We start from the raw sequence: 72089 nt of genomic DNA on the forward strand, positions 1-72089 counted from the left end.
AAGTTTACAGTTCTTTATCCTTCTAATGCATGCCAAAACACTCAACATTTTCTGTAGTTAGTGCAAATGAAAAATAGCTAGGTGTTGGCAAGCAGTGCTTTTAGACACCTCTGGGTTTAAAGCTTTTAAAGACCTTTCCATCTTTAGATTCTGGAACAGGATTTTGGATTCTATGCGCAAGTTTTATGACTTATTTATAATTTTATCACTTCTTGGTTTTTGCATGTCCCAGTAGAAAGTATTACACTAATATTAATCATATATTTTCTTTCCTTCTGTTTTCTCCACCAGAAATTGCTGAAAAAATTGCTCACAGTATTTAAAGACATTTCAGTTATCTAAATATTTAAATATAACAAGCCCCTTTAAAAATACTCTGAAACTGTTTAGAAGTTGTGTTATTTTCAGTTCTGTGATTTGATTCAACTGCCTGTATCTGGAGAAGCAACTCAGAAGAATGATCTGGATAATACTACATATAAGAATTATAAATCAGTCCTTGTACTGGTCCATGCAGCAGAAGGCTGGGGAGGGTGGGACTCTGAGATCAGAGGGGCTGATGTTTGCAAGCAGCTTAATGTGTATCTGTGAGAAACAATGCCAGCAGCTATCTTCTGGAGTTATTTTTCCATGAGTAAAGCATGAACAGCACTTGATGGTTTTTACGTCCACCATCTGAAGTGTCAGGGCTTTGTTCCTAGGACTTGACCTGAGTAAGAACTTAAATATTGGTTTGAGGTTTTGAATGAGCCAGAGTGCATTTTGTGTGGACACAGCATAATTTAAAGCATTTTTTAAAATTGGAAATTTAGTTGCAGTATCGTAGTGAAATAGCCTTGATTACTCAGTGGAGGAAAATGGCCATCATAGATTATGTGACTTAAGCAGCAGATATTAATTTTGTAACAATCGCAATGCCATTCACTGAGCAGGTGAAATACTGACCTATGATACTATTGATAAAACCTTTCTAACTCAAAGTATCAGCAGCATGGACTATTCCCTGAAAGGAAAGGTAGTTAAGAGGAGATGAAAATGCATGCGTTGTGCTCAAGCCATGCTAACAGATAAAAAAATATTAATTAGTGCTCACTTAGATGGTGGTGCACTGAATTGAATAACATGCAGTTAATTTCTCCAGTTGGATAGCTGATTTATGCTGGAAACCAGTGCTGGCCTGCCATATTCCTGAAGCACTGGGAACTGTGCTGCTAGTTGCCTTATGGAGACGATAGTGAATTTACTGGGGAAGATAGAACTATGGCTAACTATAACAGTCACTGGCACTTACTCACACTCTTGTCATTTCCATTTTCTCTGCCTCCTGTAAGCAGAGAGATTTCAAGAGACTTTGTGAAAAAAGGAACTTACTACACTGGTATTTTACCAAGGGGAGTAAATATTATTTATAAGATTAAATTGTTGAAAGTGAATAAAAACATATCCATGATAATTTGTTGGATAAACCACAGACTGGAGATAACATGAGAGCAGGTCTTGGTGATATGACAAGATGGAAAGACAGAACCTAGGAGGAAAGGCAAAGCCCAAAACATGCAGGTGGAAGGCAGGAGGCGCTGGTGTCTGAATCTTGGATGACTGAGCAAAAAGGAGGCCTCTGATATGAAGGAACCACAGGAAGAAACCAAGGTTCTTTTGTTCAAAGCTTGGCTTGAAGGTGGCTGCTTTTTACTTGCTGACCTCACACTGCAAATGAGCAAACCTGTCTAATGACACCACACAATATGGGATTATTCAGCTATATCTTAATAACTTTCCTATCTCTTGCTTCATCTGCTACTCAAGGTTGCCCATTTATTTTAAAGTCTTAATGTCCTAGATAGGGCTATTACAAACTTTCAAGCTTATCTGAGAGACTAATATGCCCTGCAACACCTTTATTAGACATGATGATGTGTGAGACTGAAAGAACTCAGCAGGAAACAAATTGCATTTCATATGAACATCCAATAGCCGCCAATAAGCTTGGTCCTACCTACCTATTTCATTTTATCAGCCTAAACCTAACTGTATTTTGGTAGAGATGTTAAGCTAACTTAGCTTTTCTGTGATTTTTTTTTTTTTTTTAAGATGTAAAAGAAAAGATTATTTGCCTTTAAAATTCAATGTGTGTGTTCATTTTGGGGGTCAATGGATCTGAAGGGATTTGCAGATATATTCCTTCTAAATGTGCACTTTGAAATAGAAACAATGTTTTTTTGGTTAGATTGAAAAAAATTGCATCCCATTTAATTTTAAAATGGATGTTAGAGATGCTGTCATGACCATTACGGCAAAATGACCTTTCACCAACTGAAACTGTAAACCAGCAAGATTTTGATTCTGTAAAAATAATTCACATTGTAAAGAAGAAATGAAAGATTTGCACTCATTAGGAGAAAATTAAGAGGTGATTGGGTGAGCCATGGCTGCATGAACATATTTTGAAAACATCTTTTTCTGTGAGAGAAGTTCTGGACATCAGTGTTGATGTTTTCAGCGCTTTTTATTTCATGGTAGCAAACTTAAATAAAATTTCATTACAATCCCCCTTCCCCCTGCCCCAGTTAGATTCACAGTAGGTGACCCTGAGTGCATTTTTTCCCTTGAGGCAGACCTGGTAGATTTTTAAGGATATTTGATTAATGTGGAATTCTTTGCCTTTATTAATGCTGAGTGGACTAAATGAGAATTAGAATGATGATACATTAGTGTTCTTCATTTTCCAGTACTGAGCATGTACAAATAACATTCTAATAGCTCATTCCACAGCTGTAATTTGATATATTTTAATGAGCTTTTGATCTTTGACATCTGGGGTCTCCATATATTAGAAATAGCTCATAAGTACTTATGTGAATGAAAGTCAAAAATTTCTGCACTGTACTTGCAAGGCCAGAAATGCTGGTGTGCTGATCACTTCTGCATCAGCATCTGCAAGTTGCATTTAGCAGAAAATTGATGAACACACAATTTGTATTGAAGCAAACAGAAGAACTCAGGTTTGGAAAAGAAGTAATAACTTAGTCTCAGTCTACTTTTCTGAGTGGATCTATGTCATGACTGTGCTGAACATGGCACAAATAACAGTTCCATTCATGGAGTTGAAAAAATGAGAGACCTGTTAGAACACCTAAGATTTGCATGAGATAATTGTTTTTATTTTAGTACTAATGAGGAATACTTAACATCTTTGAGTCTTAAAAATGAGCAAACAACAACCTGTAGGGGTTTTTTTTAGAGCTCTGCCTTGTTCTGCCTTGTTGAATATAAAATGCTTTCCCTCTTTATTCCTTGTCTCTAGTTACCAGAGATTTCTGGCCAATCCCCCTTTCCTGTTGAAGGTGTATTTTGCATTGGTTTGTAATGCACATGAAAAATTTTAGATATTTTTGGTTATTGAACCTTAGTTTTTTTCCTCTTGATTGACTGTCCATAAACCATGACAGCATGAGATGGAATTTGCAAGAGACTTTAAGCACGTAGTAGTCGCTGCAGATACCAGAATTATGTGAGTTTCCTGACATACATCTCTCATGACTCCTCTTCCATTACACTCATCCTTAACAGATCAAAAATTCATCTAAATACTTACAGAGTTTGTGTTTTCAGTAGGTATTTGGGCATTGTACTTGCCTAAAACAGCACACTTTTAATGACCTTGTGTAACTGCAGGCTTTTTCTTTAGGATTATTTAGAGCTGCAAACTATTCCTAGAGAAAAGTATCAGGCATTCCTACATATTGACCCACGGAGGTTTTCTTCCATGGCATCTACTGTAGCAACCATGAACCCTCCTAGATATCTTAAATGAGTGACATATTCATATGGTGATTATATCCTAGTCCTATTTTTTATGGTTTATTTCTATTTTCTTTCCATTTCCTTCAGATTTGCAACCACCCTTTTTAATCATTCTCTTACAGTGATTAAATCACATAGTGAATTGTGACTAAGCTAATTTTAATGTGATTATAATGCAATGCAATTATAATGCTTCCTTTGTATTTTCATAGCTTGTTTAAACAATAAAAGCTATAATTGTATGCTGAAAGGAAATGGGTCAGGACTTTCACTCTGTAAATCTAATTAACTTATGAAAGTGCCATACTAATAATGTAAACTGAAGATGCTGTATTATGTCATAGCCATGCAAAAGATAGCTCTTGTTAAACTATTCCATGCTTTCTCAAAAGCTATACAGTCTGTATCCATGTCATGGTTATATTCTGATGGTGTTCTTCAGTAGACTGCTGATTCTCGTACTTCAGAGATCTAGTATTCTTCATTGGATGCATATGCTTTGATTTCCCATTTCACTTCATCTTCCTGCTCTGGAAGACCTTACAGATAACTAAGTCGGCATATTTCTTAGAATGAAGAAAGCCCATTACAGTTCTTTCATATTAAAAGCAAAATGCTTTCTTGCACTCTGTAAATTTCTAGGTTCTGATCCTCACTAACAAAAGGTGCAGTTTATAAACATACTTGCCCACCTTTTGTTTAGTGACATGTGAATTTCCATTTGATCCATATGAATAAAAGCATGATAGTCATGTTCTTGATGACTGTTCTACTCTATACATCTAGGAAGGAACAGACATTGTAGGAAAAGGGTGACAGTACTGGTTTTTCAGGAGTTTGTCTGTAACTTCAGTGGGTCACAAAAACCTTTTGATTCATCTGGTGAATGAAGGTGATTTCCCAAGGCATGGGAGCTATTACTTTTTCCTTTTTTTTTTTTTTCAACCTTTGTTCCTGTATTTATTTTATTTGACAATCTCATCTTCCAGGTTTGTTGCCAAAGGCTAGAAGTGTCCTGCCCTCTTCAGCGACAATCTCTATCACTCACTTCTGAAGGTTCTTGTGAGAAAGAATACCAAAAGATCTGATGACTTTTAGCAAACAATGAAGTTACATCTCTAGTGAATTAAGTAGATGCAGGTGGGGATGTCTCCGATAGCTGTTCAGTGGTGAAATGAATCTTATGAGAATATCAGGCAATTGAGCCAACTATGTCTGCTGTATTTTTAAAAAAACATGTACAAATACACTGACTTTTAATTTAGTCATGGCAGAATCCTTTTACATTGCTCCATAAAATGAGAGATTTTAAAAATGATGCATCATGCTAAGTGAATGTCATGAATTTAATAACCCTTTGACTACAATAAACATTTAACCTGTTCATATGAGAGCTACAAGTTACTGCCTATGTATCTCAGTTCTTGCTTTAATTCAGATTTCAGTACTTCTCATACAACACTTCAACTAATCCTCTGCATAGTTAGTAATTCTGTATTTCAAAGAAAATATCAAAATAATTATGCTTATTTCTACGGATTGCATTTAAAATCTTGTTTAGATTTCCGCCTCCACCAAGGTTTGTGCTTTACAGTATTCCATACTTTATGCTTCCTTTTCTCCCTGCCCCTTCATATTGTATCTTTGGTTGTAAGCTCCTCTCACATCATTGCTATACCTAGAAACAATAACTTCTCCTTCTCTGGAGTAACTACTTTTGAACAGATTTTTAAATACAATCATCTTCATTGGCTATTATTTATAGTTAAAGACAAATCTTAAAAACAAGTAAATCAATTAAAATCTGACTTAGTAAAATGAAGATCTTGCTTGTTTGTTTTAAAAAGTATTTTCTTTTCCATTTAATTTTCAAGCCTCCTGACTAAAAAGAAAAATGGTCTCATTTTGACCTAGGTGTCAAACACGGTATGTTTCTAGGTCTCTGTTTGCCTGATCAAGGAAGTTCCATCTATTTCATTTAAGAGATATATTTCAAAATTTCTGATAATCATCTGAAAGTACTTTTGTAGGAATCAGATTCCTGATACTAGACTTCTATATATGGGATGAGACCTGACACTATCTAATGGCTTTTAATGGAACACATGCAAATTCAGGCTAATGTGCCTTTTTCTCTAGGAAAAATGATGAACTGTTGGAGTAATTTGTACAAGATGTGATGGATTTTTTTATCTCTTTGGATGGGTTTATGAAAGATTTCTTGAGCTATTTTAAACTAGTAGTTAGTTGCTTGAAGAATGATGGTCTGGATCAACCACTAGGTGAATCTTTATATTTATTAATCTGCCGAACAGTCCTGAAAAAGAAGCAGATGACAGACAACACTAGGAAGTCTTATAAAATACTTAATCTTGAAGTGGGATTTTGATCTGTGCTAAAACATGGTAAGGCTGGTAGGTGTATATCAGAGACTTAAATATTATAGTTTATGACTTAAACATTTTCTTAAAGGACTTTAAAAACTGTATTACAAAAGCTGCAGAGAGGACTACCACACCCTGAATGGAGCCCTGACTGAGGCCTTACACTGCTCGATGATGAAGATAAGATGAAGCAACAACTCAGGGCTCGGGACATTCATGGAGCACAGGCTTAACACCTCCAAGGTGGAGACCACAGCCCCAGGGCTAAGAGCTGCCAGGCTCACACAGACCCTCGCACCAAGGGATGGAGGGAGGAGAGGCTTTGGGTATCTGGGAAAAGCCTCTGGTCAGAGATGCAGTGACTGCCCATCCTCCAGTGTGCAGAGCAGCCCAGCTGAGGGGTCCTCACTGGGGAGAGGTGGGGGGGAAGCTTATCCACAGCAGAAGGGGTGACATGGCCCATCAAAGGGGCCCTCCAAAGGGGTTCCCAGACCCTGCACCAGAGATGATGCAACAGACCCTCAGTGTTGCAAGGGACAGTGTCAAGCTGGACAGTGTCAAGCCAGGCCCCGCAAGAGGAGGCACGTGGGTGTTCCCACCTGGCCCACAGTGTATATTAATCCACGGAATTCTGCACTCTTTGGCATGTAGCAGTGTGTGGCAGCGTGGCCACGGCGGCGACAGGGGACCCTCAGCACCAGCAGAGCAGATGGAGGGGAGCAACGAGACATCGTTGGGACCCTTGGATGGGTGATGTGCTTCCACCTAACCCCTGTCACCTCTCCCTGTCCCCCACCCCCCATGCACTTTCCTTCCTTCCTTCCTTCCTTCCTTCCTTCCTTCCTTCCTTCCTTCCTTCCTTCCTTCCTTCCTTCCTTCCTTCCTTCCTTCCTTCCTTCCTTCCTTCCTTCCTTCCTTCCTTCCTTCCTTCCTTCCTTCCTTCCTTCCTTCCTTCCTTCCTTCCTTCCTTCCTTCCTTCCTTCCTTCCTTCTCTTTCCTTCTCTTTCCTTCTCTTTCCTTCTCTTTCCTTCTCTTTCCTTCTCTTTCCTTCTCTTTCCTTCTCTTTCCTTCTCTTTCCTTCTCTTTCCTTCTCTTTCCTTCTCTTTCCTTCTCTTTCCTTCTCTTTCTTTTTCTCTTTCTTTTTCTCTTTCCTTCTCTTTGCCTCTCTACTATTAAATAAAATACATCCATTTTTTGGCATCAACATTTAATGTTGTTTGGTTTTAATCTCATTTCTGGGAATATTTTGAACCTTCTAAGTTCTTTCTGGTTTATGAACAGAGACTTAGCTTGCTTTGCCTTTCTGGGTTTAAACCGGATCATAACAGTGTAAAGCATCAATTTTCTCTCCAGTTATCAGTCCTCCATTAGGTATGTCATTAGTTCCCAGCTCAGCTGTGTTTCATTTAGCATGCATTTTGCTAGTGACCATCTCCTTTATAAAGTCTTTGTAGAGCATCTGGTTTGAGCCACTGCCAGATAATAGGGACACACAGAAATGTCTCCTCTCTTTAGCCTGGGACTGTTAATTGATCTTCCCTCACACCAGAAGTGCCACTTGGTTTGACTTTGAAGCAAGTAATTCAGAGAGCAGTAACTAGAAGTGACATTGACAGCTTTTCTATCCCAGGATAACATTTATTATACAATGTATTATACAATATATTCAGAGTTCTTGGCATATCATGTACAAACTAAGCTGAAGTCAGAGTCCATGCTAAAAAGCTTTGTTCAGAAGTCGGCTTCATGTCAGTGTAGGAAGTAAAATAAATTATTCTGAGTTGCAGCAACAGTTTTAGAAGACTGGAAATTAGAACATTTTTCTTAGTGCAAAAATTCATTAAATAACTACATTTTCTTAACATTTTAATTTAAACTTTAAAATAACCCTTTGGGCTGAGACTATGTATGAGAAATTTCAGCCCAACAGGGACTTTTTCAAAGCTAAAGGGTAGTGAAAACAGTGCTAAGGATGGAATAGAACATTAACTATGACTTCATACTATAATTAGCTTTCTTAAATGAGACTGCAGTGTTTCTGTTTTGGAAATGTCTTTACACTTTGAAGTTATCTCCCAATTAAGCTGAATTCTCTGCTGCTTCATGTTTGTCTCTGGCTGAACAGCAAATAGGGGATGAGTGTCTTGGGTTTTTTTGAGTGAAGGCTGTTGAAATCTCTGAGGTAAATTTTATTTTTGAAGGAGAACCTTTATAATCTTAAAAATATATGTATACTTATGATTCCAACTGTATTATCTAGTATTTGGTTCTTCTGATTTTACATTTTTCACTGCATTCTGCTAACCAAGTAATTCAGATGTCTCAGTAAAAGTTTAATGTTGTTCTTTATCATGCTTTTAATTTTTATCAGTCTCATAATAAATATAAGGAAAAACTAAGAAACTTTTGAAATATGAATATAAAAGTATGTCTTGCAACATGTTTTAATGCAAATATTCATCATAGTTATTATCCAATTTCCTAAAAGAAATATGAAGCAATTAATGTAATAACACTTTAATTTTAATATATTGTTGTACTCAAAATAAGGGGAGTAAAATTAAGCAGAATTGTCATGAATACTTGAGTATTTTCTAACAGGGCAAATAAATAATACAGCCATACAGGATAATAATGAGAACAGAATAAACACTGAAGTTTTAGTATAAGAATAATGCATGTTTATTTTATTAGATGTTTTGCTAAAGTATTTAATCAGATTCACATTGAAAAAAATAATTAGTAACATCTGTTATTATCATGCCAAAACCATAAAGCAGGATCAATTTCATCTTAAACATTTATATGAAGTTTCTGTTAGAATCAAGAACTCCATCAATACATGGAATGAAACTTCAACTCACCATTCACATTTCAAAGAGAAAGAGGACAACAAAATTTGAGTAATCTTGTTGGAAAATGTCTTCTTCAGGCCTTCTATTGTTATATGCTATACCCCCTGCATGAAAAATGGTTGAATCTTTATTTATGTGCCCACAATTTGTATAATCTATATACCTGACAGAACTCTGAACAAACATACACAAATTCTATAAACAATTTTGCTTCTGGTTACACAGAAATTTATATCAGATGATAGGACAACTCTTTGAGCACAGAAGTCTCATCTAAGGTAACTTATGTATTTTATAGCAATGAATCACAAGAAGTTTTTCTACAAGTTTCCAATCACTGTCTTAATAGCGTTTATGCAACATCAGAAAAAGGTGTTTGTTTTCTCTGTCAAAGACTTCATACATAGCTTTAAAAAAACCTGCAGCTATATACAAGAGTAATAACTTTCAATATTTTTTGTTTGAGAGTTTCCCTGAGCCCTGGTATTGGGAAAAGTACTTGGAGGATATTTGCACGGATTTCTTAAGCTTTGTGTAGGCTACAGTTATCTCTGTAGGTGGAAAAGCAGGCTGTGTTTGTTCATGCTCAGTACACTCTTACACTAGGTATGTTTTACTAATTTAACATTCTAAGTATTTAATTGTCTTTATAATGGTTCAATCAGCCATATGCCTCAGAGGTTATACTGAGAACTTGTTTGATCCCCAGCCAATGTTTACTTTCAGATTATAATGAGCAGTTAGTAAGTACTCGCCATCTGTTCCTGAGAAAAGAGAAATCTTCTTTGTCTTAGTGGACAAGTGGGAAAATAATTCAGAAAGCTGATTATTAGTTCATGTAAGTAGACAATGGGCCAAACTTTGTTAAGAAAAAGCTGAGAGAAAGCAAAATTCTTACTGCTAGTACAGACCAGCTCTATGCATCAATACACAGAGCACTAACTGACTAGAAAATGGGTGCTGGGGCTTCACCAGGTAGCAAGTCTGAATAACTTCTGGGTAACAAATTCAGATTAGATATACAGATTTTTTTTTAATGCTATAATGATGATCAAACACTGAAATATGTATCCCAGAGAGGCTTGACTAGTGGACAAGTCTTAGTGGACAAGTGGGAAAATAATTCAGAAAGCTGATCATTAGTTCATGTAAGTAGACAATGGGCCAAACTTTGTTAAGAAAAAGCTGAGAGAAAGCAAAATTCTTACTGCTAGTACAGACCAGCTCTATGCATCAATACACAGAGCACTAACTGACTAGAAAATGGGTGCTGGGGCTTCACCAGGTAGCAAGTCTGAATAACTTCTGGGTAACAAATTCAGATTAGATATACAGATTTTTTTTTAATGCTATAATGATGATCAAACACTGAAATATGTATCCCAGAGAGGCTTGACTATCCAACCCTAATAGTCAAAACTTGATTTGACATGGTTCTGAACAACCTGATTTAACTTGGCTCTGCTCTGAACAGAAGTATTATCAGCTGATGACCAAAGGTCCTGTTCAACTTAAATTGTTCTTTGATTCTATGGTTTAGATACATGATATCATTGCTCCCAATTATACCAATGTATAAATCCAAACCACTGAAATGGCTGTTTTATTCTGAGGTGAAGTGGGCCCAATACATTGCACAGTCATTTCTGCTCTGGTCTTCACTATTCCTTGAATCTGAAATGTATTGAAAAGAAGTAATGTGAGATTATGTGGTAAAAACTACATTCTTGTTTCATTTTAGCAGTAAGAGAATATTTGTCTTACCTGATGCTAAGTTTGAAAGCTGAGAGTTTAAATTAGAAGTCCAGTCTTCAGAAGGCTCTTGTATTGTCAACAAAATAAAAACTCTGAATAATCTGTCAAATTTCATTTTTACTATATATATTGAGCATTGTGGGAAATAGTCACACAAAGACTGTATCTTGTATGGAAACAGAGGAGTCTTTATTTGTAGAATGCTTGTAGGAACAGGCAAACTATTGGTCTTTATAAAATGAATGTTTATTAAAAAAAATGTAGCATTATGAATTTCAATTTCAGATTTGTATTGATGGCAAGCCTGTGAAGGACAAAAGTGAGTCTAATAAACTGTCTTTTATGCACCTGATAACTGACATACTTAAGGTGACTCAGCTAAGGCAAGAGAGACCCCTATATTTTAATACGAGATCACTTTATAGCCAATTTGCCCTGCAGGTAGCAATTTCTTCCAGGAAGTAGCAAAAACATTATCTTTCACTTTTCATGGCATGAGGATGCCATAAACAAACTGTGAATCCTACAGTGCCAGGACCATTTAGACCAAGTCATTAAATCAGTAAGAAATACCTAGGCACCAGTATATTGTTTAGGGTGTTATTTTCTGCTGTTTGCCAATTATCACCTTGTCTTTAATAGTTTGACTTCATGATATTCATCACTCTGGCATTTACTGTCATTTTCTTCAGTGATCCCTTGGATCTTTCTAAGAGGCTACTCTTTGTGTCAGTATCTTTTCTACTGAATTTAAAAAAGCATGGTCAATATTCATGAATTACAGTTTATAGTGGGCTATTTTAATTTTTTTGATTTATAACACAGGAAAAATAATATGAACTGTATGTTAGTCTATTATAAATCTTGAAATATTTTTTAGTTTGTAATACTGTGAGCTTAAAATGCAGTAATGGTTAAATAGTTTAAGTGACAGCACAATACAATACAACACAGCACATCTAATATTTCCTCTTTAAAGAAATTATGTTCCAGCTTTATGCTTCTCCAAAGAAAATGGTCCAGCTTAAACCAATTAAGGTTTGTCTTTTTTTTATACTGCTAAAACCCAATTTTATTCATCCATAAAAAAAAAAAAAAATCCAATTTAATATATTGGTTGGCTTTCAAACTCCCAGCTAGAGAATGTGAATTGGTTAAGAAAATAGATATTCTAATTTTCATACTGATTCTTAGTCGTTGAAAATCTAATTTGAAAACTCAGTGTTGTCTTCGTACCTCATACAGCACTTGTAGTGGGAGATAGAAAATGAGAATTAACTTTGAGGGAATGTGTTGCTATATAAGACATTTTCCTAATAAGATGATTTATGCTCCCATTTCGTAAAATGAGAAAAAACAAATGAAAAAATACTTCTTCTTACCAGAATTACTGTAAAAATATTGCAATTTTCAAAAGGGAGCTCAATAATTACTGTTTCAGGTGTATTCTCTCTGTGTACACCATGCACAGCATCCTGAATTTCAGCTGATTTTTTTTTGTCAAGAAATTTACTTGCTTCTAGCACAGAAAATTGTTTTTCAATAGGATATTTTACCACAAACTACTTACCTTACACTGTTGGTTTGGTCTGTGGAGATAATGTGTATGAAACTTACAGTGATACATTGCTCCTAACTGAAAGGGTAAAAAAACTGCCTTAAGAAAATACGCAGCAAGAAATAGCACATGTTTCCTGAAGGAAAGATTCTGTCACTGGGAAAGAGGCAGCTCTGGTGAGCATGGTGAAGAGCAGCATCCTCCTCACCCTCTTGGAGATGCTCACATAGTGAGTGTGTGGCAATGCTGGGTGTCCAATGGAGGCACAGCTGGAAAGGTGGCAGGTTACTGCTGCTAGATGCATGTGAGGCATCTCCCTGGCTTTGCAGGAGTTAAGCAGTAGATAGTGGGAAGGCTTTGGTGCAACTTGCCACAGGAAAGGGAGGCCAGAAGTCCTCACAATTCCCTGTGATAAATCTAAGCATGTAATTATCTTTACTCCTCTGCAGTTCTCCCACAAAAATCACATTTCTTTGCGTTCCTATTACCCTGTGAGACTACCTTTCTGATTTTAATGTAGCAAGAAGGACCAAACTAGCTTCAAACTAACTGTTTGGGATAGCTAAGTATCGATATGCCTGCAGTCACTGTTCTCTGCTGATACTTTTTTCATTCCCTTCTCTGTAGTGATTTAAATGGTAGAAAGGGAGAATATTTTTGATGGATAAAAGGAATTTTTTTGATGCACACATGTACACACATAGATAGCAAAGCAGAACTAGGGAAAATTAATCCTCTATGAGATTTGCCATTAGCTGGCGTAGCAGCAGTTGCTGTTTATCTTCATAAAGTCCGACTTGAGACAAACTACTTTCACAGATTTTGCACCAGAGGAAATCATGACTCTCCAGATACTCATTGTGATATTTGCATAAAGATGAACCATATTAAGATTAATCTATTTTATGTAAAGAGAAATTCATTACCTTGTGTTTAACATTATGCTTTTTTAAAAGTGGCATATAATTATTCACATTGTGTAGCAGAAATACCTTTGAGGAAATGTGTGTCAGCTGTTGAAGAAACATATATGCCTATTCTTCCTAAAGAACATGTTAATTGTTCTTTGGCTTTTCTTTTTTTTTTTTTTTAAATTTTGTAATAGTTGTCATTTAAAAATGCCTCTGCTAAGGAAAAACGCATAACATTAGGGAGCAAGTGGCATCTCAGTGAGCCTGCACTCAGAACACCCATTTTGTTTGACTTCAGATGTACTAGAAGAGACCCCAACACATGCCAACACATTAAAATCCAGAGCAGGCTGTGGGAGATTAGATGAAAATATAAAATTTAGATAGAATATATAGAAATATATATATAGAATATATAAAAAATTTAGAAAGATATTAGCACTGTTGTAGGGCTAGTCTGTGCAGCCTGTTTTCTTTAGTGTCTCTTCAGTATACAAAGATGTAATTGAAGAAGGCACAGGGAATAATATCTAAATGTTGTGTCATAATGTCAATATATATTTCCTGGACTTTTTAACTTTGTTTTTCTCAGTTCAGTTCATTGCTCTGTTTGGTTCCTTGTCTGGTTTTCCAATACTATGGGAAAGTGTACAGTAAAACATATTTCTCCTCTTATATTTTGACTTCTCTTTGTTAATACCTTCATAGAATTGAGCAGTTTACCCTAAAAGTAATGCTTTTTGTGCTCACATAAATAAAAAATGCTGCCCTGTATTTGCATACCTTTTCGCTCCTGATTACTTATTTCAGTACATTGGTTATTTTCTCTCTGCTGTTTGAATGAATCTACAATATCCTTGTTTCTTTTAACATCAGTGCTTACATTATTATAATAATCTTTAAATCTTCATCAAGTGACAGCTCCAATTTCCAAGGTGATACCTTACGATTTACTAAAGATTTTCAGTTTCCTTAAGCATCTTTTAGTAGTCGGTACTCCTTGCCAAAAGACCATTAAATAGTGGATATCCTGAACTTCACGAAGTGTGCTTGAAGGACTTTTCTCATGGAAAATGTTTAAGTAAGTAATTGCCAGCTGTGATCTGTAATCCATCATGATTTTTTTTTGAATCTGCTTTAGTGTCATATGAATTTTATGAAGGATAAAAAAAAGTTTGGCAGGCATATATCTAGAAAATATTAGTTAATGGATACTGGAGCTAATAATATAGAACTGGTATGTTTTCCAGTTCTTTGAAAAAACATATTTACCTTAATTTTGAATATGATCTACACTTTTATTAATATTTACATATTTGGCAGGATCTATTTTTATTATTTTTTGATTTTTTTTGCTTAAAAGAAGCAATATTTTTTAAGAGGTGTATCACTTTTTGGCTTTTCGTGTGAAAACCACAAGTTCTCTTTTCTGGAAAGACAATATTCTATGAATAAACCTAGACAAAGATGGAAGTATTTAAAAACAGATAATCTTCTTTCTTCTTCTTTCCTGTAGCTCAGCTTTCTCAATAAGCAGACAGAATTTTTGGTCTACATTTGTTTCATTTGTCTGATAGATATCTAGAAAATTTGACCTGTGCAGATATCTTCAGATTGGGAATATTTTGTAGTTCACTTGTTCCCTTACACTAAACAGTTTCTTTGTCTACTCTTAGAAACATGTAGATGCCAAGGGGATTAAAGTAGTCTGGGGAGAGGAGAGTAGCTGGTATGGTATTTAGCTCCTTGCTGGGTAATATCAAGACAATAAGATATGAGTTTAATATAATAAAAAGTAAATTAATACATGAACTAGGCTGGTGTTAGGCTGCTATCTCCAGTGACAGGAATAGCAACTTTTTCAATTTAGGTGTGCTGTTTTGATGAGTTCCAGTCCTCTCTGTGCTTCTGCCTGCTTTTTTTTCCCCCCTAGATACAGTTTCAGGTGTTTCCAATTCATTCCACCTCATGAATTTTGTTTCTCAACCCCTGTAAGGTTATGACTCATCCCCTTTCCCCTTCGTTAGTGCTTTGCAGTTTTCTCTCAATAATCCCTTACAATTTTAGCTAATAATATTGTATGTGACATTCATTTTTCCTTGGAAGACATAAACAGAACTGCTTATTTTAAAATGACCGGGGAAAAAAAAAAAAAAAGGCAAAAATTGCATACAAGTTAAATGTATCTTTGATATTTTAAAACTTCTGTATATTTTTTTCACATTTTTCATATACCCCACCAACACGAATGTGACTTATTGAACATTTGGGTTACATACAATGTTAAGTGAACAAGAGTTTAGTCCTTACTAACCAGAAAGATTTAATTGTATTTGCCTTAAAGTAAACATGCTTTGAACCATTAGGAAATACTGTTAGCCATTAGGATTTCTAAAATCCATGTCTCTATACTGAATTTAATTTTTACAGAGAAATTGTTCATGTTAAACAATGTGGGGCTGAATTGGAAACCATTCATATCATTGTGAAGCAGCAGATCTGTCTGTTTGCTCTTCCCATGCTTGTCCTGACCTCAGCAACCTGTGCTGTTTTGTGAAGTAAACAAGGGAAAATTGCCTTTGACAGTTTACAGTGTCTTCTGAATTTTCCAGAGGAGATTTCAGCCTCCTTTATTTACAGATGCTTTTTCCCTTGCACAGCTTATGTGTATGAAGGCTATTCAGCCAAAAGAGATCTGCTTATACAGAAATTAAGTTTTAATAAGATGCTGTGCAGGAGAGCCCACTACACAGATCCCATTACAAGATAGGTGCAATAGCTATTTTTACAAGTGCAAATTCTGTCAGCTAGGAAATGTACATATAAACCAACTTAAGGTGATTTTACCATATGTACAAAACTAGTTAGCTGCTTATTGTCAAATTTCACAACTGACTGCGTATGTTCCTTACCTCTTTTTTACATCAAGTAAAAGAACACAAACTTTTGACTCTGACAAAAGAAAAATAAAAAATAAATTCTGAAGGATGAACTTAATCAAAGCACACTTTTATTCATTTGGTGCATTCGTGAGCTGCCTGGCTTGGTCACATCTCCCTCTGCAATGCAGTGTCTTGTTTCCTTTTCAGTTTTTTCATCTGATGAAAGTTATCATGGTCCTCACCTGTCTTGATTTTAGCTTGCTCTGCATCTCTACTCCTTTCCTCCTAGAAGATTAAGCAGCTTGTGGTGAGGAGATGGTTTTTACATTGTTCTGGGAGTCCTAAGTGTTTTGGCTACTTTGATTCACTTCTCATTTCTTGTAGCAGAAGAGGCCCCCTTAGTGCAACAATTTAAACCTCACTTTCCTTTTTTTCTTGTCAGGTCATGAGCCGAAGATTTAAAAGAAATACGTTGAAAGACCTGTGTGAGCTGAGAGCTTAAATAGTTTGCCTTTATTTAGTACTATGCTAGACCACTTACGAATGGCCACATGGTATGGCATGAAGGTGAGACTGTAGAAGGGCCACCACCAAACTCCTCTGGAAAAGCTTAGTGTCTTTTGTGGAAACAGTATGAGAGGAAACATGACTACAGGCTGGTGACTATGGGAAATGTGATTTAGACACTGTTCTCAAAACTATTTCCGTGTTTTCTTCCAGTAACTACCAGCAAGTGATAATCCTCAGGGAAGTCAACTGTACACCCACATGAAAAGCTGGGTCCTCAGCTTTTTCACAAATTGTCCAGTGTTCTCTTACAGGGTTTGATAACTGATGATGTATAGGACGGTATATTCCAAAAAGTTTTAACCTTGCTTGTGATAATTTCTTTGATGCTAGTTCTGCAAAGAAAAATCTTGAACTGAAGGCTATTCCTGTGTACCCACCTGAGAGAGTTTTCTTAGAAGATTCTGTCTCTTAAAGTCTCTGCTGGCTCTGCTGTCTATTAATCTCTTTGCCTTGGGGAAATAAAGGCAGTAGCACTTTTTTTTTTTTTTTTTGTTCTCTTCATTGCAGTTTAAGCACACTGAATATATATCTGGTGCTGCTAAAAACTTCCAAGTACAACCTGGATATCTAATGTGTTTTGAATAATACAGTACAATGAGTATGTAAAGTGTGTGGCTATTTTTTGGTTGTTTTTTCCCTTGAGAGAAAGGGAATTTGTTTTTATATGAGACATAAGGAAGTGGGACAAAGGCTAAAAGGGAAACAATATTACTCATATTTAAAAAAGAAAGAAAAGAAAACCCTGGGAACTTTTCAGTGTCACCTCTGTGCCTGAAAAGATCATGGAACAGATTCTGTTCTGTCCTGTGAGAGCAAGGAAATATGACAGATATGCTGAGGACAGAATAAAGACATTTTCTCATATAGGTTGAGGAAATTGGGTAGTATTACTGCAGGCCTAGGCCCTAGGGTACATCACCGTGTCCTGCAGACATAGGGAGGAGGAAGAGAGAAGATCCAGCAGGCAGGAATTGTGCAGCAAGATTGATTTATTTAATTATTTTACAAACTCTTTTATAGACTTTTTTCGTCATAGTCTAATTGGACAAAGATCGCCCACCCCTTGGGGGTGATTGGCTAAAATCCTAAAACATCCATTGTCAAAATATTTTTCTACTGTACCATAAACAAGACTTATAAAGGCTGCAGATGTTTCATTGTTTACATAACTCTGCTACCTCTTCTGTGAGAGAGAAAAGTCTCTCACGGACTTAGAAAATAGCAAGAAAATCCTTGCTAGCAGCATTTTTGTATCCACAGGGGAGTATTAACTATGATTGAAATTGAGAGCTGACATTAAAGACTGAATAGAAGTTGGCTAAAAAAGTGTGAGGATTTTTTCATTTCTGTACAAGCTACATTTATTTGCTTTTAAATAACTCTTAATTCTTAGTACCGTAATATTGTTAAATACTCTGTTTTCATGATGCATATCCTAATCTTTCTTCCTAAGGTATAATAACATAAATAAATAAACAAACACCAGTGCCAAAACATGCCAGTAAGCATGAATTCTTACACACAAATGAATGGGGGCAAAAATAAATAGTGAAGTAAATGGCCCTCTTGTTTCCTAGATGACTTTCATTTAGGTTGTGCTTTTGTGGGAGGAGTATTCTGGCATAAATTTGTAAGTGTAGCTATTGGACTATCAGCAGAAATCATAGGTAAAGGGATTCCTTGCAGAAATTATTGGCTCTTAAGAAAAAACTCTCAGTTAATCTTAGCCACTGTGCTGGAACTTCACAAATAAAATATTTTGATTCATATGAAAATTTCCTATGGAGGTAGCTAATTCCATCCCCCTCCTCTATTTTAAATAGGCAACTAAATATCTAAATAATGGTACTAACTTTCTTGCCTGCAATCTTTTTTTCTAAAAATGGGGAAGGTGAGAAGCACAGAAGTGAGCCAATAATATTTTTTGCTAGAAATGAACTACTGTTTAATAATTTGGGCTTTGACTTAAATACCAAGCTAACAATTTCTCATTATTTTGGGCCTTTTGTATTATTATTGTGAAGTCCAATCTGGGGATGAATTGGATTATCTGGGTTGACCTAATCTAGAGACAAGTGAAAATCCTGCAACACTGCCTACATTTGCATCAGTCAGGAACACTAATGTTCCTTGGTGGCAGTGGGGGAAACGTGTCACAAGTCCTAATTAAAGGATCGGTTAAAGGAATAGGTGTTCTTTCCTATCTGTTGCACAGGCTAATTCTCTAGCAACTAACCTCACTGATGTAACACAGTCAGTAACTTCATCCTGCACTTCCATTTTCACTGAATAAGGGAATTGCCTGTATTGGTGCTTCTCTTTGTAGCTTTAAAATAGAAAATTAAAATTAGAAAAAGATGTAATCCATAAACAATTTTTTAAAACTGGTTTTAAATTGCAGTTCCTCTGGATATTCAAGCCAAGTTTCTCTTAAGGATCTCTCCTAATCCACTTAAGAAAGGATTAAGGCTAAATTTGGACAGTCTGTGTTGCTACAAAGAAAACTTTTTAGTGAAAGCAGCTTTGACCAGATGTCAAGAAAAACTGTCAACAGTCAAGAAAAATTATTTTATTGCACAACCCTAAGTTGTCCTTTTGATTTAACTTTGTAGTATGTGTTATGCTTTTTCACAAAGCCACGAGCAGTTGCATAATGGATAAAATTTTAGTAGGACCACTGTTATGACTGATGCAAAACTACATGAGCTGCAGAGATAACTTTGAGAAGCCAATAGGCAAGCCTTTGGGATCTCGGTATGATTTGTCTATGCATGTGTGCATGTGAATAAGCATGTGTGAGTGCACTCTTTTAAATGTAAGATAGATTTGGGAGAAAATCTAGAAATTTGTTTTAACTTTATCCTTTGTTTCTCTGATGACAATCTGTGACATTTGCATATATGTATTACTTGCTGGATAACCTAAAATAAAAGTCCTATGCAAGTCTTAAACCTGGACATCAAGGAAAGATTGTAAACATGCTCAAAATATTAGTGAAACCATGTCTGCTCAAAACAATTTAACTCTATAGCTGCTCTGTGGATGCTGCTTAATACTGTTAGAGGAAACATTCTTGTTTACTTTTTGAAGTAAGTCAGTTAAAGATATACAGTTTTATTAAGACTTTGATAAATGTAGAGCTGTCTTTAAGGCATGTGAAAACTGCTTGTGATGCAGCTGGATAAGTTTATGAGGATCCTGGAAAATTTTGTACAACAATTTTTTTTTATTATTATGATTATTTATATTATTCTCTTGGCCCTAAGTAATGTATTATGCATAGAAAATGTACTGGTGCTGCAACAACAAATAGATCAACTGAGAGAACACCCTTTGCCTGAGGTATCTTTAAAACTGTGAATGGGAAGTTGGATGATGAATTGGATAGTCTGCTTCAAAGGACAGATATATAGTGTCTGAATATGAAAAAGCATAAGTGCATGAAAGCATGCCCCAACCATATGTAGTGCAGGCTGCTCTCAGTGATAAAACAGTTTACTATCATCTTTGCCACCAATGAAGTATGTAAATTAAGGGTCTGATGTTCTGCCTTATTTATTGGAGTCCGTATATGTCTATATACAGTATAACATTTTGCAGTGCGTACTGCTGAAGAGTAAAAATCCCCAAAATTCATCTTTGTCTGTATTAAAAAGTAAACACTGCTTCCATCAGTTCATTTTCCCCCTTATTTTGATGCTTGCCTCTTTTATTTATTTCTGAAATGCACAAAACATATGTATTCTAACCTTAATTAATTTGCAGCTGGAGGACTGAAGAGTTTCATTAGCATAACTATTTAACAGAGACAGAATTCAATATGCCTCAGAAAACAATAGAATTATTTTGGGTAAGGTTCAAATGAAAACAAAAACTTAAGTTTCTGGCTCCTTTTTTATGAATGAAGTTTAAGCTGAATTTTCTACATCTGCTTTCTGACCTGGGTTGAGGTAAAAACAACTAAAAGCATGGCTATGAGAGACAATAAGTGGTCCTCTAACATACCAGTTTATATCATCCCACAACAAGATTCATGACATGAGAAGGACAAAGCCTGATTTTAAGAACATAGGAGACCTTGCTTGACATTGCATAAACCATGCTTCTTCCACTAATGTTCAACTTTCCTCACAGCACCCCATTTTAACTTTCTACTCTCCTGTTTGTTTGAGGTGTTTTAATAATCTTTATGCATTTTTTCTTTTTTTTTGTCTCTGTTTTAATTTTATTTCTTCCTTTGTCTCTGGGGATTAAAATGTGTGGGTATTGAAACATGCTCTGTATTCTTCATTTTGTGTGCTTCTCTGCTGTGTCCTGCCCCTTTGCCACACTCTGCTCTTGATGCTCCATCGTTTCATCAGTTTAGACTGAATTCTCTAAGAGCAGTAAGATGGAATAAGAAGGCTTGTTTTTGGCTGCTGTGTGGAAATTCCATTGAAATCAGCCTAAACTAAAAACAGATGATGACTGGCAAATCAGGTGTGGAGAAACCATCTTTTAACTTAGGCTGAAAAACCAAAGGGAAAGAGGAGGGTATTTTTTCTCATCTTGGAAATGTTTAGTACAGTACTTGTTCAGGCCTAATTCCCTAGAAGGTTTGAATGTCCTTAATGTCCTTTAAAAGAAGAGTTTGGAGAAGGTAATGATGATCTCTTCCATTCCCTTTTCTAAAAGTTCAGTGGTCAGGATATTTGCTTGGGGTAACTACAAACATCCAAATCACTTCTGTGAGTTGGGCATAGTTAGGTAAAAGACTGCATTCATGGCCACTATAACCCTTGTAACTCTTGTGATTTCTGGGGAAATATTTAATTTCCAATACACAGCCAAAGGCAGTCTAAGTATTTTGTGTGCTGTTCTATATAACCACCTCTGTGTTTACTGCAGCTATTAAAGTTATGAAGGCAGAAAGGTGTTGCAGGGTGTTCCCTTTCAGACATGCCCCAAATCAATACCAGGATTTCACAATCTTCTTGGTTGATCTGAACGTGGTGACTGACCATGGACATTATTTAATCTTAAATACAGACATTCCTAGAAATATACAGATACCTATCAGAATGGAAGGATCCATAAGACATCGGCTGGAGGAATCACCACAAAATTTAGAATTATTAATTATTTTTGATCAAAGTAAATATGCTTATGTTACACCTAGCTAATGATGGTTTTGTGTGATTATAGAATAGAGATGATTCATCATCTGAAGTATGTCTTTAAGAGAACTGGCCACAACATTGATGAGTTTTAGGTATTCTGAGACATCCAAGCTTTACCAAAGAAAAAGAAAATGTAAAAAGGTATGTGAAATTCAAAAGTATCACATAGGTAAGCAGAATGTTCTGGTCTAAGTGTTCAATATGTTTTCAGGTAACAAACTGTAAACTGTCTACATGAAGAAAAACATTTGAAAATTTGGAGTAATAGAATGTTGCATAATGAATTTCTTGTTCTCTCACAGAAAAGATTTGTATATTTATCTTTGAATACTTCATAAAGGAATGAAAGGAAAGGCAAACCTTGCTTATATATTTATAGGAGGGAATAGCTGTAGATTCAACTGTCTAGATCATGTAAACTAAGAAGGACCAAGAAAACTTGACTTGAAATCCCTGTAAAAGGACAGTGTTTGGAAATATTACTGTCTTCAGTAGTCATAAGATTTATGTGAGGATTCTGAAATGCAAGATGACATTACTTGTGAAAGACCAAAGACCAGTCAAAAAGACTCTTGTAACCACTGGCAGCAGTGAAGCAATTAAAGACCTTTCAGACAAAAATTAATTGTATTAATGAGCAGAGCCTTAAAAGACAGCATTTGTATTTGTAGCTAGCTGAATTTATGATGATGATAGTTGTGAATATTATGCTTAGGAAAAGTCTGTAAATGTACTGGCTGAATATCTGTGGTGAGTAGTGTTCTTTCTGCGACCCACATGTGCTTGTCTCTTGGTCTGAACCCCAGAAACTCTGATACCAGAACAGGTCTTTTGCAGGCTTCTACTCAAAATCCATCTTCATGCCTTATGTCTTCTTCTTTAAATGGATACCTGCTGTGTTCCATCAGTAAGATAAACTTCTTTTCTTTATACTTTCATGATCCACATAAGTAAAAATAAATAATTAAAGATAATTTTCTTCTGGAGCTGTTAGTGGAATCAGTCTGCTAATACCTCATTTATGCTTGCAAGTAAGTATATTTTAATTAAAGTAAATTAAAATGAGTTCGTGAACTCAGGAGTATGTTATTGACTCATCTACTTGTAAGACTTTTATTTAGGAATGTTTTCATAAATTGGTGCTATTGTAATTGTATAAATCAGTGCCAGAGCTGTAAAAAAAGAGCGAAATTCTGGGGTTTATTTATTTATATATCAAATTTAGAATTTTAGTGCATTTGACTAAATTCTTATTAGCATTCCTGGTAATGGCTTTATGATGATTGTCACATTTCTCTGCAAAGGGAAAGAACAGTGTTGCTTCATTTCTTATGTGACAAGAAGGTCAGATAATCACTACCTAAAAACATCTTCCATGATTACAGCAAAGCTGTCTTTTCTGCAGAAATGTGTAATTTCTGCAGAAAGAAGATGAAGAAAAAAAAGAAAATATTCTCTTACTGTTGAGAGCATTGAAGTACATCTATTTACAGGAGCATTTGAAAATCTTTCAATTTAGTAGGGAGCTTGCTTGATTCAGTAGGTATCAAAACCTATCAAGATAGACAACTTGGCATATCTTCCTAACGTGTGAAAATAATTCATTTGAACCAGACTCCCATTGTGGGACAGGATTCTCTCAGCATCTTAAAAATGGATAAATAAATTAAAAATTGAAAAAAATCTCTCAAAGAGTGCTGCACATTTTGATTAGATTGTTAGCATGCATTTTTAAACTCTTTATCCCCATCTATGATTTGTTTGGGGATATTTTTCTTTATTCTTTCCTCTTCATTGATTCAAATGGTCTAGTACTGTTTTCTTATTAATATTTCTGTGTTCTTTTAAAGAAGAAAATAGAAAAAACGTAAAACTACATTCAAAAATGCACATGCAGCATTCAAACTGATTACTAATATATGTTTTCGTTTCCTAGATCTTATAACTCCTTCAATTAGTGCTAGAAAATATTTTTCTTCCCAAATATTAGAAACTTAGTAACTCTTTGACCTTAACTTCTTTTTGCTGGCCAATGGTCCATGATTGGAGTGCAATCTTTTGTTTACCATCTCTGAGGAGGATTCTCTTCTGTATTTTGTGGCTATCTGCAGGCTCCATCTCTTCTTAACACCAGAAATCAGACACTTTAGCTTTTTTTTGCCCCTCTTAGGCCATCTGGCTCTTTCTGGTCTCCTGTTATACCTTCATCCACAAATTTTGAGGAGTATTTATTCATTCATGTTCCTTACCTTCAGGATTTTCCATTTAAAAAGTTAGGAAAAGCTTGGTAGTGCATATAATACAAGCTTCTAGCATGGGAACTGATTTCAAGTAGGTGGATTGCAAATTTGAGCTGTACTAAATCAAGGACTTAACCAGGTTTTGTTTTTGCTGAAAATTTGTGAAACACCCGTATTTGTTGTTTAGTCTGTTCTGCCTGTTACTGTTGGAACAAAGAGAACCCAATACTACTACTAAGTCATACTGGAAGTATTCCTACGTATTGCTATCTGTCTAATTGTTCTTATCTTTCTAATTTGCCTTTTTTTTCTCTTTTTTTGGATGAAGACTAGGTCTATGTTCCCGAAGCACTGGAGTTGCTGTTAAACAAACTTGTTTTGTGTGTGTTTTCTGGAAGATGACCTCTTTTTCTAACTCTAACTCTTACACTTTTTGAAATTATAGTGGTAGTGGGTGTTGCAAATACTGTCTTTACTGTATAAGTATGCTATTACTGTTGTTAATATTTTTTCTTATTTTCAAACATGAGATGTAGTGTTTTAAGAGTAGTGTTTGTGCTAAAGAGATAGAAATATCATCTAGGTATTTTCAGCTTCTGATGCAAACCAGACATCAGTAAACATTCCAGAGTAAGATAAAATCATGGCAAAAACATGTTTTATTAGAAATATTATACAGACAAAAATAGATGGGCAAGTAATGTTATTTTTTTATAACTATTAATGCTGTAGAATATTTTTTATGTACTCAAAGTATAAAATAGAAGAATAAAAGAAGAATAAAATAGGGTTTCATCTTGCAGAAATTATGCATCAAGTTATAGCAGCAGAACCCAGATTCAGTTGCATTGATCACATCAGGCCAACTTAAGGAGTAGTGGAAGCAGATATTGCTTCATTTCACTGAGCACATCAGAATATGGTCTGCACTCATCTTGTTGCTGATTAATCACTTTTTATTTACTCAAACATAGAATCTAATTTCTCTGTTCTGTGAGGTTAAAATAGAATGACGTTTTGCCAAAAAACATATCTGGATAAAATAATCTTTGGCCAAATATACATCCTAGGAAGAGTAGTGAAGTCAGACAAGGCGGGCATCAAGTATTTGTTATTCAGTTCCAATGTTAAGACTAAACCTAGCTGGTTTTTGTGTGTTGCTTTTTTTCTTTTCTTCCCACTTAAACAAAAACTTTTTAATGTTAGTATTATTTAAGCAGTATTTACTGAAAAACAGTTCTTGTAATTTTGCAATTGGATCATGTTTTTGCAAGGATGATGTTAATAATCTGAGGCCTACTAGACACGGTGAGCAAAGAACAGTTTTAGTTGTCATGCACAAATGTACAATGAGAATGCTACTATTAATTGAGGAAAGCAAACGTCTGTGTGTGGTTTTAATAGCAACACTGTTTTTTGCTTATTAGTGCTACTTTCTGTGAACAAATATGAAAGTTAAATATGCAATAAATGTAGAATTTTAGAGTGCCTTTGCCCAAAAGCTCAGTATTTTACTAGTTACTTTGAGGACCTGTGCCGATCAGACGCTCAGTTCGTCACTGGACATCAGTGGCTTAGCACCACACGGCTGTGCTGGGAGATGGAAAGGGAAGAGACCTAAGGGAACTAACACTGATCTGGTAAGTGCAGGTAGGAATAATGAAATTGAATGGATTGACTCAGGCTTTGTTTGGAAGTTTCCCTTATGTTGGGGCTAACATCTCCGTTCTGCACTGGTAAATGTTTCTGTCAAAGAAATAAGCCCTTCATGTGCCTCTGTTCCATTGCTTCCAGCATGCCAGATATTCCTCCCATCCTCTAGACAAGTATGAAGTAGTCTTAGTTATACAACTAGCATTTCATGGCAGTGCTTAACTGAACAGGTAGTTTTACCTTTTTGAAGGTCAATGTTTTATTCATGTCTTTTAATGGGACTTTCAAGCAGAAAAAATGCTTGCCATAAGTTGATGTTTGTGCTCAGACATTTGCAAATTTTTAGAGCAATTTTTGCAATGGAAAAGGATCGTATTTGTCTCCCACTGGGTGTCTTTTCCTGTATAACTTTCCTCAGTGGAGTGCCATAGTAACAAGGGTGATGTTCAAATTTCTTTTCTGAACCACGTAGAAATACATATTAATACTGACATTAATATTTAAAAAATTCAACTTCTTTCTCTCCAGGAGGACTTTTACTTTGCAAAGCAAAGTGGCTCTCTGTTGCAGAACTGTTTCTAAATAACATTACAGTTTAAAAATAAAAGTGAAACCTTAAAGCACTTATTACTGGAAGCTTTACCCATAATGAATAAAAATCAACTATCTTAAGAGATAGGTTAATATTTTCTCAGGACAAATAGGTCTTTTTTACTTTTTTTTTAGAGGTCTCAATAACATATCTGCTCATTAAAATGACATTTTATGTTGAATATACAGGATTAGTTTAATAAAGAGAAAAACAAATTTCAAATAAAAGTTTGCTTTATTAAAACTGTAAGATGTTTTGAAGGCAGAAGCAGGCAAAAAAATGTTATTAGAAAATGTTTTAATCCTAATAACTTTGTCCTCTTTTAACAGAAAAGCTTAATGCCTCAGTGTCACTGACAGGAGAAACAAGCTGTGATAGACAATTCATTATTTTTCTCAAAGTCATTGTATTTTTTAAGGAAACATCTTTATTCTTTTTCTGTTTGGGGATGAAAAATAAACCCCAAAGTATTTTCACAGATCAAATAGTCCTGAATAGTCCTGATTATCTTTGGAAAAAAAAAAACAAACAAACATATATGGAAAATGTGTTTAATTTAAATTCACTATAACTGAAAACAGTTGTCTTGGGGTGACTTTATGATGTGTATCCCCTATCACTGCTCTATGCCCAGAAATTAATTTTGTGCCTTTCTTTGCCTTTAAACTGAGCCTGAGAGGGGGGAGAGAAAACCGAGGGAACTTTCAAAGCAGTCTGCAGTTTGTTGTCTTGTTTCAAGGACAGAGAGATCCAGACTCCTCTGGGGTTCTGGGGCGGCAAGAGGAGCGGGAGGAAGCACCCTGCTTGCTTGCTTTCCAGCCAGCTTTCAGCCAGTTTTTCAGCTCCTTTTTCTCTGGAGAGTTGAACTTTGTTTTCCTGGGACTCTGATTTTTCCCTTCTTCTCTGCTGGACGGTTTCAACATCAGAATATATCGGGAGGAATTTCCACCGAGGCCTTGGTCCTGCAGGGGAGCCCACCACCCTGTCCCAGCTCCAAGGAGGGGGAGAGAGAGAGACTATGGAAGGACTCTGAAATTTTCCCAGGTTTCTCTCCACAGTGAGAGGTTTTATTTAGCACTATTACCCTTTTCCTGTGTGTTTGTTAAATAAATAGTTTTTACCTCTTTCACTTACCTTTGAGGAAAATTCATTTTTTCCCAAACCTGGTGGGGGAGATCTGGTTGCAACCTGCCTTCTATCAGAGGATATATTTCCAAATTTGTCCAAACTGGCACAAAACTATGAAAGGGAAAGCTAATGTTTTTGAGGTTGTGAGCAGTTTTAGCAATGATTTAATCTGGAATTTCAAGTAAATAATGAACTGGGAACCAGTGAAGACTGCCTTTTAAATTTTCTTACCTTATTACCCTCTTCTAATCTCTGCTGTGCAGCCAAGGCTTTATCTTCTCTTCTGCTTTGTGCAACTAGTTTCTTCTGCCTGTATTCAGCTGCAAAGTTCACATCCAACCTTCATAGTCTATCCCTTTGCTTTCTTCCTCTTCCATAAAACACCGTCTGTGACAGTGACAAATGTTTGGTGGCTCTGTTCAACGGCTGAAGAAGTACACTGGTATCAAACTTCTCAATGAGTCACTAGCTGTGCTTCTCACACTTCCGCTGCAGGGAGCCCAGATTTCAAGGGGCTCATAGGAACAGTAGTGCACATGTTGGCTCTGGCAGCCTTGCATACTGGAATGAGGATGCTTATTTCTTCTTGTACTGGCTCCTGTGTTATTGCTGCTAAGATGAGCAATAACTGAGCAGACCATTGCCAGACAGAACCACTTCTACTGAAGAAAGGAAGTTGCTTTTAACTTTATAGAGTGCTGACACTTGCAGACTTTCATGTAGATTGTGATACATTTAAATAGTATTATGGTCATGATTTTAAGGTTTGTATGATTTTGATTTCCCTTGTCACTGTGTGGTCATTATCCTTCTCTTTACTGTGAAGCTCATAACCACACAGCACAAATAATCTTTTTAGTCATGTTTGTGTGGGACAGTGACAAGGAGCAGATGCTTAAGGAAACTGTGAAGAAAAATGGCATTTTGGAATGATCCTACTTCTAGGACATCCTTGCTCTTTCTGGCAATTAGTGAATTAGTAATTTCCTGAGTTAATGGTGACAGGCCAACTGTGATGCATAATCACCTCCTACAGACTTGTACTATAAATCTATGGATCTTTCAGATCTTTCCCATGTTTTTCACATCCTATGTCCTGTCCAGGTGTGTTTTGTAAATTGTGTAGGTAAGATATTGTGGATATTGTGTGGGTAAGAGTACTGCTTTCTTTTGGTTTAAACCAAAGGCAGGTTAAGTGCCATTCCCAGCCCTATATGCTTTCTGTACGGCCTTGGCAAGTCATTGTGAATATGAGATGCAAAATAGAACTTGAATGTCTTAGTTTTAGACACCATAGGTTTTGACTTTCTGGCTCCTGTGTGTCAGGGTAATCTAGAGGTATCTGTAATGTTCTTACACTTTCAGGACATGTTCATTTTTCAAACCAGTGAAACAAACAAAAAATCATATAAAAGATGACGAAGTGTCTCCAGCTGTCTAATGGGGAGTTTTCTTTTAGAAATGTAAATACTATGGCAACAGACTAATAATATGTCTGCAGACCGAAGAGTTTTATGAATCCAGCTCTATCAAAATGTCCCATATTCCTGGATTTTCTTCCTGATTGGGGATTCCAAATTAATTTCAATGAGCTTGAGACATCTAGTGTCTGATCACCAACATATGAAAAAATGTTTGAAAAATACACCATTCCTTTAAGTGCAGGTGTAATATTTATGTAGATGTGCCGGTTTGGACAAATTTGAAGGAAAAATATCCTCTGATAGAAGGCAGGTTACAACCAACCCACCCCCACCAGGTTTGGGGAAAAAAAATTTTCCTTGGAGGAAAGTGAAAGAGATAAAAACTATTTATTTAACAAACACACAGGAAAAGGATAATAATGCTAAATAATAAAACCTCTCACCCTGGAGAGAAACCTGGGAAGATTTCAGAGTCCTTCCGTAGGTGTGGTCTCTCTCCTCCTCCTTGGAGCTGGGTTGTGGTGGGCCCACCTCTGGGGCCTTGATGGAAAATTCTCCTGATGTGTTCTGATGTTGAAACAGTCCAGAAGAGAAGAAGGGGAAAAAACCCTGAAGTCCCAGGAAAACAAAGTTCAGCTCTCTGTCTCCCTCCAGAGAAAAGGAGCTGAAAACTGGCTGAAGAGCAAGAAGGGTGCTTCCTCCGCCCTTGCTGCTGCACAAGTAGAGGAGTTTGTGTGTGTCCTTGAACAACTGCTTTGAAAAGTTCGCTTGGTTTTTTTCCTCCCCTCCCTCTCAGGCTCAGTTTAAAGGCACAGAAAGGCACAAAGTTAATTTCTGGGCATAGAGCAGCGATAGGGGATACAACATCATAAAGTCACCCCAAGACAGTAGAGTACTGAAGTCAGCTCTAGTATTAGTTGGGGAATTATGAAAACGTCAATAGTCCACCAAAACATTTACTTCCGCTTGTCCTCTACAGACAAACTTAACATTAATATAAAATGAACAGACTGTGGAATGAAACTTCTGTCTTTGACTTGAATTTAGCTTTTATTACTGAAAAAGCGTGGGGGTTCTGTTTCTCAGGATCTCCCAGTTACTTTGCTCAGAAATCCTCCAGGCTTTTCAGCACAGCAAACCAGTTGCACAATAGAGCTCATCCCTCTGCACCTTTGACTGCACTCAAACTGTCTTCACCTGTAAACTGTCTTTACCTGTTTGCTCCCCCCACCCCTTCCAAATGTTTGTGCTCCCATTTTTGTAGCTAAAGAAGTTTCTTTACTGATGTGGTTCTGCCCAGGCACACCATGCAGCGTAGCCCTTTGGGCACTCCCGTTTTTTTGTAGCTGTAATGATTATCTAAGAGAGATAAATCACTCCCCCTCTTGGGTTTGCATCCAGTTCTGTCTTTCTATCAGCCATTTTTTACTTTACAATGTAGCAATTAATTGTGTCTGGGAACTAAGTATGTTGTGAGGTCGGGACAGCAATATTCTTAGATCTGGATAACTTTTATAGAGCAGGACAGATCTGTCTGTAGATGTTAGGCTTTAGATGCCACCAGAAGTATTTTTCCTAATAATGTTTTCTTAACCATGTCTAACAGGGAGCAAGTCTTTCATGCGCAAATATCACTCTTATGAAACAGATTTTTTTTTTTTTGCTTCTTTTTTTTTTTTTTTTTTTTTTTTTAGCCTCATGGGAATATCATCATCAAAACTATGAGTAAAGGAGTGTGAGAAGAAAGGAAATATTTGCTGAATATGGATTGTGACAATTTCATCACTCTTTTGAGCAGAGGACGATGTTGAAATAATTTCCTTTTGATTATCATTAAAATGTTCTGAACTTCTGCATAAATTCAAAGTTATTTCCTGTGTTTTATTTTCACTTCTTCATCTCTCCTTCCCTTTCCTTCCTGGCTTCCCTCACTGGGCTGGGAGGTGGCACTCAGAAACATTTCTGTGGCAGGAAGAGTTTTTGAGTATAGCACAATTCTAGGATTCTGGTAGGAAAACCTGGAAAATCAAAATAAACTAGAAATGTGTAATGCTGTTTGTATGCAATTAATTTTGTTATGGTTAACGCTACATGCTCAATTATTTCCTTTTAATCCCACATATATCGAAAGAGTAAACAAACAAACAAAATCCCAAACAAAAAACAATCTTATGAAAATTGACTTTCTGTCTGAGAATGTTGCCCAGATGCAAATTTTCTGGGCTAAATATCAGTAGTTACCTTGGTAGACAGCCAGGAAGGTAACAGTCTTCTGCCTCAATGCAATGTGAGCATGATGTCCAGACAGGCAGCCAGTGTTGTGTTGTTTTAGGGAACCTACAGATCTAGTGAAGTTAGTGTGTATGTTTATGTATGAATTAAACCCATGTGGATATCTTTTAAATGGGACATATTTATTAATACAGATATCGGTTTTTTTAAATATTGTGATCTGGTAATTGGCTGAATTTCAATAAGAGTAAAGGCACTTTTTGTTATTTGTTTTAATAAATTTTTGTTATTTATATAAATCTGTGTGCCACTTCTTCTCTTCCTCTTTGACTCGAATTTTAGAAAGACAGATGACAGAAAATTTCCAAAACACTTAGAGAATTTCCTGTTAGACATCATCCACATCTGCCAGACTGCACTTCATAATTACTCCGGAGCATATATGTGTTCAAGACATTTTCTGAATAATTAATATGTGTAATCACTTCTGAGCTACAGGAATGACTGTGCTGGTGACAAAAGGGACAATGTGCTATTAGTTCCTGGAGGTTGTTTTGTGGATGTTGCTATGATACAACTCCTTTTTCACATTGCTTTTTGTGACAGATGTCTGACTTCACCTTGAAGCAAATTGCAAGCGGAAAGAATAGGTAACTTTTAAAAATTGGGCCATTTCTGATTGATTTCAAATTTAGAAAGATATGCTTGCTGCAGTTTGGAATTATTCATATTTGTATGTAAGAAAATTCAAGAAACTCTTTAACAATGTATTGCAGTGGATATTATTTTTTATTGAAATGGCTTCACCTAGAAAAAAACAAACCTTTCAAACATTCTTCTGATTTTCTCTTTTCTTAGTAAAACTATGTCCTTCATCATGAGTGTGGCCTCATGTTAAATTACTTACAGTTTCTGTCTTCAAACTGAAATAACTTGCATAAATTTAATAAATCATGAACAGCCACCATAGAAAGCAGGCTAGCCTTGTCTAAAACTTCTCCCTACTGACCCATATACACAGACATACTTTCTTCATAAATTACCAATTATAGTTAATTCAGGGAATACTCCTGCAAGCCTCAAATGCGTATATAAAGATTTTGATGGAAAAATGTAAAAGAGAATAGGAGACTCAATTTTTTTTAGATAATTGAAAGGCATGTGCTGTTTAAAAAGCAATGCAGTTCGTATCAAATGCATTTGTAGGAGTTATGAGATTGGAGGTGGAAAGAGATTTTACTTTCAATGCTTACAAAAGTGTGGCAGAGTTGCTCAGTTGCTGTCAAAAGTTTAGTAAAATTATTGTCCATTGTTATAGTGTTCCTAAAAATTAGACATGCTGCTAATTTGAGTTCATAAGCTTTTAATTATATGCAGCATATGTGCACACTATCAGTTCAGAAAGCAGCTTTATATTCTGTGTAAAAGAAATGGATATAAATGTGCACAGAGAGGAAATCAGCCACATGATAGAAGATCTTATTGGGTCTTATTTAACTAGTTTCTATTTGGAAAAACATTGAAGATTTAGTAGTATTTGAAGGTACTTACCCAAGGTGCAACATACTTCTGTCATGTTCATTCACTTGAGCACGTAGGGGACATTAAGGATTGTGACATGAAAGTGCATTTTTTTTCATTAAGCTCTTATGAAGTAACCAGAGCTTAGCTGTTTTAAATTCATAATTATTATCAGTAATTAGGTCTGGAGAAAAATTTAGTTTTATTTCCTTTTTTTCCATGAATGTGTGTGCATATAAACACACATAGGTACTCTGTCATTTTTTTGCCCCAGGAAGCTTTTAAATTATTTGATCTTATCTGCAGGAAATCATGATGAGAAGCAGTGAAGATTTTAGAATGTGAAGGTGGGAAATTTCAATACTGTATCATTTTTATGTCCTCTCCTGGCAGTTCTCTTCCTTCTTTCTCTTCCCATCTTTCCTCTACAGCCACTCCTGTCCTCCACCCAGAATGAATATCTGCATAATTGTGGAATTTCTAGTAATAGTGTAAACCTGTGGCATTGTATATTTTCAATTCTCTGCAGTTTTACTGCTCAGGATGTAGTTCTGTTTGACCTTTTTGCAATACGTGTTTATCAGACACTCTGAACATGGTAAGGCCATATTGGAAAGCAAAATACATAGAACAAAGAAGTGAAATTGTTCCTGATGTGATTATATCACCACATTCAAAATCTTCTAGACTGTGGTACAAGATTTTTATTGAGGGCACTGATTTACTTTAAAATGTCAGTTCTTATTGGTAAACTGCCTTTGAAACAAATAATATTGTGATTGTGTGTAACATGATGAGAAGCTGTAAAGAAGTAGAGAGTAAGGTCTCAAAATTTACTTCTTGCTTTCACTTTATTTTTTCTTCCCTGCTTGAAGATATAATAATAATAATGTACGTGTGTGTCAGTGGATGGACAAAAATAACGTTTAAATTTCTTGTTAGTTTTTATATGTATTTGATAACGATATAAATTTTGTTCCATAGTGTGCTTTTAAATATTCCTACTCAAGTCTGTATTGGATAGGTGGGCATCTTCATTGTCTTTCACATGCTGTACTTTGTGATTTGTCATAATGACTTTCAACTGTTTTACTTGTTTAAAAAAAATCTTTCTGGTTCACATCAATGTGTTCTCTGTTTCCATGCTGGCTAAAATACCAGTCTTTTATCTGACTGAAATATTTGTTAAATTATGTACTTATTCTGAACCAGTGTTTTCTTTTCTTCCTTAGTTATGAAATGAAAATTAGTAAATTAAATAAGAAGGAAAAAGAACTGACAAGACACCACAGTATACTTGAGAAGAATGTGTTTGCTTAAGTCTGTTGTGTTCAGCTGCAATTGTGTGTGATTTTTGTTTAACTGTTAGGAGGCTCAATGGAAACAAATTCTCCAAGCGTCCTCTACACTTATACTACAAAAACCTCTATAGTTTCAAGCAATTTCTAAGGACCAGACTCTTTTTTAGACTTGACATCCCTCCATCTGTGCTAATCATCCTTTAGTCTTGAATTCCCCCCAGAAAAGTGGATCTGGATTTAAGTGTAGAGCTAAAACCAACTAAAGTATTGCAGGGCTCCTCTGAATTTTTCATCTCTTGATGATTGCAATTGAGATGTCTATTGTCTGCTTGTCCCTAAGCAGATTCACTCTCAGCAATTTTTAAAATTAGAAAAATAGTAACTGAAGACCACAGAAAGAAATGTTGTTGTTTCAGTGGTTTAGGGATAAAGATTTCACCTAGAGAAACTGTCATTAAGGGAGATGCAGTCAGATTGGATTTGTGTTGAAAAATACACATGCAAAAATGACAAAATGATTATTTCATTCCTGACAGGGAAAGGAGAAAAGACTATGGTCTAGGTTGCTGATGAGGATGATTTTACAATGTAAGCTAATGGGAGTTTTGTTGTTTTAGTTTTGGGTTTTTTAAAGTCTTTCAGTGTACAGAAATATATATTTTATTTTGTCAGTTATGTAAAAGTCCTCTGGTTTTGCTTCTGAAGAGCTGGTGACTTTCACCTTCTACTGAATTTTTTTGTTTTCTTCTCTGAAAGAGCTTATCCAGAAGATGCAAGAGGCAAAAATTATATAAATTTTACAGGGACAATAATACAAAAAGAATTTAGTGAGTTGTGGTACCTATTTATAGAATAGTTAATAAGAAAATTTCACTGTAAGATTTGAATAGTAGCCTAAAATCTGTGTTTGTTGCTTGGCTTTCCTTCTGTTTTAGGTTTTCTTTTAGAAAAATAAGGTGTTCCAGAGTTAAAATACCATTTAACTGTTTTTTTAGGCGTCGTGTTAGAGAAAAGAAAATAATCTGTTAAAAGAAATTGCCTGATATATCCAAGAGTCTGATGAAGGAAAATGCTTTCCAAGAGTTATTAGTATAACATTTCTAGTCCAGTAGAGGGAGCTAGAATGCTGCTCTACTTTCTCTGTGTTTGTACTAGAGATAGTTGTTTATCTAACAGAACTATATTGAATTTCAATATGGTTTTTATCTTTAGAACACCAAATAATCTTCATAAGAATTGTCTTTTAGAAAAACTAGACAGACAGAGTTGCCTTTCTTTTACCTTTTTTGTCTTTTCTATATCAAAGAATCACAGAGTGGGTGAGGTTGGAAGAGACCACAGTGGGTCATCTGGTCCAATCCCCCTGCTCAGGCAGGGTCATCCTAGAGCACAGGGAACAGGATTGTGTCCAGATGAATATCTCCAGTGCGGGAGACTTCACAGTCTCTGTGGGCAATCTGTTCCAGTGCTTGGCACTCACACAATGTGTGAGCTTTTGGGGCTGGCCCTGGGGTTGGTCACACAGTAAAGTTCTTCCTCTTCAGGTGGAACTTCCTGTGCCTCAGTTTCTGCCCATTGCCTCTTGTCCTATTGCTGGGCACCACCCGGAAGACTCTGTCTCCATCCTCTTGGTACCCTCCCTTCAGATCCTTATAGATATGGATGAGGTAATTCTCAGCCACCTCTTCCCTGGACAGGCCAGCTCCCTCAGCCTTCCCTCCTTAGTGAGATGTTCCAGTCCCTTAACCAGCTCTGTTGCCCTCACTGGACCGGCTCCAGGAGCTCCATGTCTCTCTTGTCCTGAGGAGTCTTTAATGTTAGTTTTCTTTTGTAATTAATTCTTTTTATCCCTTCATAAGGATTATGAAACAAAACCTGTAAGTATTAGTAGCCTACAAAATTGGTTCCCAATCTATCTACCTAATTCATGGGTGCATGTACACAGTATATCCACAGAAGAAAATATGCTGAGTAGAATGCTCCGAAACAAGTATTAAACCAGGGATACAAATGACATACTGGTAGATCTGTTGTATCTCAAATTTGGGATATTTATTAAGCTCAGTTGTTGTTGTTTATAGGAGTCTCATTCTGGGTTTTGTTTGGTTTTGTGTCTTGGCAGATTACCTGCATATATAAATTAGCTTACTGTTTGCAAAAATCCTCTAGTAAAGAATTTAGATCTAGTCTTTAGTCTTAACATCAAACAATGCTAAAGACGGGTTTTCATTACCAGTACATGTACTCCAGATTGCTTTCTTTCCCCAAAACATTTATGCTTATTATCATAGGCTGTTTTAACTTGCAGCTTGGGATGGAAGGAAGACAATTCATACTCTTCCTAAAATCGCCCAACTCTTTTGGATAATGTCCTGATGAAAAGTATTTCAATTATAACTAGAAATATGATGAGGAAAGACATTTGTATTTTTACTGTTAAAATGGGAAATATTTTTGATAGTGTCATGAAGAGTACCTGTCTTAGAATGGATAGGGTTGTAAGGGACCTCTTGAGGTGATCTGGTATGGCCACCTGCTCAGACAGGGTCACTGGCTATGTCCAGATGCCTTTTGAATGATTCTCAGGATGGACACTTAGTATCCTGCCTGGCCAAACAGAATGTGTGAAACAGGATATAAAGGGATGAATAAAAGGTCGCCCATGGTACTCTAAGGCTTGTAGCACTAAATAATCTTCCACAGTAGAATCTAATGACTCAACAGTTTAGACAGCTTAGTATGGAATTGTAGCTGATGAGGTCACATTGAGAAAAGTGAGTGTTTTGCCACTTAAATTTTGCATAATGGCATTTAAAAAAATTATGCAATGGAGTGAATTTTTAAGCACTAAAGCAAAAATAAAACCCCAAACCTGCAGAAGTCTAGTATCATATTGAATAAAGAATAAAAAGTGATACTAGAGATTTTTCTCTATATTGTAGAAGCAATAAATTTGCTTCTTCCACTTTTTTAGCAAGCAAAAAATCCATGGAAAGTCATGATTTTAAATAAGAAATTTTATTCCCACCTTAAAGTCATAAGAACTGTGCTCTTTTCATATTTTTCTTCTTACTTTTTTCCCTTTATTTTCTCAACTGATAGGTTTCTAAAAGATAATCCTCCTAATCAGGATTAAACACATTTTAAAAGTAGAGTTCTTTCCCTCTTGAAGGAGCTTGTGCACTGGCAGGGGGAACAGCTTGCTTCTAGAGGTGTAAACCTGCCTGCCATTTAGGGGTTATTATTCTCTAACAATTCATATTATGATGCCTTAAGCTTTAAAAATGTGGCAAATTAATATGACACTGTGATAAACTGACAAATTTGGTTTTTAAGTTGCAGGAACCGTTCAGTCTCTTGGTGTTTTGCTGTGATATTATTACAGTGGTAGGTATTTTATAATGGAAAGTTTGATGTTGAGGGTCTTGCAAGGACTACAGGTGGGCATGAAAATAGTCTTTGATTTGTTGTTTTTCAAAGCACTCTTGTTATCTGGGAAATTGGCAGCAATGTCAAGGCAAAACCTTAAAAGTCAGGGTTATCTTTCTTTTATTTCACTGCTTCCATTCCAGGGATATTGAGTAATAAATGCAGATATGAATTTAACTTGCAGGGTACCCAGACATCATCCTATTCACTCATTTCTACTGAGGATCTATGCTATGAGGCATGTTGTGACTACTGTCCCTCTGCAGAATTGTGATGCTGGACTTGAAAGTAGGCCAGGTTTCTGATTTTTTGTACAGAGAAATTGAATTGAGCTGAAGCTACAGAATAAAGGGCAACAAGCGCAGAATCCATTCTGCAACTTTGTGGCACACCTCTCAAATTTAAATTTTGGGAGGAAGGTAAGATCAAAGTAGGAGATCAAACTTGCCTTAGTCTATTCTTTTTTTATGAGAATGCTAAGAAGGACTCTACCCTGCTGTTATTCTACGTTTCCATATGCTTCCATCTACGGAGCCATTTGGAGATTATATATGCAGTTTTACATCTGCTCTGATTAAAAATAAAGTTACCCAGAGCAGAGTGTCCTGTACTCTGATCTAAGTTTTGATTTATAGCCTCTCCCTAACACCTCATAATAATCAATGAAAGTAAGTTAATATTATACAGTACATAAAAGATGTAATTACATAAACAACACAGTATTATTTTGCAGAACTGTAGACTTAATACAAAAAACACTGGATAATATATTTATTGAAACTCTGAGGACTATTGACAAATGAATCCAAAACCACTGGAAACACGGCCATCAATTCTTCATACTATGATCACTTACGTCAAAAAGCTCTTAGCAATTACAGAATAAGTCAAAGAGCAACATTTTCCAGATCAAAAGCAATGAGTCATTGTTTGACCTTTGTTTAGCCTGAATTCAATAATTTATTAGATTTCAAACAATGCAAAACTAGTGATAAAACCATGGAATAAAGGCCTTACGGAAAAAAGGTCTTATGGATCAATTTAAAAAGCACTTGAATGTTGAAAATCTGCATTTAACAAAAGTTCTTAAAATACTGTTTATTGGAGAAGTTGAGTCTTTGAATAAATAATAATTTAGTAATATGAACAGGAAGAAAGGAACCTAAGATTCAAATACAGAATCCATGTTTTTATAATTCTGTAACAGAGCATATATGCCCAAAATCTTATTATTATGTTTTCCAAGCAACTGACAGTCTGAGAAATTTATTGCATTTATACTACAAGAAATAAAGAATCGACTTTTCTTTCTACAATACTGTTTTAGACTGAAGTATAAGCATTTATGTGTCCCCATATACAAAACATCACACAAACACAAATTTCAGTATTACTTTCTGTACGAAATCCACATTTAATATGCTCCTGATAATATCTTAGAATTTATATTCCATAGCCCTATTGTTATTTGAAGAAATCTTGTAGGCAAAGAAATGTAATTCACTTCCAGCCCTTTCAGACAGGCTATGAGTAAGTGAGCATAGTCCTTGTACATATGTTCCATTGCCCTGGACTTGGTTAAAAAACTTGGGGGGGAGGATGGGTGTCAGAATAAAAATTTAAACAAAAGAGAAATGCCCAGGTTTGGACTTTTGCTAATGGCTGGTTCTCTGATCATCTCCAGTAGATGAAAGTATTGAATATGTACAGCTGTATGTGGCTTCTTTCCTCAATGTGTTTTTCTGGTTTTCTACACTTCAAGTCTGACATTCATGGGAGAGAGGAGGAAACATTCCAATAATCGTAGCACTGTACTCAGCCATGGAGAAAGGCTGATGTGATGCAGGTGAAATTGCTTCAGTCTTTGTGGATAGATTTTGTGCCTGTGTAGTTAAGAACAGAGATACTTTCAATGTTGGGAGATAGAGATATGTGACATAGCATTAAAGAACTTTTCTCAAAGTCTTAAACTTGGAAAAAGCTGGTGCCTCATGGTTCTCAATAACATTGGAAAACTTTTGTTTTCGATTTGGCCAAGTTGTAAATTATTTCAGTATACTACTGGTTAGAAAAAATGCTTGCCTTTCCCTCTTATGGGGAATATTTTATATTGACAGAATGGTTTTTGTAAAAGTTAAGTATATTTATATTTCATGTGGATTTAATCAAGAGGAATTTTTCTAACTATCATGACTTTAAGTTTTATAAATGAATTAGTTAATAATATTCAATTTCTAAAGTGGAAAGGTTATTGCCATTGCTCTGCTTGCAAGAAGAATTATTTACCTTATGAGGAAAAACAGAAAACAAAGGATACTTTAATTTATTTTTATCTACCTGGTTTTGTGGCACTAGAATTTTTCCCTTGGGCTATTTTGCTTTTTTTATTACTGCTGATTTTTTATACCTCTGTACCTGCTCCTTTTTTTCACTCATGCCTAAACGGGGGTGGTTCGTGTTTTAAAACACCCTGTAAATATACTACCTAAAACTTCTTCAGATTCATCTATAATACTTCCTGTCAATATCAGGGTGAAAAACATCCCTGGACTGGGTTCTAATTGCAGACAAAGGAGGGTATGAACTTTGCAGGTTGCAATATGGTGGGAAAGCACATGTCTATATCTACAGCAGTTGTTTCAGGCGTTGCATATGTAAAATGTGTTGTCAGCACGTACACTTCCAGTTGCCATAGATTTTAACATCCTTCCATTTTTAAAAAGAGTGTTCAGTTTTGCTTGCTTGCATTTTAATTTATCTTTTCTGGTTTGTATATGCTTTCTTATTCCATGAAGAGCTACCACAGCTACACTGCATAAACAAAGACAAGAAAAAGCCAGTTGATAGAAATCTCTCTTTGATTCTGGATCTATTTATTCCTTGTCCATGGAAAGAGACAAGAAAAGAAATTTTTAACAAATATTTTTATTTGGAGCTTACACGGTTTGCAAGAAAGGCTTCATAACTAGTCTTCCAGAACTCTGTGAAGCCCCTGCTGCTACTTGCTTGTAGAAGTATTGTCATATATGAAGACCCCGTCTTAGATGTATCCCAAACTCTGCACATGGTGACCTGGTGCTCTGTAAGGCTGGGGCCATTTGAGACTGCTTATTCACCTTTACCTTCAGATGTTTCTCTTTTACATAAAACTCTTTTGTTGCATGTGGCATGACTAGATGCCTTGGAGAATGCTATGGAGGAAGTCTTCCTGTCATCCAGGAGTCTAGAGTTTGGTAAGTGGCAATCAAATAGACACATATATAAAAAAACCATTGTCATTCATTGTTGTCTTGTGCTTTCACTTAGTATGAGTCAGAAACAATTATAGATCCAGTCTTTGATATGCTGTTAGGAGCTTTTACGTCCAAAAAGTTGCAAGACTTGTTGAAACTTATACCTAAATCTTTGCTCAACTTAAAATCCAAATCCTTGGATTTCAGATCAGGCTCTTCTTTTTTGTCTGTCACTGTTCAAAAACCTTAAGTTGAATAGTTCTTGTGCTGCTTGGGGTATTGAAAGGGAGAAGAAATAAGACTGTGGGAACTGTAATCGTAATATTCATGTAGGCCTGTCACTCTACTTTGAGGCAAACATATAAATTCTATGTAAGAACTTACTTTTCTTTGATAAAGAAGGTTTTTGACCTTTCATGTAATCTTTTATTCTTAAGATACTCAGCTCTGACTTCAAAGGTAAGAGTATCAAGCTATTCTGAATCCTTGTCTTCTCTAAAAAAGCAAAGTACCTAGTGACAGATGTCAACACAGATGGGAAGTTGAGGAAATGAAGTTGTTGGAGCAAACTTGAACCAATTCAGCCGAGAATTGAGGAATTGAGGTCAGGTCAGTGTCTGGTATATACTGTTTCCTTGGATATGGACAATTGTGACTACTTACTTCTTTTAACACTTTTTCTCACACTTAATGCCTTTTTTTTGGATTTCAGTAGCCTGTCTCATTGTCACAAACCTGGCCCACCTTTTGAAGTGGTGGAAGGACATCTATGACTTTACTGCTGGTTATTAGATAGGGTAGATTAAAACCTTGTATAGAAACAATCTTTGATTGAGAACATGGGTTTCTTAACATTCTTATTTTTAAAATTTCTATTTCTGTACATGTTTTCATATTTTGATTTTAGTTAATTCTAGTACTTTGTCTGAAATCCAGTTTGGTTTTAGTCTTACAATGATGGTTTCTGTAAAAAAATTTCTAAAATAAAATATTAGAAATCTCTTTTCAAATAGTGAAACTCCCTGATGGAACCTTGCTGCCATGTAGGCTGCTTAGAGAGGAAGATTTTCAGTTCTGTGCAATTTCAGTGTTATGCTTTCCCTCAAATTAATTTTTTCACTTATATAAGTTCCTCCCTGAAACCTGCTCTAGATATAATGAGTCCAATCCTTAGATGTGAGGGCTGATTTGATGTGTGTTGACTCCAGTGGAAAAGCAAATTGATTTTTTAATGAAGGAAGACTAATATCAGGCTGGCAAGTTGGTTTTACACTATTGAAGCTTTTTGATTCCAAGGAAAACTCTTATTCCTTCTCATCACTCAGCCAAAATTGGGTTTTCTGATCCACAGAAGTTCATGCATCTGTGCACATGATATACAGTCTTCAAATATAATTCTTTTCTGTTTTATTCCTTTTCTGCATTGACATAGGACTGTGCATGCTGCCTTTCTTGCAAGGTGATCATTGCATCTTCTCTCTTCCAGGTAAAGGAGTTATGCTTTTTGTTAGTTCTGAAACAGTGGAGGTACTTAATTTTCCCAATACTGAAATGTTTGGTCAGGCAGTCAGGTGCAGGTTCTCTTGCTTTTGTTGCACAGAATATCTACGAATCGGAATCGTGCATTTCTTCCCACTCTCCCTTGGTCCTACACCCTTGCTCTGACACTGTTCTTTTGATAGGCCACGGTGTTCCCCTCCTTATGACACTGAAATAACCGAGAATATTCTCTCTACTCTGAACTTCTTATAAACCCAATGTTGCAGTGCCTGAGTAGCTCATTTCCTGTTACAAATGGGTTCTGTATTTGTTTTGCTGCATAAATATTCAGAAAATACAAGGTGCTTAAATCTGTAAAATATGGCCATGTTTTCCATGAGCAACATTTCTTTTTGGAAGTGTTTTTCGTTTGCCTTACTAATTATCTACTAATCCTTCAGAGAGTAGAAAATACTGGAGTCTATTGTGATTTATATTTCCTTTGCTCTACTTTGTTAACTGCTTTTGCCATTAAAATGATGGGATAGAAAAGTATGACCTTTGAAACTCAGGGCTTCCAAACTTACGCAGGACATTTTGTTTTCCTAAGTGAAATGTAAATACCCACAATTTATCTGCTTTAAATTCATTGCAGTTTGAATTTTCTTACTCCTTTGAGTCCCTTAGGATGTAGTACTTGTATCTATAATTCAGCATTTTAATAAAAAAAGAAAAGGTGGCTGGGGAGAGTGGAAAGAAAGCTGCTTAGCCAGATATCATTCTATATCTCCAAATATCTTTCCTTATTTCAGATGTGTCATTTTGGTCTTAGTTTTCCCCCCACTTGACATTAGTGAGGCTGCTGTGCTCATGGTCCTTCATGACACTTGTAGTTCAATATTTGGTGCTGCATGTTTAATATAATATTAATTAAATTAAACTGAACTTGTTTTGGTATATGTGAGTGGCAGGAAAACATAGCATAGAAGAAAGGATTCACATTGTTAAAGGGAAAAGTGCTCTAGTACAAACAGTGTTTTATCTTCTGTCAGTCCCTGTAATGGTCCCAACTCCCTCATTCACATGAGCAGCCGGGAGTGTAATTTCAAAAGATGCTCTCTTTTTCCCCTGCCAAAAAATCTACCATATTTTTTTTCTAAAGGTATTTTGCTCATCAGAAGAATTGATTCATGTTCACTTGCTCACGCAAAGTTACTCCTAAATGAATATGAAACAGGAAACGCCTAGGAAGTCACCATATCTTATGATATCCTCCATCAGTTGCTCAAACCTTCTAACCTGGAAATTTGTTTTCCTTTGCCTCACCTGTTACAAGGAATTGATAAAAGATACTCTGTCGAAGTTGTCAAGGTGAGAGGGATTCCAGGTTTAAGCTACATGAATAAGACTGCTGTTTGGTTCACTTAGTATTTAACATATCTTGTATTTATGAGATTTTATTTTAAATTAGATTGGATGGGATGTTTCTAAGTTTGGGGTGAATTCAGATTTTGAGTTATCACAAATATATTACTGGATCTTGTTGGAATTTGTCGTCAAGCAAATGTATAAAATTTTGCAGAGTTTAGGAGGAAAATCAAAACTGAACAGAACAAATTTTCTTTTGAATTGAGAAAAATAGGCCTGGAAACCACAAGCTTCTGATTATTTACTGCAGACAATCTTCTACAACTGTGGAGCTCAATTTTAGTAGTAATATCAACATATATCCACCAGAATGGCTGAAGGGTTGATTTCAGTTTTTATATTTTTCGTCTGTCTGACATTTTCATCAGGCTTTTGCAAAATTGGGTTATACATCTAATGTCTAGCTGTTGGTGTGAGCACCAACATTGTGTCAAGTCTTTCCCCATTGTCCAGAGGAACAGTAATTCTGAAACATGATGTGCCTATACAACACAGAAGGTGGCTTAAGGCTGACAACCAAATAAATCATATAAGATCGATATGTGAATGTAGAGAGAAACATGAACGGCTAGAGAAGATACTCTGAACCAACTCCTGCTCATATTTAATAGATGGTGCTTTTAAAATTGCTGTTCCTTGGTTTTCAATATCAATTTCCATATGCCACCATATAACCTCACTCTTACCACCTCATTACTAAGGACAATATGAGAAATGAGAGGTGGGATCCTTCTGTTGAGGTATAGCTCTCCATCCAGGAGAAAGATACTTTGTCTATGAAATTTTCCCATATTTGCATATCTTGCATTTATTACCCTGGGATAACTACGAAGGAGAGAGTTCCATTGAATCGTCCTGAGCTCTTTTTCTGGTTTATAAACATAATTTTTCATTTCTAATTTTTCATTCCAAAAGTACTTGGAGTACAGGTTAATTTTTCAAATTAACAGATTATAAAATCTGAATATGAAATTTATTATCCAGATATTAATACAACATTTAGTGGTGTTGGAACAAAAACGGATCAAACCCACTCTCTCTGTATGTCCTTTCAGATAACTGAATACATAAGGACTAAAGAGATGACTGCCCGTTTGAAACTAGATTCATGCAGCTGTTACCCTCATTGCCTATGGAAATATCATGTGTGAGTGCTTAAAAAATCTGCAGATATCCCCCATTTGCCACCTCTCCTCCATTGGGTCAGGAATTTACACTGGTTTGATCTCAGTGGTGTTAATCATTAAGACTAGTTTTCATACCAGTTTGTATGTCTGAGTAAAGATCTCCTTAAGAAGCAGTGGCCCTTTCAGGGAATCAGACATTGCTTTGGAATTTCAGAAGCATGTTTCAGGATTTCGGGCTTCTTATTCATATTTAATTAGGCCTATCTTGATCTATCTCTCACCCACAACTTTCCCCCCTTGATTCCTCCCTAAAAATGGTGGTGTCTATTGCTTGTCACTTCTCTTCAAATGGCTTACACAACTGATGGGTTTTTTTCCTCTCTAAAAAGAAATTTGTCTGTAAATTTATCTCTGTCCTTTTGTGGGCTAATGAAATCTTTCAAATCCTCTTTAGACTCTTCTCTGTGAGCTTGTTGAAGGCAATAAGCTCAGGATTGAGAACAGAATTTCATTAAGCTCTAGGAACCTGAAGCTATCCTGACTTTATTTAGATATTTTATTTTCTGTTCTTTTTCTATTTGTTGTCACAGCCAGGCTGAAGTTGTGAGCTAGGTTTTGGTCTCAAAGGACATATCCACTCCCTTTACCTCCCTCCCCTCCAGCTTATGCACAGTTTTAATAACAAAGTAGAATTAGAGATTAAAAAGATCAGCTACTTTATTTTTCTATAGATCACAGGCATGTCATCAGGCCATCTCTGTCTTGTGTCTCATTGAAATGTAAGGCGCCCCTGAGGAAAGTTTCTTGTGTACTGGCGCTCCTAAGAGATATGGTTATCTGCAGAGGCAAGAGGCAATGGATGATACACTGAAACCTGGCCACTGGCTCGACCTTCCCTTTGTACTGGTCAGCAGAAGCTGCTAGCTACCAAGGTCTGGGAAGAAAATGGACTTCTTTTCCATTAAAAAACTAAGTACATTTTTGATATTTAAAGTCCTATGAATGACTGCTTTGATATCTCTATTGCCTTGTGTAACTCCATATCCTCTCTGGCATGGGAAAAGTGTATTGTTTGCTCAGTGAATTACTATTTCCTGTATATTTTTCTCCCACCTGTTTATCTTCAAATGCATGGGAACATAAGCAAAAACTAGAATTTAAAACCAAAATGTGTTTAATGCTGATATAAATTATTTCAATTGAAGGATTAAGTTATCAAACACGGGATAACCCTGATCTTTAAAATTGGAAGAGACGTACTGAGTGCACTTTTTAGCTCCTTTTGTGCAAAGTTTGCCTCATAGGATACTGAATTCATAAAGTGGTCATCCTCCCCAATGTTCAGCATATAGTTTTTTTATAGGAATTTTAAAATTGAAACCCATAAGTAATGTAATTATTATCAAGAATATGAATATAAGTTCAGCTAAAATTTCAGTTAAGTCCAAGAGAAATATAAGTCCTGTTGTAATACAGCAAACAGTCAGAAAGCTCAGATTAAAATTCTTTGAGGACTAAAAAGAGAAATATACTGTGACTAGAGCTAGAAGTTTAGAGTGAAGTCTTGAGGTTTATCAAATATTAATACAGAGTATGAGCAATGAAAAGTTCATAAGGAAACTATAAACTTTTTTTCCAGCTGGAGATTCCTTGGGGTGAGCTGCTGGTGAGACTCTAAATATTATTGATGCTTGGAATGAGGAATGTGCTATAACACTGAGAAATACCACTGGGACAACAAAAAAATGGCTTGGAAAGGCATTTATTGTAAGTGCTGTTTCTGATCCAGTGCGTGTTCCTGCTTGGGTCCAGGAGGACACCGAGCACTGGAGATCACACAAGCTTAAACAAACCACATGTTATTGTCTAGCACTCTGCTTACTTGATTTTTATTTTTCATGTCTCCCTTCTAGACCTCCACAAAATTCCTAACAGACAGAATTGAAAATGAATGTTAAAACTGTGAACCAAATACAGACTGTAGATATGTACCTTATGTATCATAATAACTTTTCAACATAACTTATGTATCAAGACTTTTTTCCTTATTCATAGTATAAATATTTTCCAAAAGTAGAGGATTCAGAAAAGAAATTGAATGTGAGGTACAATCGTTCAATTAATACAATGAGAGAAAATTCTTAATTCAAGTATATGAAATCAGCCTTAAGGTGGGATACAGAAAAGAAAAAGAACATTATTACCTGAAGTGATATTTATTTAAAAAGTTACCTGGAAGGGTTATTCAGTGAGCTGTTTTTCAGCTGTTCATTGTCTTTCCAGACAATAACAGAAAAAAATTGTATAAATTCTATGAACAAAATTACTATTATGTTCTTCCTTTTTTCTTCCTCTCTCTAAGACTAACTTTATATCTCAACCTTGTATGATTGGAAAAATTCTAATGCTTATTACATTAATAAATCTACAAATTCATAGCTTCTCTGCCCTCCTAGTCCCAAAATAAAACAGTTTTTTTACTATTTTCTTTTTTTTTTGCCCCTTTTTTTTTTTTTTTTACAATTTTTTCAGGTATTTTCAATGGAATTCCAACAGTAGAATAAACTGAATACTTGGTATAAAAACCTTTCTTGAGAACAGATTTCCATATTGTCAGTGTGTATTGGGAGACCTTGCTTTACTGAGTCTCTTGTTTCTGAAAGTAATTTCCCAAAACAAATACTACTTCTATTTGTCAATTTCCAGGGAGTGCACCATGCATTGGAAGGCTAGGGATTCCTGACTTATGTCAGGTTATACAGAAAATGCTGCAGAGACTGGCAAATGAAAGCAGCAGTATTAATCAACTTGTGAAGCAAAGGGTCATTAAGGAAATAATTTACTGAAATGGGCATCTCTAGTCTATTACCCACAGATTGCTGCCAGGCACTCCACAGGTCTCTGTGTAAAGGCAAATCACTCACACAGAATTTTTAGGAGAAATTAATCTTTAGTTCTTTAACAAAATTGGGTAAAACAAGGAGGCTGTGTTGCTTAAGATGAAAGATATGAAAAATACCAACCTTTTTCTTCTGCCCCAAACTGGATTTTTTCCATATGCAAATGATTTTGCAAAATGTCCCATTTTACAAGATAATCTGTCTACATTTTCACCCAATGCGCTCTTTCCATTGCTTGCAAAGATTAATCTTGCATAGTTTTGGTGTGCTTAGCTACATTGTGACTTTTTTTGTAGGGGAACATATATTTACATAGATGCAAGGTACATTTAATTTTAGGATATGGTTAGTCTTTCACTTTTGGCCAGCTTTTCAAGCCATATTAATTCCTTCTCTTAAGATGTGAACAAAAAGTTTAAATATGGCTTATGCCTTGCTGAATGCCATGAAGAATGCTGTGATCATAGTTCAACTTAATGAAACTAAAATAGGTATAATGTGTTGGATCCTGGTGAAAACTTACTTGAGCCTGGTGTCTGATTTTTAATATGTAGTTGCAAAATGCTTCTTCACATTTTTTGATAGTTACATTATTTTTGTTTTTGACAGAACAGTAAAATGGGAACTCTATTTTGAATATCTTTTAAATAAACTCACCAGTCAGGGAATTTACATGAATGACTTCACTAACCTGGGAAAAAGAGCTGGAGGAAACTACTCAATTTTGTACCCAGCTTTGTATGGAAACAAAAAAACCCCTGTTATATATACGGAGGGCTTGATCCATTCTTCAAGTATCTAGCAATGGTTGTTTCCAGGTAGGATAGATAAGACATGTTCAGATAACTTTTACCAGATGATATTCACTGAGTTTATAGGAAGTTTATCCTGGATCCACAGGTTTTTTAGACTTTTGCACCTCAAGAAATACATATGTGAAGAAAACTCATAAGTCGTAACAGCAGAGGAAGGAAGAATTTCTGAAATTTCGTAGCTTTTTAAAGCATCAGTTTTGTCACAGATAATCAAACTTAAGGTTTTCTCAGAAAAATGTGTGTGAGCATCATGCAGTGTATACTTGATTAATTAATTCTTTCTGGGTTATGCATATATTCTGTGCTCAAAGCCTATTAATCTTTGGTTAATTTGATGTGATGGGCTTGTTTGACTTGCTCTGAATAAACATATCAGCTGGGTTATGTATATAATATATATATACACATATGCATACACATATACATAGGTACTTGAATCAGCACATTAACTTTCAGCTGATGTACTTAGAGTTATAAATAATAGAGCTGAAAAAATTAACTAAATTTAGCATTTAAACACTGAGTGGTATAGTTTCATTCTCTGCCAGTTGTCCTTCAATATTTCCTCAAATAACTTAGTAAGTAAAATATACCAACAGCTTGAGGGTAGCTGGATGTGCTGAAATAATGCTCTGTTTATTTTCCTATTTTTTTTCTGCTCATTGTCTCTTTCTCTTACCTCCCTTGCGCTCTGATCTATTTTCTTTTAAAATTTTATTATCATTCACTGTTTCATTTGCGATTTCTCAACAGCCTTTCTTAGTAAATCCATTTGTCTCCAAAGTGACTGTGCTTATCCCTTCTCAAACTTATCTCAAAGTCCTTGAATACAACTATTGCTCTGTTTTTTCCAAGATGTCCTTCTCAAATTTCTGAATCTGTTTCAACATAGTTCCAGACTTCTCCACTCTAGTGAAAACAATGATACTAAATTCTGTTCTTCCCATAATGCATTTCACCAGGAGTAACATAAGTTTTCAAAAATTTTTTGAGAAGCTCTCTGGAACACAGCCTCTGGATTAAAGTCACCACACAGGAATATGATTAAAAACAGCAGTGTATCTCTTAATGCTCCTGGAATATTATGGTGAACAGTATACGGCATGTCTTCATTGTTTTGAAAGGATTTGCAGAAATGTAAAAGATATCACATGCCAAACCGGGGTATACAGAGTTGTTAATAACCATCTTTCTCCACTAAGCTAAGCCAGCCAAATTCCATCAGATCTGAAAAAACTGGAAACAGTTTTTTTCCTGTTTCATCTTCAGGTACAGGCATCTAATAAGTGTTTGGCTTGAATCTTGTTGAAGAAAGACAGTTATGAAAGTACACAAAGTTTCCTAACATTTTTTTCCTTCTCTTTTCCTCAGGAAATTCTCCAACTTCTTGAAGTCCTATTTACTCTTAGTCTGTCTGGGCTAAATCCTTAGGTGAATTAACTTTGCAATCTGGTTTGGTCTCCAAAAGTTAGGAAGAGTAGGATGAATGAGCTATTTTTCCTATAATACCAAGGATTATTGTTGTGCCCCATGAAATAAATCTCTGTACTTACAAAAGCTATTACAGCTTAGCATGTGTTTAATGATCTCAGACACCTCTGTGATTTTCACTCTTCATTTCAATCAGTTCAGGATCAGGCGTGCTCTGGGAGGAGTGTAATCTGCAAATTTATACTTCTGTAGTGTGAATTTTAAGCAGACTGCATCCTTTCTATGCTCATCTTTTGCAATATTTTTCTTTGTACATCTTTTAAAATTACCATTTTGAAATTTTATTATTGGGAGTTGTAAAAATATTAACTTGATCATGTGTAATTTTCTCCAGCCCTTTTCTGATCTTTCATATTTGAGAAGTTTTAAATGGAGCCCCTTGATATTTCTGTCCAGTGAAAATTTGTATGAATAATTTTGTTGGTCTGCAGATTTTATTATGCCAATATTATCTCCTTTATTGTCGTTGGGGTGTAGGGGTTTTTCCTCAGATACTTTCCTGGTTTTGCCTGATTTTCTCATATCACCTCACGTTTTTTCCTTCTATATGATAGTGTTTGTGTTTTGCTCATCTCCAGATCCCAGATGAGTTACACATATCTGTATATCTAACAAGAACAGTAAAATGGTTTTAATTTTTAAAAAAAGGTTGTTTTATTGATGTCAGTAAATCTTTACTTCATTGTAAGGTATAGGAGGATAAAATATCTTTTTTTGTTTTTTTGTGGGTTCTTTTGGTGGCACTGGGGTAGAATATTCTGTTTGTTCTTTTCTTCCCCCCATCTATGTGACAGTTAAATAACTGCAAAATAAAGTGTTTAGAGGGAATACCTGTTCTTAGTTGCTTCTGTTGATGATTTCTAACTATATTTTGAACACTTAGATATGGAATAGGCTGTATGGCTGTTTACTTCAAAAACTGGGAGAATCCACTTTCAAATGTCTACTTCTGATTGTCAGTTGCTGCTCCAATGATGTTTAAGTTTTTCAGATAATGACTTTGACATCCCTATCAGGAATGGGAAACTGCAGTTAGGTTGCTCTTAGAGTATTCAAATAGATGATACAGTGCATAGTCTTGTATTTGTGAAGACTAAAGACACAGGCAAAATAAAAACTGCAGAAAAAGGTTCCTCTGGCTATACATCTTATCTATCATATTGAATGCTTATTTATTATGGATATAATGGACTTCTACAATCCTTTTTTTTTCTAAGAAAAATTTCTAAGAAAATTATATTTCTTGCACCAATAATCAGCTCTTAATTAAGACTTTTGTCTTTAAAGCCTTGAAAATTATTTGGTAATGAATTTACTAGCTATAAATTTAAATGAGTGAATTGCTTTGCACCAATAAATCCATTCCTTTTAAATTTTTTTTTAACACAGTATAACTATTAACTTGTTAAAAATAATCACAATCCCTGAAGGATAAGTGAGCACTTATATGAAAAAAGAAATGTGTTTGATTTCTCCTTGCCTATGCTTAAAACATTCCAGTAAGATTCACTAAGGTTATCTACAGATCCAAATAAATTTTCACAATATTGAGTCATAATGTCAGTATTTTAAAGACTGTAGAAGGATGTAGAATTCACTGCATGCTTACCTGTTTGAAATAGAAAAATTGTCTTTTCAAGTCTGTATGTTTTCTGGACTTTTGATATGATAATATATTTGTTAGAAAATGTTTCCCAGTATTTACACTTAGAGTAGAACCACCATAAGAGTCAAATATAGTCATAAGACTATTGAGGTGTTTCCATGTGCTGCATCTTGGTGTTAATTAACATAAGATACTCATGCATTCAGCAGCCAGTAGTTAAATTCTGCCTCCTGCTGAGCTTTTTTTCTTACCAGACCCTGAATAATCTGTGAACTGAATGTGTTTTCAGTAATTCCTGATACCGTATTTTCTAGGACTAATTTTTTTAAAATAACCACTGAAAGATGAATGAATTCTACAATATATCCTTTTGCCTTTTATTTTGCTGTCTGGCAGCAAAAATAAAATCTGACACAACGGTACAAATACTGCCAGTGCTCAAAGGTTAAAAATGGTGAGTAGCTCTCTTGTGAGGCTTATATACATTCTAGCAAGGGTAGGTCTGCATGCAGTTTTTGAGAAACTTGTGCTAAAAATATAAACGTGCATTTAGTAGTTCATTGATTGCTTAAAATAGGGAAACATATTACAGATTCTGCTGATGAATGTGGGTAGCACCTAAAATGTCAGTTATACAGACCATTTCACAGTTCAACTGAACTTACCTTCCTTGAATTAATTTATGGAGAGGGGCACATTTATTTTACTCTCCTGTATTTTGTTTCTTGGTTAGTTAAAAAAAAAAAAATCTGCAGCTATTGAGGCTCTTTAAGATGTTACGCAGATAATAGAAGCAAATTGACAAAAAATATCTACATCAAGTCTTAGCCACTAAGTAATTTTTCTCAATTATTTCTTTGGCAAGACAAATATGTTTTTGTATGCAAAACTTGGTGTTGTAGTTAATTATCTCTGTAGATACAGCACATCAGTAAGATTTTAATTAAGAAGTTCTCTGGTTATCTCTTTAGCAATCTGTTTTGGAATAGGATTGTAACTGCTAGGTAATGAAGATGCTGTGATATTTCAACTCTAATTTAAAGTCAATTTTCCTGTCCCAATCTTTGGCCTTTGCTCTCAGAAGTTACCATCAGAAAGCTTACCAGAAGTTTTCTAGATGAAATTATTTTCACTTATCAGTTTTGGTAATGATAAACATAAACTCTTGGAGATTAGATTATAGCAACAGTGCAAGTTAGTGAACTGATAATTCTCATGGAGGAAAAAAAATCCATAAATTTATTAATTAATAAAAACATTATCAAAATACTCTCAGATTTTTTTTTGTGTAAAAGAAAATAAATTCAAGGTGTATTTTTACAATATTTAATATATTATTATGTAGAAATACTAATTGAAATTGACTTTTTAAATTTCCACCAAATCACAAAATAAATATATGGGTAGGATATCAGGTTAAAATTTCAGTAACTTTTATAGTTTTTTATTTTAGTCAGTATTTCCTTATACAAAGAATATATGAGGACTTTACAGTGAAAATAAATGTGTTCTTTCTTTTGGTAATTGGTACTTATGTGCTCTGCACCATACTAAATAGCAGTGAACAGGAATGAAGGACATCTTTTTCTCAGGACACTTGGAAAAGTGATCTGAGGGCCCCAAATCCATAATGTGCCTCTGCAGCAGAGTCAACAGTGTTGAAACCACCAAGCACATGAATTATATATCCATTTTGAATCTCTGTTTATGTATAGCACAGAGGTGGTCTGCAGTGCTCTTATAAATTCTATTATCAGCACTACTAACAATGGATCCATTGACAGAGTTGCCGCTTAAATGCTTGAATTTGTACTTGAAGTTGTGACTTCATTAAGGATATATTAAGTTATAGCCCAATTACTTGCCTCTTCTCTTTGACATAATTTTTCAAACTCTGAATGAAAATGCATATCTTCATGTAACTGAACTAATGCTGGGATGGGTCAAAAAAGCCAAACCAAAACAAAAAAACCCAGCTCATGACATACATAGGTTCAGATGATGGCTTTTTATTCTGCTGAAATGTGGTGAATCCAAGCAGAAGTTTTTAAAATCAGTTTCAGTATTGTTCCTTCCATTGTCTGCCTCTCAATCTAATTTGCTTTTTGCTGCCAAAGACGGTGCTTCTGTGTTTGTTTAGACACTGCTCCCAGGAAGAGCACTACTCTCTGAAACATTTTTTTACCATATAAACTTTATAAGGCAAGATAGATTGTTACAAGGAGGTCATCAGCTACTGTAATTTTTTTCTGCAGTTCTGTGGTATCGGATCAATGTAGCAATTATTCAAAGTCAGCACAACACAGACTCGTGGCTCTGTGTACATACCTGTGTTGACTTAGGAGTGTATGAGTCCCACAACAATAAAGCAAAACGAATATATAGCTAATGAAGTATGTAAAGTGGGTATCTAAAGAGATGGACCTGCATCCGTCAGGTCACCTTGTGTAAATTCTCACAACTGTATGCAAAGTTTTTCTTCTCAGTTTTTCTCTTTTACTCCAAAGCTAAGTGCAAGAGGAGTGACTTTTCTAGTCTATAACTTATAGCTTTATATTTTTGATCATGGCTGAGGGCGAAAAAATGTTTTGGATTTTGTATCAATAAGATGGCATTAAATTACCTATGATATTAAATATGCATTTAGGATTTTTTTTTTAATTATTTAGTTCTTTTGGCCTTTACCTGTTTTAACAGCCTCTACTGTGTGGCTCATTTCCTAAGTAAAAGGACAGTTTAGTGTTTTCTTATTAAGCATAATGCTACTCTACAAAAATATCTCTTTCTCTGAGTGAAAAAATCTTTACAGTAACTGCAGTGATATCCCATTATTTGTTGCATGAGCAGAAAATCTATTTCTTTGCAATGAATAGATACTTACAGTAATCACCAACAGAAGAAAAACTACTTGGCTTTTAATGGCCACATGATGGAAGTGTTTCTTAATTTCTTATTGTGCATTTTAGTTACTGCCTGATGTTGCTGTACCTCAGAATAAATTTCTGTTACTAATGGAAACACGAACAAAAGTGGACTCAATTCCCCAGACTCAACTTATCTATAGCAGTCTCCTAAAATTATGCATTGAATTCCTTATCATGTGTCTTACACTTTGGAAGAAGTTTATATATCTTGCTCTAATTAACATTGATCTTGTTCCTGATGTACTGAGCTCTCTGTGGAGTTCATAGTCTCTTGAGCTCTGTCCAGGGAATTAGAGGTGCGCATATTCTGATTAAATATTTAATCAAACCCTTAACAATCTATTTTCCCCTAATTCCCTTGCTACAAATGGGAGTATAGTATTGACCTAAAGAAGACAATATAGAAAAGATGTACTGTGAAAGAGAATGATGATATATTTCCCGATTTTTTTTTCTGGGATGCCAGGACCTAAGGATAGAATTGAGACAGAGGTCTAACTCTTTCATTACAGATTTCCATTCTGTTGTCAGCATAAATGATGGAAGTAACAAATGTACCAGTACCACATATGCAATAATACATATACATGTAAAAAACTCCACTCTTGTTTTGAAGGGTGTGCTGATTTGCATCCGTATCATGTAGAAACAAATATGCAGAGAGTTAAACATGGGGAAATCAATGGCCTGTCCTGATTCAGCTTGATGGGTGATGGTTTGGAATGATGACAGATAATATGTTTAGACAAGTAGGGTGTAAATATGTTTGGGTTTCTGTTATTTACATTAAGTGCCAAAGAGAATGCTTGGAATTGGCATATGGAAATTATTTTTCAATAACTATTTACTGATTAATTGTACAAAGCCAAAATTTATTTTCACTCATAAGTATAAGCATACTGCAGGTCATGCAGGAGTGAAGGAATACTACAGTGATCTATGACTACTTCTTACTGAGTCTAGATGACTTCACTAATGAGGGTTATGTGTTCCCACTAAAAATTTCCCTAAATGGGGAAAATGAAGTCAGCACCATGGGCAACAGGTTGAGACAAGACTCAAAAATGCTGAGCCTTGTTAGTGAACTTTATTGTGCATTGTTTGTAAAAGGGACTCTGCAGCTCACTGGTAGGTGGCCAGAATTTTTAGGCAGTGAGTGGTTATGGGGGTCAGTTAGGTGCTAGGATGTGGATCATAGTAGTATGCTGAACTGGATGATGTCTACCATGCTAAATAATAGGAGGGAAACATTAATGCAAGATGCATTGCATACTGTTTTAAGCCTCCAGCTTGGAGATGAAGGGAGTTAACTCATATTTTTCAGGGAAGGCCCTCCTGCAGGATTTGTACTCCAAGACCCTTTACAGAGCAGGTGATCCTTTCTATTATACATTGTTGTGGATTTTGTCTTCTTTCCTATCTTAGCCTTCATACATTCCTTAGTCTGACAATGTTCAAAGCCAGCCTTTCATAACCATTTGATAACGAGGGTTTAGTTTATTTTAGAAGGGGAGAAGTTCTTGTCTTTTAGTTATTTGCACCAAAGGTGTTCAGTTTTGCACAGGATTACAAGAGGACTGCTGTGTTGAAGAGAATACTTGGGCCACTAAGTACAGATCTATAGATCTCCTGCATTGTAATCATAGCCACCTGACACTATCACTTGAAGTAGTTTGGCCTCCATTTCAAATCTGATTAGGTTTTTGGTCTAAAAAATTCTTCTGAGTTCCAGCACATCACTCTTCTGATGCTTGCAAAGTATTAAACGTCTGGCAAAAGTACATTTTGGCAAACTGGTCAAAGCAGAGGAAGTGAAAAATGGATCTCTAGCTGTTAAGGCTTGGAAATCTATAGGAGTGCAGTAATATACTCTCAGTAGCCCAGGTCTTAAGGCTATAGAGTATACCTCATTTGGTATCAAATGCCTCATTTGATCACAGAGGCATTTGTGATCACAGAGCATTTGATTTGAAGCTGATTTGAAGCTGATATGAAGCTGCTCAGGGCTACCTTTCCTAAGATGCTGCTGGTCATGATGCAAACAAATGTGTAGGTGAGACATGCTGATCTCAAGGTGTCCTGGGTAACCTGCTCCAGCTGACCCTGCTTAAGCTGGGAGAGTGGACTAAATGTTCTCAAAATATCCCTTCCAACCAAAATGGTTTTGTGGTCATTCTACTAAAAAAACCCAGGAAAGCAATTTGTCAACATCTGTTTTATTGTGGGATGACACACCTAAGAATTCCTGAAAATACGTATTATATATCTAGCTCTGAGGCAAATACCCCATGAGAGAAGTGCACTGGCTAAACTTAAATGTTTGAGGGACTCTGGTCTTTCAGATCTTAGCACAGATTTTGTTTTGTGAAGGAAGGGGTCTTGCATGTGTTGTCCTAAAGTCAGGATAAATTTGAGCTGCTATTATTTCTGCAGAGTGAAAAACTGTTTCAGTTCTTCTACTGTACCCTTAACTCTGGTTTTTATTTTAAAATGTCTTACTGGCTGCGACTTTGTAATATATACTGCAGCCTTTAGATAACTGAAGGATAGCAGAGAAAATGATTTATTAGACTGAAATATCACTACTATACAAACACAACCAGCTGGTTTGAGTAAGTCTATGATGCTAGGAGGCAAACTTTCATTATATGTATAATGATAACAAAAGATCTATTATGGATTTGTGGGTTAATGAACTGTGTGAATAATTCTATCACTAGGCTGCAACCCAGCAGACCACTCAGTGCTCACTAAAGGTAATATTACAGTGGTAATGGCAGAGAAGAGTGAATTGGACAAAAGAGAGGTTGACTCATGTCTTCAGTCTATTTTTGAATCATACTTTGAATTATGCTTTAATTTACTGTTAAAAATGACCAAATGTCTCTCTGGTGGAAATATTAAAATCTATGCCTCCTATAGTTTTAGTATCCTTTTGACATTTGATGCTCTTAAGTTATAATGAGGACATAGAGACCTGCATTAACTAGTGATAAAAAAGGTACTTTTACCTTTATGGAATGACAACTGCAATCAGAAATACGGTCTTCTGATAGACTGTTGGGCCTATTGACATTCTAAAAATAAGTTTACAGGGCTGCAATAAAAGGTGGTAAGTCCAGGATTTCCTTTCCAAAGTTGTTACAATGTATGAGTATGTCTCTAAAATATTGTGTCTTTGAGTTTATTTGGGTCTCAGATAATTACTAGTACCTTAGTGAAAGCTTTAAAGCAGCAAAGTAAGAACAGAGAAACTGACCCTATGAGCCTTACTTGTTGTATAAGCCTTTCCTCTTCTGTCCATCTTTCCAAACCTTCTCATCCTACCAGATATACAAATGGTGCTTAGTCCTGTTATAAATGATTTCTCAACCCTGTTACAGAGGACAGTTTCTGAAAGATTAGGAAAGTGATGCCAAGATCGATATGCATTAACTGATTAAAATATAGAGGCTTATTTTGAGAAACTTCACCAGAATGGCCATGAACCATAGCTTACCTTCATGTGATAAAGTTCCAAGTAATAGTAAAATGTTACAGTACTGAAAAATGAGAGTTGTGAGTTTAGTGATTTTGCTATTCAGTTCTTTATAGGTGTTGATATCAGGTTTGTCTATGGCCCAGTTAAAGATAATAGAAGAGTCATTTCCTTTAGTGTTTTTTTAAATTATTTTTTCATTACAGTGTTAGCATTTATTCTCTGTTCTATTCGATATGAAAAACTTAGTGTTGAAAAGAGATGAAACATAATAGAAGAGCTATCCCACATGTGAAGACATTCAGATATCAAAATAAAGTTTGTAAGAGACAGAAAATTATAGCAAATGCTAAGATATCAGGACAATAAAATATACTGCACTCAAAGACTGAATGGAAACCATGAAGCGTTAACTGCTCATGTCTAGGGAGGGAAATGAATAGAAGTAGAAGCAGAAAAGAAACTGCTCAGGCTAGAAATAGCAATGGACTGTCATAAAGGGTCTAAATATTTAGAGTTTAATCATCAGGTCCTTAAAGGGGAATATATCTCATATTCCAGAGGTGACTTGGAGCTGAAGTCATATAGAAAATTTTTCTAGCAAAGCAATATGCAGTATACTTTTCTACCTGTATTTGCTACTGGGATTTTTAATTTTCTGGTTTGGGGGTCTGGTTTTTTAAATTAGATGACTGCATATTTTGGAGACAATTTGTTAGAACAGAAAGGAGCAGGAAAGTCTTACTAAAATGTCTTTAGCAAACAATACACAGCGGGTGAGGATAATCCATCCATCCATTCATCATTTCAATACCATGTCTAATGGTATTGTCTAGCTCTTCAAGCTGTTTGACAAGCAAACAATACATCAGCTTCTCAGCCTAGGCACTTTCAAAGCAATTTTTCTATAAGCAATATACATAGTGGAAAATCACCTGCTTCAGTAACATTTCTGCCATACTTTTGAGTCACCAAGGGTTACAGAAAAGAGCTGGAAACATGTTTTAGCTGTTATTTTGCAAGCAGTTATATAAAGAAGGCCCTTTCATATGTGGGTTTTTTTCTTCACGATGTTCTCAGGAAAATAGCACCTGAAAAGCAAATTGTTCCCAAATGGGAGTTCAAGAAGTGACTAATTTTTGGTTTTATTTTCCAAAGCACTGAGACCAAATGTCTACTACATCTAAAGAAGAATTGCATGGTATCACTAGAAAAATTAAAGAACTACCATGAAGGTTATTTAATTGAGTCTAAACTGTCTGCTGGTATTGATTTTTGAGAGAAGATGAGCCCTACAAGCACTAGTTAATGTCAATTGCATTGCTAAGGAGAGCAATACAGTAACTCAGTCATATGACCAGAAGATTTCGCATCAGAAATGCAAACTATAATAAAGCTCTGTCTTTGAAAAATTCCAACCATTGTCTTAGTAACAACTTTGTGGATTCATTTTTAAATCTGTGTAACTTGTTTGTAACTTCTTATAACTGGAAGCTGCTTACTTAGAGTTTAGCATATAGAGATTTTAAGTATGTGTAACCTCTTTTTGCAGCTTCTATTCTCCTAGGGAGAGGAAATAGGACCACTTTTAAATCCTGTTGGCAGGGCAATGTGCATGTCCTCATGTGCTGCTGTAAATGAACGGATTTTACACAGTAAAAGTTTGTCCAGCTAGAGATGAGGTTCATCTGCAGTTCTGTCTATCAATTTCCTGTCCTTGTAAAAGAAATCACATCAGTCTGTTACAGAAAACAAGACTTGAAGTAGAGACCTTGCTCAAAGGTAGGATGAACTGTGTTTGTGATAGGTATTTGTTCAACTCCCTTCTGAAAATAACCAGTGATGAAAATTCCATGTTCTCTTTCAATATATAATTTTCCTTACTACTGAAGTTTTTTCTTGTTATGGAAGAACTCTCTCAGGAAATGCATTCTGTATTCTGAATCTCTGATCATTCTCACCACTCAACTGTCCTACCACCGTTTGATTTATATCCTTCTGTTGCTGTGACCAGACTGGAAAGTGTGCTAATCTTTGCTAGTAAGCTTTCAGCTGGGTAGTAGGAGGGTTATTTCACACTTTAAAATGAGGTTTCTGTTGTGTGCATGTATTTTAGCAGCTTGATGTTCACGATTCCTGATCACATTATGATTCACTGTATCTTCCTTGCTTCCACAGAGTGTGGTATGGAATTTTGCCTCCATCCATAGCAAACCGCATCTTTTTCTATGTGCCTTCTCCCAATGTATTGTGTGGTTCAAATCCCAATTGATTCTGCTGTCTGATGTGTTTGCTGATGCTTTCAGCTTGCAAATTGAATGCATGTACTCTCCCATACTAATCATTAAAAACATGCTGAGTAGTACCAATAGTGGGACAGACTCACACAAAACCTTGCTTTGTGTGTTCCCCCATTTGAAAATGAGCTAGTGATGACTCTTCCTGGGCAGCATTATCATTCTAACTATTTTTCCCTATTTTGTGGTATGAACATGTTACATTAAACATGTGTCAAAAACCTGGATAAAGGCAAAATATCTTCCTCCTACTGCATCTGCCCCTATACCAAAACCTATAAATCTCCTGCAGAAAGAAATGAGATGAGTTAAACATAGTCTTTCATAGTGCCTGTCAGTCTTCTCCTTCTCTGTGCCTACAGCTTATTTTTAGAATTTTCTGACAGTATTTCCCCAATAAATAATATTTAACTGGTCTATAATTCTCTTGCTCTTACCCGCTTTTACTGCATTTTAAGGGTACCCAAGTAATTTTTCAGATTGTCTGTACTCCTCTAGTCCCATCCTAATTTTCAAAAGTAAAACTGAGTTTGACTCCTCTGACAGTTAGTCTTGTGGGCCAAATTTCATCAGCACTTTGTAATCAACTAAGAATCACTAGCCAGTTCTATACCTTTTGTAACCTGGTTATTGACCACTACTGATGCTAGCTGTCAGCAAGTTTGATCTTTATCAGATATTTGCTAGAAGCTAAAGCTCATATTAATAAATAAAGTTTTCATATTCTTTTTGGTTTTGTCTGTGAATTACCTGTGCTTGTAATTTCATTTTCTTCTTGTCACTGAGGAGTTTGTGAAATATTTTTTCTGCTATCCTGTGTCTCATGCCTTTTGTGGATGATTTCATGTGATAGTTTGTGACACTTACAGTAGAGAGCCAGCTTTGTCCAAAGATTTGTATTTCTTCTCTAGTCTGCATTCAGACTACAAAATCCTGTAGTTGTGTGGTGCAGGATTCCTGATAAGTCATCAGTCTAGCTGCTGGAGAAGCTGGTAGTCTCACTAGAGGGCAAGGTAACTTGTCATTCACCCCTTCAGTGCAGTAGAGTCCCAGTGGGGTTTACCTGGATGCAATGGAAAAGAAAATATCTCTACCAGAAAAGAATGCTTTCTGTGTATATACATAGAAAGAAACAGAGAGAAAATGAAAAGAAGAAAAAAACCTGACTGAGATGAAGTCTTGATTTAATTGAGCCCCCTGAATCAATTTGTTTAGTTATTTAGAACTCTTCACCTATCGGTGCTCCCCAGGTAATCATGCAGCAGTAATATTAACCCTTCAATGCTTGCCAGTACTAGTAGGTACTTCCTGTTTACCAAGCCTGTGTTGCTTTAGATAATTCTGTGCAGGCTCAATAATACTTGTGAAACTGTATAAGAAATCAAGATTGAGAAAGTGATGCAAAAATGGTATCTTTTATGACCTCCTTCAAAAAATTTTTAGCTGCATTGATTCTCTTCAGTGACTTTGAATTAGCTGACAGTATGGAGTTTCCTTCATGCTAATTTATGATTTGAAAATTTTAGCATGAAATTATGAATGTAGTTTCCCACAGCATTCTCCTGGGGAAACTGGCTGCTCATATCTTGGATATATGCACTCTCTGCTGGATAAAAAATCGACTGGAAGGCTGTGGGTGGAGAGTGGCGGTGGATGGAGCTACATGCAGCTGGCAATTTGTTACTAGAAATGAATAAGCATGTGCCCAGGTAGCCAAGAAGGCCAATGGCATCCTGGTCTGCGTCAGCAATAGTGTGGCCAGCAGGACCAGGGCAGTGATTGTCCCCTGTACGTGGCACTGGTGAGGTCACACCTCAAGTGCTGTGTCCAGTTCTGGCCCCCTCACTATGAGAAAAGCACTGGTGCTGGGCAAGGCGCTGGAGCACAAGACCTGTGAGGAGCAGCTGAGGGGGCTGGGTTTAGTCTGGAGAAAAGGAGGTTCAGGAGGAACTTATCACTCTCTACTACCACCTGAAAGAAGGTTGTAACGAGGTGGGGGTTAGTCTCTTTTGTCAAGTAACAAGCAATATGATGAGAGGAAATGGCCTTGTGTCAGAGGTTTAGAGAGGATATTAGGAAAACTTCACAGAAAGGGCTGTCAGGCATTGCAAAAGGCTGTTCAGGGAACTGTTTTAGTCACCATCCCGGCAGGCATTTAAACACTGTGTAGATGATACTTGGGGACAAGTGTTTTAGTGCTGAAGATGGCAGTGTTAGGCTAATGGTTGGACTCAATTATCTTAGAGGTATTTTCCAACCTAAATAATTCTATGATTTTATGCTTCTACTTCTTTAAATGTTTTCAATTTTAGCACTGAGACACATTTTTTATGTTAAACAAATATATTTAATAAGCACAACAGCCACTTTATCACTAAATAAGTACAGAAATATTTTCAACACCCAGCCGTTCATAAAAACTAGCCAGAAAAATATGCATAGAAAAAGAAAAGTTTGCTATAAGTTCAGCAGTATGAAATCCTAAGATATAATTTTTACATTTTATATCATTATTGTAAATTTATAAACCCTGAAGTTGGATAGTTTTAGTGTTTGTGCAATTCCAGAAGGCAAAATTTGTCAAAGATTATCTGTTTATTGCAGAAGCCAAATGAGAAGAAAAAAGAAAAAAACCTGATGTGTGTGTGACTGCTGCTGGTTGGGGTACTTTTCTTGGTGTTGTAAAAGCTGTATTGTTTGCAACACCTCCTAATTCTGAAGTATTTTTTACATTTCACCTGTCACCAAAGTGAATATATTCTTGACTTTTTCCAGTGCTTCAACCAAGGTAAGGTTTTCCCAAGAGAAGCAGTTTTGCTTTGAGGACCATCAAAAGATTCTGTGTTTCTTTGGCAAGACTTTCTAAACGCATACAGGCCTGGAACTAAATATTCTTTCCTATGAGAGAAAAATCAACTTAAAACATTAAGGAGAGACTTAAGAGGAAAAGAGTTCATGGAGGCAATGTTTGCTTGCAGCAGAAATGGCCAGAGCAGTGACAGCTTTGAGCAGCAATTTTTAAAATTACCTCTACATATATCAGTAACAATTCTGCCAGAGAAACCTGGCTCTTAATTTGTTGGTAGTGAAAACATTGCCAGGCACCTTTACTTTTGCCACAAGCCCTGTGGAGACTAGTGCAAATCCAGTTTCCTGCCTGTCTTTGGGGGAAAACAGGGAATGCTCTGTTCTCTGATACTGCCAAGCACTAATCAAACTTCCTCCTGGTGTTGATTTCAGCAGGCACGTGGTACTTTGGGGATGGGCGGGTGGCTGCTCCTCTTTGTGGATGACTAGGATGTTGGAAGTGGGATAGCAATTAAGTGAATGTTTTCAATCCTGTTGTGATAGCGTTGCCTATGCTGCTCTACCAAAAGCATTAACACTCCTTCCTTCTCAGAGGTATGCAACCAAAGGGATGATTATGTCTGTTTAAGATTTGTAGCCAGAAAAATAGAAATGCAATTTTTATCATATGGATAAAGTAGAGAGGATTTGGTCCTTAGTAAAGAGTTACACTGTAAAGCAATGAGATTCTACGCTGATTCTTTTTTATCAAATCACTGCAAAAGTGTTTCTTAAAATAAAGATGTTTCTGTCTCATAACTTCACTGGCCTCTGCCATTAAAATTTCTCAAAAGCACCATGAAGGTAGTTCTCATGTGTGGCTTCAGTACTTGCAGAAGAACCAACTTCTCAAAACTGTGATTTCAGTCACTGCAATGCAAAATTTATAGATGCTGCCTCCTGGTCTCTTCTCTCTGGAGCTCAGGGGTAGTATAAAAAGTGGATGTGTCAGCCTGCCAGGTGGGGCACATTAGTGTGCATGTGTGAAAAAATTGCTATAAAAGAAATGGTGAGGACATGAGCTGTATAGTTGTGATTGTGAATATTTTAATACTTGTCTTACTGTTTTGTCTGGATCAAGTTTATAATTGTGCTCCACTGCCAGGCTGTGGTGGTGATTTTCTGTTTTGTTGGGTTTTGGGGTTCTTGTTTTGCTTTGGGATTTTTTTTCTTCAAAAAATTTGGATAGGCTGTTGTTGGGATTTGGTACTTTTTAACAAATAATGATATTAGGCACAATAGAATTCCCCCCCCCCACGCCCTTTTTCCCCCTGGATTGTGTACTTGTCTGACAAAGAGGCAAATTAAAAGATGTAGCTAAAAGTAATATTAAAAGAGAAGCATATAGACTATGTAATAACTAAATCTCAGTTAGACCTTGAGGGCAGAGACAAGTGTGTATTGTGTGTGTTTTGCTCTATACTTCAACATAGACACTCTGCCACTGCAACAGTTTAAATCCTGTACACAGGACTTAAAAATGAGGAACCAAAAATTATTATCACTTCATTTCTCTTCAGTTCTACAAGGCTAAAATAAATAAAATAATAAAGTCATGCCTTGTTTGTTTCATCTCTGAATATGAATAAAACAAACAAATAATTTAACAATTATTTTAGTTGTTCCGAATGTACAATTGCACAGAAAATGTTTATAAATCAGTCCTGCTTTGTATTTGAGCTTTGACTGGATTTAACCTTGTTAAAAAGAACAGAAAGGGAAAAATAACCTCAACCCAGCTCCTCTCATGGCTTGATTTCTTCTCTCCCCACTGCCCACTGCCTGTAATGCTGCTGTTCAGGCTGTATTTTAAGCTTGAGCCTGTGGAGATGCCATTCAAACTTGGTGTTTATCAGTGGTTAACACAGAGTGGTATCTCAGAAACCTTCTGAGTTTTCCTATGCCTATCTCAAATATCTCTCAGCATGAGTAATTTATAACTTTTAATGGTGAAACTAGCATTCAGCTTGAAAGGTAAATCTGGTAATTTATGTGAAAGTTGCTTAGTGGTTTTTGTGTTTTCTGATAGGCTCAGGGTATTTTTCATGATCAAACAGGAAAATTTTTCTCAGTAGAAATAATTTGCAGAGTTTTGCAGAAGCATGAGGTGTATTTTAGCTGAGCTTTATTATCCAGCTGAGAAAAAAAAACAGCTCTCTTTATTTCAATCTGGTCATCTGTTTGAACATGATCTCCTTTTATTTCCTGCAGTTCTCATGGGGATATTTAATTTATTAATAAAATTAAGTATTTGCATTATGTCCTGATTTTCATATGGAAAATGTGTTCTTTACTGAAAATTGAATTTGTTGCTCATGGATAGATAGGTGGAGACTATACTGTGCTTATGAAGGGAAACATTGAGAATATAAATCTGGAAAAAGCTTAAGCCTTTCTATTTCTCCATTCTGACTTCAGACAGGGACTATTTTATATTACAGTAAGGTTCATGCTGACATCCTCATTTCAATTAGGTGGCTGCATATTTTTAGGTTTTTTTGTGGTCTGAAACAAAGGTGAAATGCTTCTTAATTTTGATAAAGTTTATCTCAAGATTTCAGGGTTTAAATATAAAGTAGATTTACTAAGCACAACCTATACATCTTTGATACTGTCTTGCAATTAAGACACTTTTAAATAGCTAAATGTCTTTAGAGTGTATACAATATTATGCTCTTGTGCTTCAGTTTCTGTCATGGCATTATAGGAGGCATGGTATAGAGGCTTTTTAGTAAGCAGATATATAGCTATTTAGTTTGAAGTATGTTTTCTAGCCAATACAGCCTCTTTCTGGAATACATTAACTTTCATGACTTTTAAGAGGAAGTTTGCAGCCATATTCTACCCTTAAAACCGCCTGTTCTAGTAGATAGTCTGACTCTGGTCTTAGCATAATATTTTTTCTCTAAAGCTGTGCAGAGGTTATTGTGATCTGATTCTTAAGCTTAGGGCTGTGTCTAATTTCAGATCACTTTGGGTTGTGTTCCTGGAAAGGGGATCTTTACTGACCACAGAGTGTGTCACCTTCCAAACAGCAGAGATTTTAGGATATTTTCTTTAGGAACCCTTCCATTTGTGATCACCTGTTTCCTCAGCTTTACTCCCATTACCAGGAAACAAAGGAGACAGAGAGCAACTCCCTCTTTTTCTTTATGTCAAAGGATTTTCTTAACCTGGGAGTAGTTCTCTGGTCATTTGTGGGCTTAGTATAGATTCTGGAATGGCAAGAAATCTGTAATGTTTATAGGTCATTTTGGCTATAGATGTTATGGATTATTGGTTATTCATGTCTTAGCAAGCATAGCAGTTGCTTGACACAAATATTTGAGTAGTGTTTTCTAGAAATGGAGGCCTCAAGATGAATTTGGTTTATTGACGTAATTTTGGTTGGCTTCTGTTGTGTGCAGACTTCTTTCAAGTACAAAAGTATGCTTTTATTTAATCAAGAACTGGTCTTTGTCTCTGTAACAGAACAGATTAAAATATTAAAAGTAGCTCAGTAAATTGATGAAAATAAATAGTGCCTTTTATTTCCTGGTGATAAATTGTGATCTAAATTAGGATCACAATTAAAAATACATAATTATTGCAACAATTAAAATTGAGAGCAACAGATGGCTTATTACTTAAAATCCTGTTTCACAAATCAGACCGTGAGTGTTAAAAGGCACTAATTGCCACACTTTAATGTTATTTGGCTGTAAAATCTGTTTAAAGTCACAGTCATATTAACAGTATCTGGAGAGATAGTTATGAATTAAGAAGAAAATAATACACATGCAATTGCTTCCTGTAGTCTAAACAATGCACAGCACATAGAATTATATGCTCTGAAGTAGGACTGGTACTTCTTGCCTTCTCCAGTATTCCACAATCTCCATCAGTAAGGATTGCCTAACAAAATAGTCCTGTGGGTGAGTGGACAGATGGCACAAGTGTAACAGAGGATGAGTAGTGGTAATGCAGTGATGTGGTTGATCCACCAACCACTGATCACCTCTCTTCTGAGAGACAGAGACATCTGTATCTTGGCTAAGAATGGCTGGGATATAGAAGACACCAGTCTGCTTCCCTGCTCCAAAATAAGGTCATGTGTCCTTCCAATGAAGTGACAATACTGCCTTTTAAGTGTGAGTATGTGTATTTTAAGGCTCTAATGAGAACTTCAGTTGTAGACTGATGATAAATCTTCATTTTATAACATGGATTTATGGATTTTTCCCCCAAAACTACGATAAATATCCATGTACATACTTTTTCAGGGGGAACTTTTTCTTTTTTTTTAATTTTGTCCATTTTTATGATCAAATGTCATTAAAACTAATGTTTTCTTCTTCAATTTCTTTGTGTCCTAATGCTATTCTCTACAGGAGAATTAAAATTATAGACCAGCAGTATTCACTCTCACAGCAGGAATCAGGCACCAGAGACAAATCATAAAATGAAATTAAAATTGTATAATTTCTAAAAATAAGAAGGATAAACACTTTTTGTCACTATTTTGTGTTTTAAATTGAACTACTTGGCTGTTTGACTACAGAAACTGGACATTAGTAACAATTTTTTTGGTGTTCATAGCAATGGAAAAGAATATTTCAGAGTGCTCAGTAAGAAAGAGACGTTTAAAGTTTCTACAGGGAACGAAAAAAACTTCTTTCTCTGCAGATAAACTCAGAATTCATTTGCACTGCCCCTTCTGTACAACACCTTGATCCTCAAAGGATTGTATATGAGAAACAAAGGTAGAACCCAATCATAAGACCTTTCATTTTCCTCTCCATTTCTGATTTTGGTGTCCAGCTGCTCTGCATTTTGAGAAGTGAAAGAAGTGATGTGTTGAAACATGAGCTAGTTCTGGCCTAGGATTGCTTAGCCAGGTCTGCCCACAAGGAATTGAATTTTTGGTGACTGAACTGTGGTTCAAACTGCGGTGAAAATTTACACATTTTACTGTTACTTTCATCACAGCCAAGAAAGGTATTTCTGTGCTCACTTGCAGCTTTACTTCTTAAAGTAGGGAATGTAAAAGCAGGCAATAGGGGGTACTGTTTAACCTTTTCTTCAAGCTTCCTTGCTCAAGGCGTCTGAGAGCACTCAAGTGGAACAGCTGTGGAGCTGGCCAAGCCGAGTCAGGAGAGGTCTTGACTCAACATGTGCATGATACTGGGGAACAGGCTGCTGCCTGCAGCAAAGTGCCTGCTCTCTACACTAGGTCCAGAAGAGTCAAGCTGCCTATTACAGCTGCCTCTGGGAGGAGGGGAAGTAGATCAGCGATCATATCTCTGGGAACTTTTAATTCCCTCTGCTGGCTGTTGTCATTTCCAGTCCTTCTCATCCCTCTAGCAGTGATGGCCGCAGCAAGCCTGGTCTCCTAACTCTTGTCTTTTCTTCTTCTCATAGCTTCAGCCTCTTATTCCTGGAGTAATATGATTATGTTGCAAATAAGTCTCACTAGCTTTGGCTCAAAGTTTCATGAATTGTAATCCCAGGTTTTTATTAGACTTGCAATGAATAGGAAGAAATTTTTTCCAGCTTGTCTCACTTTCTCTATTGTGTGAGATAACACTGACTACTGCACTCACTTTGCTGCGAATCTGTGCCAAGTATTTTGTATTGCCTTATGGAAGCACTGCTTCGTCTAAGCATTGAAATGATTTTCTTTTAAAAGGACCCCTACCAATAAGGCAAGCACTGGTCATTTACTGGAGCAACTGTGTTTAAAATGGAGTCAAACATTCTATTCTAAGATTGGTGAGGCAGAATTTTTATTATCTGTGTGTGTTTTCTACAAAACCTTATATTGCAAAACAATGTCGGCAGGAATTTCATTGGTAGAGGAGAATCATACAGATGAAACCACAGATTGTTTTTTTGCAGGTTAAAAGCATATGGTGAGTTTAATTTAAATGCTGTGGAAGTCCAGTCACATATGGATCTTGGCTTGATTTACAGGTTGTATTCTGCAGCCACTTTACATAGCTTGTACTCATTTTTCATGTTTAATGACCCTATGCTTCTACTGCATTTTGAGTCTATGTGGCCTCCATCTGGTGGCTAATTGAACACCTGAAATATCTTGTTACTTGATAATTAATGATTCTTTGTGGACTAATCAATGAGATATCTGACTGATAGAACGCGGGTTCAAAGAAAAAGGAGGATAGATTTTTGGTAAATGACTTACTATTTATGTGACTCTTCCATGGGAGTGACATGACCACATGAGTGAGTTCTTGCCATTTAACTGATTTTTCAAGTCAAGATTGACATGGTGTTTGATAAAAATAAAATCATGTACAAATTTAAAAAAAAAAAGTGAAATGCATATTGCAAGGATATCCTATGGAGTCAGAGAAGTGTTCTGATTACAGATGGAAAAAACAAGTATATCGTTAAAAAGAACAGGATATATAAACCGAAGAATGGTGTTAGATTTGGCCAGTTGTGAAATATGAATGTCTATGGAATTTCAGTCAGTAAATGAAAACAAATGTACCTATTTCTAATTTTGATTTTTTTGTTCTCAAGTTTCAACTCATTACCTTGACAATAAAACAGGAGTTAAATTTATTACCCTTCTTTATAATGTGTTTAGAAGTGAATGATTTGTACTGATACTACCAAAAGCCAGAGTAATTGTTCATTTAAATGTATATCTTACAAGAAAGCAGTGGGGAAACTAGATTTCTGTTACTGTGTTTTCTTTGAGCTGATGAGTTCTGTATAAATCTTCAGATCAGTCAAAATCAGAAGCACAAAATGCTACATATAAATAATTCTCACTTAAGGATTTTCATCTCACAGTGAAAATTACAAGTTTCCTCTAAATTTTTTAGTTAAGGGTTTTGGATTTTTGAAATAATGTAGTTTTTTTTCTCATGGCTATTCAGTATTTTCTGAGAGGTCAGTTGTCATGTCCTCCAAGCATATGTGGCAAAGGAACAAATAAAGAAACTCCATATTAGATAAGTTAAAATTTTATCAGCCAAATCAGTAATACAAAATAGTAGCCAAGGTATAACATAGACATTCATTAAAGTGTAAAATATTAAATAAGTTTAAACTAGACATTCATTTTACAGCCTGCAGGAGGTGCTTGCAGCGTTCAGGTGCCAGGCATCACCATGTTATATTTGTCTGTTTGACCTTGATTATGAAGAATATGCAAACCATTACAAAAAATTACTGTCAGCATTTGCTAGCACAGATATCTCAGCAGTACAGGAAAGAAAAGTAAAACTGAAGTCAGCATAGAGGAGGACACAATCATCAACTTCAGGTAACTCCTTTCTGAAAATGCTCTGAAGGATTTATTTTTTATTTTGTGTCTTTTTCAGGAGTTTTCTGTAGCCAGGATATTTTTTTTTCTTTAAATAGCAGAAGCAAGGCTTTATTTTACAGGTGTAATCTGTTGCCCAGTGCTGTGCTGTTACTGCTTGTGTTACGGTTAACGTCGGCCAGGGAATAGAGGATGACTGATCTGTTTCCAGTGGCCTAAGACTATAGCCTGTTTTTGGATAGTGTTTTCAGTGAGATGGTAAGCTCTCTGGGGATGGCTTCTGGAGGGTTTTGGGTTTTTTTGGGTTGGGGGTAAGAGGCAGTGTTTAAGAAAGTAGTCGACTTGAGAATTAGAGATTTTGCTTGTCTCTCCGGTTGATGCTTTTTCATTTGAAACAAAAAATTATTTTTAGAGCAAAACGGAAGCATGTGAGAGTGACCACGATATCCTGGTTACATCACTCACCTAGGTGATACAATACTCAGGTTCTTTATTCACAAGGCTATATATGGATATCTCTACAGCTTTGAATGATTTTAGTAAAGCTGTTCACTGCAGGATAATCTAAAGGACCATACTAAAATGCTGTTTTGGGGAGTGGAGGCTAATTTGAAATTCAATCTTTGCATATTTTTAAGGAATTTAATTTTAAGTCTCAAAAATAACTGATTTTTATGAGAAATCTAAAAAGTTTTCCTTTTGGTTTTATCTTAATTTTTTAGTAATTTTTTACACTTTTCATAAGTGTAATTTTTTGTTGTTTTTCAGTTCTGAGACCAAACCAATTAGATTTATATATGTGTACACCTGTGAGCAGATATCTCTATAAACTGGGTATAGTGCACAATGGGGTTACTGTAGCAGAGGTACTCAGGGGACAAATCTTAAGGTGACAAATTCTGTATCCATAAAGTCAATTCCCAACCTAGCAACAGAAGTGAGCTGTAAGAAGATACCTGATGACACTGGAAGATTAATATATCTAATATATTTCACTGCGAGAGACCGAGATGTTAATGGTTAGCATCTCACACATCGTTAAGATCAGTAAAGGACTTCGCCCTTTCTGGATCCACATGTGGTTATATCTTTCTACTCTTATGCTTTCTGCCTCTTTAGTTCTTTTCCTTATACCTTTTCATAAGTGTTATTTTTATGTTTTCATTTTGCTATATTACTGTAATAATAATAACCAAAATAGCTACATACCTACTTTCTATTGCAACCAAATTGTTCTAAAGTAAACCCTGCATATATACATATGTGTGTATATATATATTTTTTTTTTATAAACACCAATCATTCAGTGTCAATTCACTCTAATCAAACCCAGGGGATCTATTAACAAGAATCTGGGTTACACTAGCCTTCTAGGGTGGGCTGTAACACTCACATCCATGTAGGGCCCCAAAAGATCAATCATTTATCAGCTTTGCCTTGCAAGTCTATCAGTGTGGCCATTGGACTGAGCCACAGCAACTCTCTCTTACCCCAGATGCACAGCTATTATCAACTTGACATTGAAGGCTTTAAAGCAAACCAACAGGCATCTTTAACATCTCTGTGTATATTTGCTGTTTGTGTTCAGCATCTCAACACTTCAAGCAGGCTTTTAGAAGTAGTTAACATTGAGTTAATTTGCATTCACACAGGTAACCTGGTATTTACAAAATTTTTTAGTAAAAAGAAGTAGAATAGTGTGACTTTAACACAGGAATGGCAGCATACCTTAGAAATCATGGATGGTTTACTCAGGTGTCCCTATGTGAGAATGCATGCATTTGTCC

General features: G+C 35.8%; 1 long non-coding RNA gene across 1 annotated transcript; it reads left to right on the forward strand.

Moving 5' to 3' along the window:
* Window positions 1-21263: 21263 nt before the first annotated feature.
* LOC138109065 (uncharacterized) lies at window positions 21264-30710 on the forward strand. Its single transcript, XR_011150245.1, has 4 exons — window positions 21264-21358; window positions 21904-22019; window positions 25637-25758; window positions 30610-30710. It is a non-coding gene; the product is annotated as an uncharacterized lncRNA (long non-coding RNA).
* The last annotated feature ends 41379 nt before the right edge of the window (window positions 30711-72089 follow it).

This window comes from Aphelocoma coerulescens, chromosome 4, assembly GCF_041296385.1.
Source record: "Aphelocoma coerulescens isolate FSJ_1873_10779 chromosome 4, UR_Acoe_1.0, whole genome shotgun sequence".
Classification (NCBI taxonomy): Eukaryota; Metazoa; Chordata; class Aves; order Passeriformes; family Corvidae; genus Aphelocoma; species Aphelocoma coerulescens.